This window comes from Stenella coeruleoalba (genome assembly GCF_951394435.1).
Source record: "Stenella coeruleoalba genome assembly, chromosome: 4".
Classification (NCBI taxonomy): domain Eukaryota; kingdom Metazoa; phylum Chordata; class Mammalia; order Artiodactyla; family Delphinidae; genus Stenella; species Stenella coeruleoalba.
The window spans coordinates 119,482,003-119,554,091 of NC_137149.1; positions in this window are offsets into that span (position 1 = coordinate 119,482,003).

Here is a 72,089-nt window from a genome sequence, read left to right on the forward strand (position 1 = left end):
ATCTCATTTCACTTCAACTCCAGGTATACAAAGTTCACCTCATTTCTACCCCAAGTCACCAAGGCAACCCTGCTTTTGCTATCTTTCCCCATCTTCCCAAGCCCCCCACCCCTATACACACCTGCACATGCAATCAGGGGAGAAAGAAGTCGAAGGATTCTCCATTTATTTATTCATGTGTTTGAATCCTCCTTACCCTCAATAGGATTTCAAGTAATTTAGATTAAATTAAAGGTAAGCAGGTGAGGACACTGGGAGATGAGTTGTTGGTGGGGTAACAGGAAGCCAGCAGTGGAATCAGCACACAAAACTGTGTCAATTATGTGAGCAGATCTGAGAAGAACTGGACAGTTGATAAAAATCACCAATGTGCACTCCTTGCCCCAACTGGCACTTTGGGGGAAAGATTAGAAGAGAAAGCCACTGAAAATGACAATCTTAGCAACATCGTCATATGTTTCTTCCACGGGCAGAAAAGCTCTGGGGCCACTGAAGTCTCCATCTGGACTCAGGAGGAGGTGGAACCACGGGTGCTTTCTGGATCATCGCCCATCAAAGGTGGGTCAAGTGTTTAGCACCCAGGGAGTAAATACTCCTGGTTTAAATTAACAAATTGAAATTGCTTGGAAAATGCAATTTTGAAACAGGAGGGAAGGGGGCAGGGCACAACCTTTAAAAGAATGACATAGCCTGAGGACATGACATAAACTGGTTAGAACCAACTAGGTCCAAGATGGCAGACAACTGACTTCCACTAGACCTTGAACACACTAAATGACACACCCACAGGTGCCATGACAGATCAAAGACGGACACCCCTACTCTCTCCCTCTCTCTCCCTCTCTCTCTCTCTCTCTCTCTCTCTCTCTCTCTCTCTCTCTCTCTCGTCCACTGTGTAGGCTTACCTGGAGACCATGGACTCAAAGAGCTGGAGGGAAACTCTGAAAGCATCCTTTATAGTGAGGAAAATATTTCTTGACTCTTAGGGTCCAAGTCTGGGTCTGAAAATGAAACTGATAGACCAGATTAATAGGAGAAAAACATACACATTGTATTGGATTTGTACATGTACATGAGAGCCTTCACAAGAAAATGAACTCCCAAAAAAGTGACCAGAGCAGGAAGCTTTTATACCTTTTAGACCAAGAAATAGTACATTTGTGAACAATTGACAAGACAAAGGGGTTTGGGCTGGGGGTGGTCCAGCTAAGGCTAGGAAGTCCTTATCCTATTTAACTAGAAAGATAAGGGTTAGTTTATCAAGGTCTGTCTGCAGATTCCTCTGGTGACTTCCCTGGACTGATAAGAGTCTGTCTCCAAGAGGAGAATTTATTTCCTGCCTTTAAGCAGAAAAGGGGATGCTTTTTCTTCATTTACTGCTTTTTGGAATTGCCTGCAGCTCAAAATAATTTTTATGTCAAAGAGACATATTTTGGGGTGACATATTCTGCTTTCCTTCTCATACAGATAAAGATCCCAAGGTTACCGGCTCGAGCAATCAGTGGCTGGTGGCAGCATGGAGGCTGGCAAAGCTGTGTGTCTCTCCCACTGAAACAGGAGGGAAGGGGGCAGGGCACAACCTCTGAAAGAATGACATAGCCCTTGAGGATACGACATAAACTGGATAGAACCAACTAGGTCCAAGATGGTGGAAGATTTGACTTCCAGTAGACCTTGAGACTCATTATATGCTCATTATAATACATTAGCATATGCTAAATGACACACCCACGGGTGCCATGACAGTTCCGAGGCGGACCATAAAAGGCCCAAAAGTGGGCCAACTCCTGGAAATCTCCACCCCTTCTGCGAAATAGTTGGAATAATCCTCTCACGCGTTAGCCTTTGACATTACCCAACCCATAAAAACTAACCACCCCGTATTTCAAGGCGTATTGCCTTTGAGATGGCCCACACTCTGTCTGTGGAGTGTGCTTCTCTCAGGGCCATTCTTGCCTTTAGAGATGCACCCCGTTCTGTCTATGGAATGTGTATTGCTCTAAATAAATCCACTTCTTGCTTATCACTTTGTCCCTCACTGAATTCTTTCTACGATGAGACCTCAAGAACCTGAGCTTCATTAGGTCCTGAGACCAGGTGTGTGACCTCAATTAAAAGACACCGGGTTCAAGTCCCAATCTGGGTTTTGGCCAGGTTTGAGTCTCAGCGGGGGGCTTCGAGTCCCATCTCAGTTGTGTGGTTTCGCCACATCTCTCCACTGTATTTCTCTCCCCAGGCCTTTGGCTCTGACCATCCCACCCAATCCACATTCTCATCTCTCCATCTTCCCTCGCTTTCCCAACTCTGCAGCAAAGCCGCTGCTGGTCTTCTGACTGCTCACTTGTGGGCACGCCTCTGTGGGGCTCCTCAGAAGCTGCAGCACCGGGTGTGTGATTCTCCCTTGTTTCTTAGGTGATATTTGGGTTATCTGCAGTACAGGTGCTTACACCACACACTCAGCATCCACGTTGCTTCCTTTCTGTGAAACTATCGATTCCTCCTCTTGGCAGCAGAAGGGAGGCTTTGATGTGGGGATGTGTTGTGGTTTCTGAGGAAGGGAGTTGTTTGGAGGAGGATTTACAGCTGTTTGAAGAATTCCTCCTCCCTGGCAATTGTTCTGGAGGCAGGAGCCGCTGGTGCATTTTCCGGACTGGGGGCGGCTTTCCTGAACCCTGTTTCTCTCTGAGAAGGAGAGAAAGGAAACTGAAGTGCTTCCAAATAAAGATCTGAGTAATGAGATTTGATCTGAAGGGATTTGGTAGTAAACTCCAAGAATTTCCAGACGCGATCCAGAGTACCGGCAGATTTTGTTCCTTCCAGGCAGGCGAAGGGGCGGTTCTGCGGGGGGCAGGGGTGGAGGGGAGGTGTTTATTGATCCCTTCTCCACCCCATTTCCCCTTTAAATTTTTCTGCCCCAAGAGACTCCCTCGGTTCTGTTGCAGCAACTCTCAGCAAGTGAATAGTGCTTTCTGGGGACCTCACCTTTGTTCAGTAGGTCTGTAGTGATACAGTAGAGATTTGAATGCACAGTGCTGAGTTTTAATAGACTATTAAACTACAGCATTACACATTAGCTAGCTATGGCACAATTGCAGAAATATCGAAGATGTGCTCTCGGGAAAGCACTATTTACTTTAATGGGGAGATGCTGCAATAGACTGCAAATCTCTGCAAAGGGAACCGAGGGAGGAGGGTGGGAAGGACCCAGGGACTGTGACCTGGACTGAAGCAAACCCTTTTCTCCTTCCCAGTCCCTGAGCCTGGGACAGCAAGTCCTGGCCGGCTGGCAACCATCCCCAGCCCTGGATAGCTTGTGGCTCCTTGTTCCAGAAGATTTTGGCCAAGCTGTGAGTGTCATGGTCACCTGGCACTCCAGGCCCATTCTGTTTGACCTCAAGGTCTAAGAGACTTCGAGGCCTTCGGTCATTTGTCTTAGTTTATCGGGGGGCTGGAACTTTCCTTTTTATCGTTTGTTCTGTTCTCTCTGGCCTGAACGACGGGAGCACAAGGCACATGATATTCTACTTTGGAAAAGTCATTTTGCTCCAGGATTTTCTCCTCCCAAGTGCCTCTACCCCACCACACACTCAAAAGTATGCGCACACGCACACCAGCTTTTTGTAAGGAACTCAGACTCCCAGAGTCTGTTCCCCTCTCATCATTTCAGAGGAGGCTGGGCCCGGTCTCCCCCCAGGAGAAAGCCAGCAGCTTTCAGATCAGCTGTGATGTCAGAGCTGAACTCAGTAGCTGAAGGACCCTATCCAGCCATTATGCAAAGTATATAAAACTCTGAGCAGGTTGTTGCCCACTGTCTCAAACTGTGCAGCAGAAATAAACCTCGAGAACAGAGCCATCCAAGCCTTACCCACACGAGAGCCGTGAACAGCATTTTCCAAAAAAATCTATCTCACCTCCTATGCCTTTTTCTACTGCGCCTTTCTGCTGTACTGCAACATTTAAAAACCAAATTGCAAATTCTAAAAAGAAGCCGGTGCCTTCCCAGGATATGTTCTCCCAAACACACTCTTTATGCAAACCCAGGCCCACAGGAAGCCTGAAGGAAGAAGTGGAAAGACAAGGGAAATAGCCCCCAAATCAGTAGTACAACAAGGCTTCCCCATCTGCCTAACTAGTTTGCTCATTCAGCCTTGGAAATCATCACTTTCCTACTCACTTGGTGACATTTCATTCTAGATGAACAGACGAGAATGTTAATTTTGTTCATGCTCTCTTCCATGTATGATTACAGGGTAGGGTGAACGGCTCTCTTTTTCTTTTTTAAAATGGAAAGCTTGTAAAGAGGGGAGACAAGCCTGCATCCAAGGGCAGGATTTGCTTCCTACAGCCCTTGCCTCATCCCTCTGTGGCTTGAAAGCACAAAAACAAGAAGGGAGTTTCACAGACTTCTTCTTTAAACCTTTCAAAGAATATATTATAAAAATGACACGCATATGGTTAAACATTTTTTCCCCCCAACAGCTCAGGAAGGTATAAAATAAAAGGGATTGTCTTCTTCATCTACCTTACCCCTTATCTAACTCCTCCAGGGAACCACCATGAATGGCTTCAGTTTTTTGGTTTTTTAAAATAATTATTATGATTTTAAATGATATATCTTCTTTGTTTCAACTCAAGAAGCTATCTAACAACCGCCTGTGGTGGAAAGAGACGGAAATGTACCTCTCCACCTTGGTTGTCCCTCTACCTCTTACATTGGCTCAACGTCTCTCACACCTCAAAGTGAATTGCCATCTTAGCAACAATTAGTTAAGGGTGGGCTGGAAACACTTAGGCTAGGTGCTGGGCAGGGTGAACAGGAAAGGCTAGAGGGGAAGAAGGGGATTCCAAGAGGGAAGAGTTGTAGTGAATTTCTTTTTCTGCATGGTTTTGTCAGGTCATGTAGCTGCTTTTTCCACCATTAGTTAAAGGGTTACGATAGCCAAGATACAGAAACAACCTAAATGTCCATCGACAGAGGAATAGATAAAGAAGATGTGGTACATATATACAATAGAATATTACTCAGCTATGAAAAAAAGAATGAAATAATGCCATTTGTAGCAACATGGATGGACCTAGAGATTGTCATAATGAGTAAAGTAAGTCAGACAGAGAAAGAGAAATATTGTATGATATCCCTTATACGCAGAATCTAAAAAGAAATGATACAAATGAACTTATTTACAAAACCGAAACAGACTCACAGACTTAGAGAATGAACTTATGGTTACTGGGGGAAAGAGTGGGGGGAAGGGATATTTAGGGAGTTTGGAACTGACATGTACACACAGCTATATTTAAGATGGATAACCAACAAGGACCTACTGTATAGCACAGGGAACTCTGCTCAATGTTATATGGCAGCCTGGGTGGGAGGGAAGTTTGGGGGAGAATGGATATGTGTATATGTATGGCTGAGTCCCTCTGCTGTTCACCTGAAACTATTACAACATTGTTAATCGGCTATACTCCAATACAGAATAAAGAGTTAAAAAAAATAATAAAAGGGTTGCGAACATGGGAGAAGGAAAGCCTTGATGGGCAAGGTGAGGGCTTGCTTTAAGAACCTCAACTATCTGACATATGTCTTCATTCATTCAAAAACCGTATATATTTATGCCAGCAGTAAATAGTTCATTGCATCTATGGTAGATTACATTAATGGCCCAATTCTTCACCCCTCCCTTCACCCATGCCCTTTGCCATGTAACTCTGCAGTCCTTCCTGTTCTGTGGGCAGAGTGAAATTCCCATCCCTGGGCTTATGCCTTGCGTCTCTCTCCATTGACCAATGGGACATCGGCAGACGAGGCGCAGACGTGCTGTCTTGCTTCCTCTTGTGCTTCTGCCATCACCATGAGAAGGACTGGCCCTTAGTCCCCAGACATGCATGAGAAACCATGGAGCAGAGTTGCCCCAGGTGAGTGCAGAGGCATAAGCCAGCCCAGTGGAGATCAGCCAGACCCAGCCCAGACCAGCTAGACCCCGCAGAACTGTGAAGAGCCAATGTTGAGGGTGGTAAGCCACTGCCACTGTATAAGTTTTGTTACGACACAATTTTGTGGCAATACTAAATGGTACACACCCCTACCATCTTCCAGGAGCTGTTCAGAACACTGGGGAAAGCAGCGGGGAATAAAACTGAGTCACAACTCTCATGGAACCTCTGTTCTGATAGAGCACTTTACACACACATATCAGCTACTTAATGCTCCTAAGCCCTGGTGGCAGAGCCATTTTGGGGATGAGGAAACTGAGACTCAAGAAGGCTAATTTGCTTGCTAAGGATAACAACCTAGTAAGTGCCGGAGGAGGGATCTGAACTCGTATCTTCCGACTCCACCTGCTCTGTTCTTTCCTGCTGCTCCACAGTAACCTCTGCCTTCTGCTGGAGTCAGCACCTCTCACGGGAGTTACAGAGGGCCCTGACTTGGGTGGGGAGACAGATGGGAGCTGCAAGTTGTACCCAAAGAGGACTGCTCCGTTACCGACAAAATGAGAAACAACTCTCATTTTTATCCCCTGAAACTGTTCCTCCTTGCAATTAAACCAGTCTCTGTTTACAAGTATTTAGCATGATTCTAGAAATTACATTTTGAAATTATGTGAACAGAGAGAGAAGGCAGCCCACACAGTGAGCGATTTCTTGTGGGTAATTGGCTGCTGGTTCTGGCTCCATGATGCCTTCTCTTTCAGAGCATAATTAGTGATTTCAAAGGAAACTGTTAGAAATGGCCCAGGTCTCTAAAGAAAGGCTTTTCTAGCTCTTAACATTAGGAGCTCTGCTCAAATGCATGCTGACATATTTCCCTTTTTGTTTTTTCTCCTTTTTATAATGACCTCTAAAGCTATTTTCCAAAGATTAGAAAGGATGTGGATCTATACAACTCTTCCAGATATGGAAGATATCCCAGGTTCTCATCAGAACACTTAGAATCCCTTTCCCTTTTTCTTTCTTTCCCTTTCTTTCTTGCTTTCTTTTCTTTTCTTTCTTTCTTTCCTTCTTTCTTTCTTTCTTTCTTTCTTTCTTTCTTTCTTTCTTTCTTTCTTTCTTTCTTTCTTCCTTTCCTTCTTTCTTTCTTCTTCCTGAGAAAGACATAGAGTATTTGGATTTTAACAAATCCTTAGGATTAGATTCAAAAGTTTAAACAAAAACTTATTTCTCCCTCCTATTAGAAAATCTTTAGACAGTCACGGGCTGCTATGGTGGTTCCAAGTTCAGCAGAGACCACGCTCCCTCTATCTTTCATCCTCAAGGTCACCTCACAACCCAAGATGGCTGCTGGAGATTCAGCCATTACATCCACACTCAAGCACAAGGAAGAAGGGCTAGCTCCTTCCAGCTGAGTTAATTACTTTTAAGAAGATTTGCCTGAAGCCCCACAAAACAATTCTACTTGAACTCATTGGCCAGAACAGAGGTCCATGGCCATATCTAGCTGCAACAGGGGCTGGGATCAATGCAACTATATACAGGTTCTGTGGCTAAGGAGGAAGAAAAGCATGGATATTGGGGCAAGAAACTAGTTTCTGCCACAAATGCAACAGTGGAGAAATGTGGGCAGGTAAACTGAATGAACATACAGTCTGGTTGGTTTGAAATTAACATTAAAACTGAGGAGATCAGGTCAGTTTGTCAGCACCAAGCTAGGAGCTTGGGGTGTAAAAGGGTTTTCTCTTTTGTCCCGTTATGTTCGGTAATGTTATCCATGATTCGGTGAAGACTTTGAGAGCCCTCTGCCATCTCTGCTGATGACACAGATCAGGAAGTTTAGCTGCCATGAATCAGGATCCAGAAGCTCTGGAAAGGCTAAGTTACTGGGCAGGAAATAACAAGAGAAAATTTGACAGGAAAAAATATAAAAATCAATATTTAGATCTAAAAAACAAACTGCACAAGTGCAGGATCAAAGAGCCATAGTTTAGCTGCAGTTTTAATCTCCATGTGTTAAAAGTGAGAAGTGGCTCAGAAAAGATGCAATTGGATCTGGCCTTTGACAGGAAGGAAAAGGAAGCTAATATTTATGGAACATCCACAACATGCCACACCTTGTAATGGGCCCTTACAGTGATTTGAGAAGATAAGTGTTACTATTCCTTGAATCACAGAGAGCCCCAGTCATGGCCCAGTTTTACACAGCTTGTTCTTTCCTCTATGCACAGATATGGCCCCCCTAGGGTAGGAATGGAGGTACCAAGAGGCCCCGTCGTTTACTACTGGCCTTGCCTGGAAATTCCCTTTGTAGGGACGGCTCCCCAGGAGAATGAATTCTAACTGGCTTGGAGAGCACTTTAGCCAGGTAGTGTTAACAGCAATTAGTTCATCTGATTAAGCAATTAGCACTCTTTGTCACTTAGCAGAGATCAGAGGCCCAGAGGAAACATAGCAGAACAGATAAGATAGGAAAGGGTAAAGTGAGAGGAAGACACCCGTGGGAGAAAGAGAGTGGTGGAGAGAACCAGATGCTTGTGACAAGAGAAGTGACGGCAGAGGCAGAGCAACTCTGAAGGCCAGCAGCACCTTGGCATGTCCTTCAGGACAGATGAGGAAACTGAGGCACCGGGTCAAACAGGAATTTCCCAACCGGTGGCTTCCAACTGGCCAGCTCAGTGGTTCTCAGCTCTGGCTGCACGTTAGAATCCCCTGGGAACTCTTACAAACTCTTACTCCAGACCGATTATATTAGACTACGGGGGAAGGGGTCAGGCACTGGTATTTGGAAAAGCTCCCAGGTGATTGCAGCAAGGGTTGGGTGGGCTTACAGACCCAGGTGGTGGGATGCTCCGGCTAGAGGTGCAGGGGCTTCCCTCGGTGGTGGGGGAGGTGTTGGCATGGGAATTTCATCACTATCAACACAGCCTTCTGCCCAGTTTCACAACTTTGGGGATGAAAACACTTCTTTATCAAAGACTGAAGACCCCAGGAGAGTGAAGCATCGCAAATCCCAGAGCCATTCAGTCTGGCCTCGTTATTACTCCCAGGAAAAGACTGAATTCCCCTTTATTCCCAGCACACTTCTGAAGCCCTCTCTCCCTTCCTCCATTTCTGCCTAGAATGCCCACTCCTCCAGGAGCTGTCTTCATTCAGGCTGGCCTTGAAATGCCTACTCTTCTATGAATCGTCCCCCATTTTCAAGAAAGGAGGCTTTCTCCGCTTCTCTTAATTTTGCACGATTCTGCAACATCCTCTATACACTTACTCTTTGCTGTTCGAAGCTACCCCGGTTTCTACACCTGTGCCAAGCAAGTCACCCAAGGGTTTAGCTAGACATAAGGACTCTCAGGGCTTTTACCCCAAAGATTCTAACTCCAAAGGTCCAGGGTGGGCTCAGGAATCTGTACTACTAAAAATACTGCCCACCCTAGCCAGCCTTACCCCTTGGCTTATACAACAAGGTATAAAATGTTAAGGAAGAACTCTTCTTAAGAGACAGTAGTTTTATGCAATCGTGTATGTTTGGAGGAGGGCATGTTGAATTGTGCTACACAGGAATCACCAGGTGTTCATATTTCTGCCCCAAGAGGAAAAGAAGCTGAAAATTAATTCTGATTTTATACCTTAGGTAGAAAGTGACTTTTTCCACCAAAAGAAATGTAAAATTCCCCTTCCTTCTTCACAGCGTGGAGGATACTGATTGCAGCAGAGAAGGAAAAGAGAATACAGGCACAGAGCAAGGGAAAGAGAGACACAGAGATGGAGAGAGAGAAGGGGGCAGGGTGAAAGGGAGACGTATAAGCTGCAGGCAAACAGCATTTTGTAGGCATTTTAGAGAGACTGACCTTTGAGGAAATTAATTGATAGAGAATGTAAACTGAGATGAAAATTTCTTGAAAATGAAACAAGAGAAAAATACTCTACCTTAGGTCTCTACAGGGTAATAGTATCATAGGAGTTATGAAAGGGAAACTGACAAAATCTCCTCCAAGAGGACTCAAGTTCAGACAGGAACAGATGATTCTCTTTGACCTACTGACTACAGGTCTAAATGTGTTCCCTGAGGAAGAGAAACTGGAAATTGCTATCAGATCTCCAAGGCATTGTATACAGAGCTGTATACAAATAAACACTGGAGTAAAACTTGTATTTCTAGAATGTTCTCATTCTAGAATGCGGGTCCAGTGATTGTCTTTGGGTAAAATCTCAAGATTAAAAAAAAAAAAAAACCACCTTAGGTATTGATTATGAATATGTAGATTCAAATGACTGATTACATTCAGACTCTTATGGTCAAGATTTAGTGCCCAGGAAAATAGGAAAGTCTTTCCAGACCACATCCCCAACAGGGCTGACTTGTGTACCAGTTGCTTCGTGGTAGACTGGGGCATGACAAAGCTTCATCTCAAAGTGCATTGAATGGCACTTAGCCAGTGTTTTGCCCATGTGTTTCTGTCAGTAGAGACTTCTCAAAGTGAAAGTTCCCGGAGGGCAGGAATTAGGCTCAGCTCAGGCTTTTCTCTGGTACAACACGTCACCTGGACGGTGATCTAGATTAGAAAAATGCCCTCTCACCAGCCACCGCCTGTTGATGACTGGAACCCAAGCAGCCCTTCTCCACTTCGTCCAGATCTCCTTCGTGGGTAGTAATCTTCCTTCTCTTCACTTGAGATGCTTTATGAGAAATGGAAACCCATTGGGAGAAATAAAGCCTATGGCTGAATTTGGATTGACCTGCATTTCTTTGGGTTGGGTGATTTATTCTCCACGTTTCTCTAAGAGTTGAATCTTGGTTAATTATTTCTCTGGGAGGATTATGATCAAGAGTAGTTAGGTTTGGAGGCGCAAACAGCCAACCAAGCATTTTATTCATTGCATATAGATACCCAAAGGAAAGCCGAGGTAGAGAAGGGAAGTCTAGGAGAAACAGATCAGTAGAGGGCTGGGGCCAGTTTCCAATGGGATGTGAATTCCCATTGCAGGCAGGTATTTTAGGGAAAATGATTTCCCTAAAATTCAAGAGCTGGTCTTTATGCTCCGAGCTGACCCTCTTGCCATCAAAGTCCTGTGGAGAGCAATCAGAACCACTTAAAGCTGACATCTCTCAAGCTGAGAGCAGCTCCTTCGTGCTCCTGTTAATGTACTGATTAGGTTTGCCCAGGAAGTTTTCTATCAGAGAGAGAGACAACTGCAGAGGATGTTTGCATCTATTTTGAAGTTCCTGGATGTGCAAGGACTTGAGGTCCCCGTAATGGATCTCCTTTCCTCCCTGGCACTTGGGGAGGCCCAGCACTCTGCAGAGGTCCTTGAAACTTTTCCCTCAATGACAGTTTATTGGTTTTCCCAGAAGAGGCCTTGAACCTCCAAGTTCCTTGCGTCTCCCCTGCAGATCCCTTGTAAGATCCTGCTGCTAAATTGATTGTCCTTCATTATGGTCTTTCTGAGGGCAGGAGGATTTGAATCTTCTTGAGGAGTCTCTTGCAGTCCTTGTCATTCCTCCCTGCACATCCCCCTTCCTCCCCATGGCCATCTAAGAATACGTAGGGTGTAGAAGTCCCTGATGTCACTTCCATGGGTCTAAATTCAGGTGTGAAGTCAGAGTGATCCAAGGGAACAGGTGGGTGCAGTGAGGAGGATGCTCTCCTGGGAAGGTGCTGGGACACGGGTCCTGAGCTGGGGTGACACTCACCCTTTTGGGGCCATGAGGATGTCATGAAGATCCAGGGTGGACAAAGGGGGGGTTGCATAAGGAGCTTCCCAGGTAAAATTTCAGAGAGGGAGACAATCAGGACTATACATTTGATGGCAGAAATCACTTGAAATGTTTTCCTAGATCAGATATTTATTTATTTATGTATGTATTTATTTATTTATTTTTAAAATTGTATGCTTATTTATTTATTTTGGCTGTGCCGCATGGCCTACGGGATCTTAGTTCCCCGATCAGGGATTGAACTGAGGCCCCAGCAGTGACAGCGCCGAGTCCTAACCACTGGACTTCCAGGGAATTCCCTAGATCAGGTATTTGCAAATGCAGTAGGGGAGGGCTCTTAATATGAGGAGGAATAAACAGGGCTCCAAGATAGACTTTAGACAGTCTATAAAACCTCTGAAATCATTGTCAAAATCATGTGTGGGGTCCATAGCTTTTATCAGAATCTCAAAGAGGTATTAATGGCACTCGGAAAGTTAAGAACCACTTGATCATTGACTTGTGTGTTTGGCATCCTTACCCAGCCCCTAGCAACCAGGGGACTTCTGGGAAAGCAGAAAATAACCCCACATCAGATAATATCAGTGCTAGGAATATTGCCCAGCCCAGCTTAGTTCCCTTAAAAGTCTACCCCCAGTGGGAAAGGCTTCCTAAGCAAAACAGGAAGCCCTGAGCTCATAAAAGAAAATATGGACAGATTTTATGATGTAAAACAGAAAAGTTTTTATACAGAAAAAACACTATAAACAAAATTAAAAGCAAATGATAAACTCATAAAAACATTTTTAATCTACATAATAAAAAGTTAATATTCTTAAAATACAAAAACATGTTTAAACATTGGGAAAAGATCTGTAGAGTTTATTTATAGACGAGGGTATTCAAACAGGAATAAATATTTAGGAAGACCCACAAACCTCCCTAGTGATCAGATACATACAAACTTAAACAGAGATATGTTTCTCACCAAATAGATTAGAGAAATGAAGATCAATCATGTCTAATGTCTAGTCATAAACTGTTGTGGGAATATAAACTGGTGTAATACATTCAGAGAGAAATTCTACAGCACCTAATTAAATTTAAAATGCATATAATTTTTGATCCAGAAATTTCACTTATGGGAATTTATTCCCCAGAAAAGTCTTGCAAGTTTGAGCAAGCCAATTAATTTCATACCCACAACCACCTCCTTTATGGCGCTCTCATGCTCCAGACCACTATTCACCTGCCCTAGTCACCCCAGGCCAGGTACCAGAAAACTAGGGATAGCCCCTATGCCCCAGAGCCTGGTGGAATTATTCGAACAAGCCAATCCTAAATCTGCTTTTCATGCCTCACGTGTCCCTTCCCGTGGAAACCATAATAATGGCTCTGGCCCACAGTTTCACTTTTTCTCTCTGCTGTGACCCACCCTGGTGCTTCCCCCAGTGGTCCTGGATGGTGCACTGTGTTCTTCCCAGGGAACTCTGAGTATAACAGTCTGTAAAACTCTTTCCAGCTTCTCTCTCTTGATCTGCATCTGGTCCCACCGTATCTTACCCAAGTTAATATGGTGGAAATGCTAGTAAAACATGTTTGGCCACGTTTTCAAGGAACACCCTATGGATAGATGATCAGTGCTCATAGAGTGAACTCCAGAACTGCCTCCATTTTATCTGCCTTTGCCTGGCATCTCTCCTCCGCTTCCACACTCCTGACCTTTATGCAGGGTCTTGTGCCTCTCCCCCGAGGGCTGGCACCTGATGCACTTTGGCTCCACTTCCTGGCTCTGACTTTGCCTCTCTCATCTGGTCCAGCATCTCAATGGAGCCGTCACTGGCTAATGACCTGCTGTCTGTCCCAGGTCCCATCAAATACAGCCCAGCCTCATAGGCCATCCTCTAGCAAACTTGACCAGTGAAGCACAGAGACAGAGAAAACACTCTGAGGCTGTTAGACCTGGAGCAGGCTGAAGTTGGGGTCAGAAAACAGGCAGATAGATTCTCAGGAGTCTGGCAGACTGGGAAACCAGCGATCACCAGCCAGTTCTCCGAAGCCAGTCCTGTAAGCAGAAACAAAAGCACATGTGGATACAGGCGCTGAGGTGAGCAGGCTGTTAGGGGCCAGATGGACACATTGAAAGACAAAGCAAGGTAGGGGCTGAAAGGGTTGCTTGGTGGTCAGAAACCAGCACACCCACAGAAGAGGCAGTACAGGTAATAAAGGGCAACAAGCTCGACTTCGAAAGGCCCGGATTTGCTTCTGCTTCTGCTTCTGCTTCTGCTGTGCTAGCTGCACAGATGGGGCACTTCAACCTTTTAAGTCCCAACTTCTTCATCTGTACAGCTGGACATAATGATTCCCACCCATGCCCACCTCATAATTAAGGTGGTTGTGAGACCCCCCTGCTCTGTGTCTCCCATCACCACAAACCTGAGATCTAGAAGGTCCTAGAGCTGCAGGTGAGAGAACAGTTAAGAGGCTCCTTGTGGGGGACACCTTGATCCAGAGACAGAATCTTCTTACTTATGTATCTGTTCTGGCCCTTCTAAGGCCCTCTGAACAGAAGTGCTCGGGATGTAGTAGCAATCGGCCAGAGGTGGGGAGAAACTGCCGTGGGGCATCCTGACACTTGGTTGGGCATGACTTCTATCCTCTTCCTCTCTCCTCACGTTGCAGTTCTGGCCTCCACAGACCCTCAAATTCCACGTGCCTCCCCCATCATCCCCCTACCCCACGTACATACCAACTTTCCTCTCACCCCTCTTTGGGGCTGCTAAGTTAAGAGCAACACACCCACGTCCAAAATCTCAAGCCAAGATATAAACTCCCAAAGCGGCCTCTGCCATCTCCTCCCGTTCACCAATTTCTCAGAAATCTCAAACAATTTCCATTATCGGCAGACACGGTGTTTCCTCGTTGCGTGCTACTTTCCGACAACTGGAATTTGTAGACGAGAAAAATACAGCTGTTACACAGCACTACCTGGGCTTTTATGTGGCTTCACAGGCAGGAGACTGGCCGTGGAATGCCACACACCTCCTTATCACGGCTTGCGTGCTGGGACCTCTGTTCATTTTATGCGCTGTGTATCTCAGAATTTTCCAGGATGTGGTAGAGAGTCATGTTGCTTGCTCTCAGAATTATGCAAAAAGCTATTCTTTTGCTTGAGCAAGAAATCATAGGCACTCCAGAATCCTGTTGACTCAGGCAGAGCTGTGGGGTGGGTTTTTCACAAAAAGCAGAAGGAACGAATTGACACTGACTATGTTAAGGAGTCCTCCCCAAAGGACTGGGAGCTCCCCGCTCCACGCCAACTGTGAGAGTCATTCTGAGGCAGCAAGCCTTGAACAACTCTGAGTGGACCTCAGGTCCTTCAGCCTTGTGGTTCCATTATGTATTGGCTGAGAAAGCTGCCTGCTTTTTCAATTAAAATAATTAAGTCAATGGAGTGTTTGGGAGAGGGCTGTTGGGGAGAGTTGAGCCCTCTGTTTGTTGGCAGGGGGCTCCAGGAGGAAGTGAGCTGTGTAAGCATTTTGGGACCAGTACCTTGTGAACTGAAGGTGAGAGAAGATATTTCCCCAAGGACAGGAGGACGAGCAGAGGCCCTTGTCTTGGGGGTAGACCTTGGCCTCCTGCCAATGGGGGATGTGTCTTGATGGTCCAGCTGTTCAGGGAGCGCCCAGGTGGCTTGCATTGCTTTGAGCTACTTTCAGGCCTCTGGTCCCTTATCAGTGGACGTTCACGCTGATTTGCCTCCAGATTTATCAGGCAACCACTGTAGCTGCAGGTTCATCCTGTGGGTAAGTAATGCTGCTCATTTCCTCTCGGTAAGTATTCAGGATGTGAGAAGGAAGGAAGAGGAGGAGGAGAAATGAAACACATGAGGAGAGGACCTTCTGGGATGATGGCAAAGCGTGGCAATATCTGAAGGGAAGACTTCCCAACTCCTGCTGGGGTAACTCCAGCTCCCACTACTCTGGGGGGCTGCTTCTGCCCTGTGGGTGTCGAGCAGGTCCTACTCTCCCCATCCACCCAAGCTCAGTTGTGGTCTGCCGTGTGGCATTTTTGTCCTACAAATTTCATTGACAGGATATAAGCCCAGTCTCATTACTTGAGCCTGCCAGGCTTCACTACATTAACCTGTAGATCAGTCACACCCTTTTGGATACTAAGGTTCAGAGGACATTTCTGTCAAGACTTCAGGTCCTGTTCTCATACCTCTTCTGATACCCTGTTGGTGGCTCTGTGGAATCTTGTCCACAGAATGTCCCTAAATGAGACCCCAACATTCTTGGTGCAGAACGTGCTCTCTGTTACTCAGCCCCTCCTCACACAGAATCCACAGTTTCATTAAAACACTGGCACGTTACCTTCAATATTCAACACGAAACACCATCTTAGACTTCTGATTACCTGTTCTTACCCGAAGAGCATTCAGGGATGAACGCTCTTTTGGCCTGTTGCCTCTCTTCATGTCAACATGATTATAAACATGGACAGACCCTTCTTGAAAAAATTGTTCAGGTTCCAACCTTTCAAAAAGGTATAAAATGAAAAGGAAAATTCTTTTTCCTCCATCTTTCCATCCCACCCCCAGAGCAGATTTTCATTCCCGTTTTAGTCACCACCATAACGCTAAATGCTATGCTTATTTCAACTGGATTCATCAAGGTCCAGCTGCATCTGTTGTTACTGGACTCAGGTTTGGCTGCTCACAGCTCAGAAGCCAATACTTGAGAGGCAAGTGTTGGTAGAAAGGAAAGTTGCTTTAATCAGAAAAGCCAGAAATCTGGGGAGAAGGGAGACTCAAGTCCTGAGATCAACTCTGAAGATTCTGCTCAGCCATAGACAGTTTTTAAAGGGGAAAAAGGGGAAGAATCTCAGTGAATCATCAAGGCAAGAGGTCAAGCTCTGCATCATTTTCCATTGAGTGCAGGCTGGCTGCCTCCTCATGATTCTTCTTCAGATGTTTACTTGTCCTTTCATGGTCTACCTGTAGGATTGCTAAGGGGGCTTTTGGGGGTAGAGAGCTAGTCATTCTTTTTCTTTTAATATCTTTATTGGAGTATAATAGCTTTACAATGTTGTGTTAGTTTCTGTTTGTACACAAAGGCTAGCATTCTTTAACTAATTAATTCTTCATTTACTCTTTTTAATCTAAGAAAAGAATCAACAGGTTCGACAAGGCATTGTGCGCATTCAGGAGAGCATAAGTCAGGAGTTAGGTTAAATTACCTAGTGATCTCATTCCTATAATTAGGTTCTTTTAAGGTCAGAGGGGAACAGAGATGGGCAAACAAGAAAGGGGCAAAAGAGCTGCTTTTCTATTACTCCCAGCCTAGGGTAACACTTCTGCCACAAAAAAGGTTGTGAAAAGCTAAATATTTTGTTCCATCTGTACTTGGCAGGTAAATCTTTTTTTCTACAGCCCCTCCCCACCTCCAAGTGCCACCTCTTTGATGCACTGTGTCCGTTGGAACCAGTTGGAGTTTATGAGTGTGAGAGTTCACATTAGGATGAACTTTGATGATGACTAGTATCAGGGAGGAAGAAATTTTCCTCTACCCTTCTAGGTTCTTCTGGCTGATCTAAGAATTAAACTGACATGAGACAGATTAACAGGAAAATCACACGAATACATGGGAGAGACCCAGGAAAACTGAGTAACTCACCAAAACGACCAAAACCCTCACCTTAAATACCATCTTCAGCTTAAGACAAAAGAGGATGTTGGGATAGTGGTTGGGGGCTTCAAAGGGAAGGAAGGCAATTGACAGGCAGATGGAAAAGCAAATGTTTGGTAAATAAGTGTTTGCTGGTCCCTGCAAGAGACAGGGACTCGGAGAGGAGTTTAAACAAACAGACTTTACTATAGTTCCTCCTATAGTGATTGATCTATGGTGATAGCTCCTTTCCTAGGACAAGTTCTCTATCTACGTTCTTTAGGCAGTTAGGGGGAAGGTCAAGTTTCTTCCAGTCTTTTGGGCCTTGATTGTCTTCAGCCCGAAATAATCTGCATGCCAGAGAGACATATTGGGGTAGCAAATTTTGTTCCCCTACACTGGTGAGGGTGGAAAGGGAACCCACAGAACCTCATCTCTGGTGTCCACCCAAGACATGTGCTAAAGGAGAGGAGGAATAGACAGCAGAGTGAACCTAGCATTCCTACACAATCTTGCATTCTTCGGCTCTCTCTCATGCTTAGATAGCACAAGGCTTGCCGGAATCAAGTGTCCTAGGGCTGTGGGTAAAAAACAGATCAAACTGTACCTCTGCTCTCCCCATCCAGTCCCTGCTGCTGGGGTCACAGCTGTGGGCTGCTGAGAGTGTTGGCTCCCTTCCCAGCCCCACCTGGTCCCAGGCCAGCCAAGGGCAGTAATGGGTCACAGGCGCCTCGCAAGCATGAGGGGCCTGGAGAAATGAGGCAAAACGTGGTGCCAGATGGGGGGAGACATGTCAGCCTGAGTCTCCCTGCTCACCCTCCCATCTGCTGCACCAACCTTCTGTCTTCCTCTTCTGTTATCCCATAACCCACCACCCTCCTCCTTCCCTTGCAACCCTGCACAGCAGACCGTCACAACACGGGACAGAAAACCAAAGGTCTTCAACCATCTTCACCAAAGGCAAATGTTCACTGGCTGTTGTTTTCTAGGACTTCCACTTGAATTTGCTGAGACTTCTCCATCTAGACCTATGCCATCCAGTAGGGTGATCACCAGCCACCTGTGTGGCTCTTTAAATGTAAATGAATTAAAATTAAACAAAATTAAAAGCGTTCAATAGCTACTGGTGGCTCATGGCCACCATGCTGGACAGCAGAGAGATGAAAGAGTTCCATCACTGCAGACATTTCTGATTTAGACTTTCTATCCCGACTCTCCTAGCTCCAGACTCTCCTCCCTCTGTAGTCCCATTCTTTTATAGTACACAAAAAAACCCCACAATTTCTTTTTGTCTAGACCTCCTCCCTAGATGGGGCTTCACACATCTCTACATAAGAAAAACTCCTTCAAAGTTTTTCCCTGCACCAAAGGGCCAGCTCTCTGCCTCTGATCAGAATTGTACTTCTCCACTGGGATGCTGGGGCATTAGAGTGATTTCTCTTTTTCTTTGGGGGAAGGAGAGCAAGCTAGCTCCCATGGGGGCCAGCAAGCCAATGTAGCCATCTACATTGAATGTAGCCGTCTACATCTGCATAGAATCTAAGGGTTAGACTTGGGTGAGAAGTCTAGAAGAACCTGTAGTCAGACACTGATGACCAGAGCTGGGCTAAGCAGCATTGGGTGCTTGGGTAAAGTGTGAAAGACCATATCCAAAGATTTGCAGACTGAATGGAAGTGAACAGAGTGGTTGGTGAGTCCAGCTCTCTCTTTGGAAGAGAACTCTGAGCTGGTGAAACAACCTGCCCAGTTAATGAGGAAAGGCTTCAAATCTGTGTAATGCCTGAGTGTGGGCAGAGAGATTGACCCAGGAATGGGCTACCAGCAAATGGAAGAAAGAGGAAAAGAATTAAGGCTTCACCGGTGAAATAAGCACACTTCAGAAAAAGTGTATTCTAGAATGGAATTATTTTAAATAAACCCCATTTTCCTTTTGACCTCCAGCATAAAATTGCAAAGTTACCCTTAGCAATGCTAAGAGTTAAAATATATGTGTGTGTCTGTGTCTGTGTGTGTATTTTAACTAGGAAAAAAAATCCAATAACTTTTCTTTATTAAACACTAACATCAATACTCATGTTGAAAACAATATATTTTTCTACTCAAAATGAAAGCAGTGATGGGCACATGGTAAGCAATCAATACGTACTTGCTGATTGATTGAAAGTAAATCACAAAATAAAAATACAAATTAGGAGCCCAGCCTCTGCTGACCATTCTCTCTCCAGACTAACGACTTGTTTACTTCACTGGTGACGGCTTCTCATTAGGGGTTGTTAGTACAAAATGGTGCTTGTTGAGGCTGGGCCTGTGCTAATCAATGTTAGAGATTAGTTTGTATCTCAAGTGGCAGTAGCCAGAGACATAAGATGGCAGGCACAAAACTTCAATTCTTTTTCTCTTAGAGTGGGATGTGATTTAATTCATCAGTTCCTTAAACAAGGAATTCTATGATTGGCATTTCAGTAAGTGGGGGAGAGCTGCTCACCTGGGGCAAGTCATGGGTTTGAGGGGCAAAGAAAGAGGCACTTCCTGGTTAGGAATTTCTAACCAGACTGTCTAGTCTGTAAGCAGGAGCTGTGAATACTTGTCCTGAATGTAGCTTGTGCACGATGATCATACTGCCAATGATAGCAACAATTGTAATGGGCATGTGTTTGCTTCCAAGTGTTCATTTCTCCACCTTCTGATGAAACTGACCCTACAGATAGCTTGGAAGGGGGTGCTGTTTCCCTTTGCACCCCTGGTAATAAAGTGCAAGCTTTCATAGCCATAATAAAAAGACTCCAAAATGTAACGTCTCAAACAAGGTAGAAGGTTAGTTCTCTCTCATATAACAATCCAGAGCCAGTAGACAGTCTCTGCTCCACCGTCATCCAGGGACCTAGGCCAGCGGGGCAGATCCGCTACCCTCAGCGTGGTTTCCAAGGCTGCCCAGGTCTTTGCCATGTCCACCCAGCAGGAAGGAAAGGGAGCCTAGGGAAGTGTGGCCCTGTGAGTGGCTACATATCACGTGGAGTCCTATTCCGTTGGAACGAACTTGACTACACTTGGCTGCAAGGGAGGCTGGGACTTGTCGTTTCCAGCCAGGCCATGTGTTCCAGCTGTTACGCTAACCAAAATGTGAACACATAATCCAAGCTAGGTAAAGGACACTCTCCCTCAAGCACTTTCCATAGAAATTTTAATCATAAGCAGAATAACAAGAAGCCTGAAAATGGTTGGAGCCGATCCATCCCAGTGGCAGAGATCCTCCATGGATTTTGTAACCAAGAAGGACCCTATGGGGCCTTCCCAGGACACACCCCTTCCCTATAACCTCTGCTGTTAGCCCCTCTTTGAAGTACCTAGATAGTATCCGATGCACACTTCCTGAGTTGTTTTACAGATGCTAAAACAATCACCAAATGGAAGAAATTAACTACTTGATGATCACGAGCCCCCAGACCTACTGGCACCTAAAGATTGATGACGTTAACCGCCGTGTTAACTCACCATTAACCAATTAGAGAATTGTGCACGAGCTGATCACAGACACTGGGACCCGCCCCCCCTCACCTGGCCTTTAAAAATGCTTTGCTGAAATCCTGCAGGGAGTTCAGGGTTTTAGAGTACCAGCCACTCATTCTCCCGGTATTGGCGCCTTTACAATAAATGCTGCGCTTTCCTTCACTACAACCCAGTGTCAGTAGATTGGCTTTACTCTGTGTGTGAGAGCAGACCCAAGTTTGGATCGGTAACAATTTCTGCCACCTAGACTCCTGGAACTGCCCTAATTCCTGTCATTTTCCACCTTTCCATCTGGCATCACTGTAAGTACTGTCTCTGCTTAAGCTAACCAGAGATGGTGCTCATTATTTGCAAGGTAGATGCAACTGATACAACTACCTTTTGGAACCACCTATGGCTTAACTCAATAGCAAAGATTTCTTGTGCATCTACTGTGTGCCAGACAGTGTTCTAGGCACTAGGATACATCAATGAGCAAAACAGATCAGAACCCTGCCCTCACTGAGCCGCCTCTTCTGATTCCCTGCAAGCAAAGCTCTTGGCTTTCGGGACTCTCTTCTATTTCTTGGGTGGGAGCCTGAAACTCCAGTTGGGACTCAGCAAGTTTCTCACAAGGGCAAGTGCACAATGAGATTATAGTAAGTACCCTACACATGAACAAGTTCTGTTCTGAGAGCACATTCATAAGTCCAATTTGTTCGTAAGTCCAGCAAAGTTATCCTAGGAACCCAGCTAACACAATCAGCTATGTAGTACTGTACTGTAATAGGTTTATAATACTTTTCACACAAATAATACATAAAAACAAACCCCCAAAATAAAGAAAACATTTTTAATCTTGCAGTACAGTACCTTGAAAAGTACAGTAATGCAGTACAGCAGCTGGCATACAGGGGCTGGCATCAAGTGAACAGGCAAGAAGAGTTACTGGCTGGAGGAGGGAGAGGAGGTGGGAGATGGTAGAGCTGAAGGATTTTCAGCAGTAGGAGACGGAGGCCAAGCTGCAATTTCACTCACATCTGACGTTGTTGGCACAGGTTCTGGTTCCTTGCTGGATTCAATTCTATCCACCCTTTTGAAAAAATGATCCAGTGATGTCTGGGTAGTAACTTTTTTTCTAGCCATCATAGCTCTTTTTTCTAGTCATAGATGACACAGTAGCACTGGACTGCATTCTGAACGGCTGCTGCAACCCTCACGTACCGTGCGACGTTTGAGTCCTGTGCCTCAAAAACTAACAGTGCCTCCTCAAATAAAGAAAATCCTCTTGCCATTTCCTGCGTCGTGAATCTCTTTGGTTCTTCAGTTACTTCTTCTTCCTCTTGTCTCTCTTCGTCCTTTCTCTGGGCCTCCAATTCCTGGAGCTTCTTAGCAGTACCGTCTACATCACCGCTGCTTTTACGCTTGCTTCCGGACATCCTGGGCTTGAAATAAAAATACTGTACTACTGTACTCTACACAGTACTGTACAGGAAAGTACACAAAAGCACAACCACTTGTAGAGGATGCACGCGCATGACAACGTACTCCAGACACGTGAACTAACTTACGTGATTGGAAATGTGAACGCACATTCACATCTTTCAAAGTTCGCAACTTGGAGGTTCGTATGTAGGGGGCTCACTGTATCAATACCACTGGTACTTTCCTTGGGCATTCTCACTTTAATTTTGCCTTGTGTCTATGTTTGCAATATGAAAACTAATTGCAGTGCATCTTGCAAGTGAGATTTGCCCGGGCAGCGATTTGACTATTGCATTGCAGCTTCGACATCTCCACCAGCTACAGGTGGAAGGTTGGTGACAAGTTAGAATTTGCATATTAGCAGGTATCAGTGTGCTGCTTTCCAGTGAACCCAGAGGAGAATTCCACCTCCCCTCAGGCTATTATCACTGGCATCCAATACAAAGGAGCACATTCAAAAACAGATGCCCTTATACCCTGAGAAAACCATAATTCAAAAAGAGTCATGTACCACAATGTTCATTGCAGCTCTATTTACAATAGCCAGGACATGGAAGCAACCTAAGTGTCCATCGACAGAAGAATGGATAAAGAAGATGTGGCACATATATACAGTGGAATATTACTCAGCCATAAAAGGAAACAAAATTGAGGTATTTGTAGTGAGGTGGATAGACCGAGAGTCTGTCATACAGAGTGAAGTTAAGTCAGAAAGAGAAAAACAAATACCATATGCTAACACATATAAATGGAATCTAAAAAAAAATGGTTCTGAAGAATCTAGGGGCAGGACAGGAATAAAGACGCAGATGTAGAGAATGGACTTGAGGACTCGGGGAGGGGGAAGGGTAAGCTGGGACGAAATGAGAGAGTGGCATGGATATACATACACTACCAAATGTAAAGTAGATAGCTAGTGGGAAGCAGCCACATAGCACAGGGAGATCAGCTAGGTGGTTTGTGACCACCTAGAGGGGTGGGATAGGGAGGGTGGGAGGGAGATATAGGGATATGTGGGAGGAGGTATGGGGATATATGTATATGTATAGCTGATTCACTTTGTTATAAAGCAGAAACTAACACACCATTGTAACGCAAATTATACTCCAATAAAGATGTTAAAGAAAAAACAGATGCCTTCATTAGGGTTTCCCCTTTACCTCACTGTCATGCAAATAGCCCGAATCAAGGAGTCTAAAAAGTGCTGGAGAGGTGACAGGAGAGCATGTTAAACAAGTAACAAGTCAACGTTCGGGGCATTCCTTGATTAATTGGGAGTTATAGCAAAATACCACAGGCTTCAGCCAATGGGAACTTGCTGACATCAAATTATCTTTGAATACCCTCCAGTAATGTGAGAAACTCCCTCTTGCTACTTCTGTCAAGTCTTTCCCCCAGTTTTCCTTGAGGAGAGGAGGTGGGACATGAAAGAAGAGGTGGGGCTTGGAAGGAGTTGCCAACTGCAAACATTCAAGCTAATTAGCAGGAAGCTGGGGCCAGGCGGGCGGTGAGGACGTCTGGGCGGGTTGGGAGTGGGGTGAACCAGTGCGCTTAATAATAGCAGCCTAACAGGTTTCAACCCTCAAGATACGTGGTGGAAAGATGGCATGAATAATTCAGTGAGCACGAGGTCCTGAACCCACGTTTTCTCTCATAAAGAGGAAAGCCAGGAGCCTGAGTTACCAAGTTTGAAGCCTATCAGAGCTAAATCTCCCTCTTTCAGAGCTTCGTTACTAAGTGCTGTGTAGGTGTGAAAAGCCTTATTACCATGTAATTTTGTCGGGAGCAGACTTCCAAGTACCTGCTTTACTTTATATTCACACACACAAAAAAGATCAAAATGCATTTTATTTCCTAACAATAGCCAATTTGGCTATAATTATTGTAAAACACTGAATTTGAAAGCATAGTGCCCAAGTGATTCCTCACATTTCCCCTCTCCATACATGAATATCTTCTTATTTATTGCCTTCCCCATAATGAACTTTGAGATAAACAACAGAAAAAGTAATTTGTTTTTTGACAATGCTGAACGTTTGAATAGAGAAAATCACACAGCTGAACACAGAGCGCAGTCCTGTGTGGTAAGTGGTATCCATGGCAACCAATAGATTTTATGCTAAGTCTGGCCTTTAAAAACATTTCACGTTTACCACTGAGAAAAAGATGGCCTTGATTTAAAAATGATACAACAAGTACCTCGAATGGGCATGCTTTCTGCTCTGGGCTGCAAACACAATTAAGAGGCATCTCCTTAGCACCAAATCACCTCAGTAAGATCTCTGCCAACCGGGAGGAACATCGCAGCCTGCGTGAAAAAAAAGAAAGAGGTTGGACGTGTTGTATTCTGCTGCAGGGACTGCGGCGGTTTGGTTTTCACTGGTTCTCCTTGTATTTAACTCCGGGAGTAAAAAAACAGGGAGTAAAAATAGCACGTGTGCCTCTTGTCTTAGTCTGTGATCATGGTGACTGTGAAAATATTATGGCCTGCTTATCTTTGGAGCAGTTCCAATCACACCCGCTTCTTATAACTTGAAATAAGGGATGGAGAAATACCTACCATACCAGCCTCAGATGGAACACTAAATTAGTTTCTGTTCACATTTAGAACTTGGGTACCGAAAATGGAATGCAGTTGTGGCAAAGAGAGGATATCGCCCTAATGATATACTTGAAGAAAATCAGAAAGGGCAAGCCCCCTTGTTTAAAAAGAGAAAAAAAGAGAGAGATTTGATCAATGATGCACCGAAGGAAGGAAACAATTAACGTCTTGGGGAGAAGTTTGTTTTGCTAAGCTGTTTGGACGTTCTTTGATAGCTTCCTTAAGATGGTATTTCTATTTCCTTTGACGAGGTGGGTTGTCCTTTATTCCTCAGAATGGGATGATCTCGGCCCCATCGAGTTCAGAAAACCTCCGTGCACCTCCTCTGAAGGTATTTGCAGCTGGAGGGCTTTTGCAATTGACTTGTGTTATGGTCTGAACTGTGGTCCCCCACAAAATTCACATGTTGAAGCCCTAACCCCCATACCTCAGAGTGTGGCTTTCTTCAGAGAAAGGGCCTTTAAAGAAGTGATTAAGTTAAAATGAGGCTGCTAGTGTGGGCTGTAACCCGATCTGACTGGTGTCCTTATAAGAAGAGGAAATTTGGACCCTCAGAGAGACACCAGGGATGTGCATGCACAGAAGGAAGACGGTGTGAACACACAGTAAGAAGGTGTGAACACACAGTCTGCAAGCCAAGGGGAGAGGCCTCGGAAGAAACCAAGCCTGCAGACACCTTGATATCACACTTCCAGCCTCTAGAATTGTGAGAAAGTTCATCTCTGCTGTGTTAGCCACCCAGTCTGTGGTATTTCATTATGGCAACCCTGGAAAACTCATGCATCTGGGGTGGGAGTGGTCATCCTCTTACAGAAAGGACAGCTTCTCAGAAAACGTGTTATCAGCTCATTGGGGAAGGAGGTCAGGGTTGAAGAAAGCAGCGGTTGTTTTACCTTTCCTGAAGTGTGGAGTGTTGGGGGGAGGGAGAGGTGTCTACTTCACAAATACCCCTTCTACCTCTTCTGCCTCAGCCATCCATATTTGTCAGTGGCAAGCAGGACGGCTTTGTAACGCCTCGCCACTGGCCTCAACGAATCAAGGATACTTTCCTCAACATTTTATAAAGACAAAAGCTATGCTTCCTCCATACTGCCAAATACCTGAGAAGCGATGTGGACTCAGGAGGGTGGTGATGCCAGAAAGGATGAGGGTCGGGGAGAGGACAGTGCTGCACTTTGTTTCCTACATTCACAAGCTATGCCTGATGCCTGGGCCTCAGGCCCAGCACCACACACCAGCCACCTGCCCAAAGGCACAAGCCATTCATCTTTGTGAGATAATTTTCTTCTCTCCGTCCACAGAGAGCTCTGGGCTATCTTTGGTCAGGGAAAGAATGTTGACTCTTTCACACACTGAAACATAAATCACTCTCTCTAGGCCTTGTTAACTCTTACTTATAAACTGTTTTAATGTAGAACTGTCAGGAGCCGGTGAAAATAATGGGTGGTGACAGGTTTAGGATTAAAATCTTCTCAGGTAGTTAGGATGGTGAGTTAGGTTATAAATTGCTTTTAAAGAGCTGAGGCATGGTCTATGAGACTATGAGCTTTCCATGCTAACTCCAAACGGACACCAATGAGGCAGCTGGGACAAGTAGATGCTAGTAATTCATCTTAATTATTTGTCAGCAAAGGCATCATGATAAGAGATGTCTTTCGTTTTGAGGAAAATGACCTTTGGTAATCTCCCAAGGGGCTTGTCTGAAAAGCACCACTGAAAGGGGAAGTTGAATCTTCTGGGGCTTGGGATTTTATGCTTCAAGCCAGGAGGTCTGAATCAGAAAAAATATACCAACGGATGTAAAGGTATATTGTCCAATATAGATGCACCCATAAGTCTCTCAGATGACCTCATCTGCTTCAGTGCCAGGGCATAAGGGGGCTCTTATTTTGTCTCAGAACTTATTAGAGCTCAGGACTTACTGGAGAGGGATGGCTGTTTACTTACAAGGAGGCAGGGCTTTCAGGAAAGACCAGGACCTGCCGTTACACTGCACAGTGGAGACGTGGATTGTGGAATATCGAAGTCCAGTGAGTAGGCAAAGCAAATAGTACCATCTCCGGCCGTAGAGAAGCAAACTACTTTCTCCGGGAGCTGAAAAGGGTATATGGATGTCCATCAGGTGAATGCAACTCGACTGGGAATCTAGGCAAGAAAGGTTGAGCCCTGGGTGGGGAGAGAAGAGCAGACCCACACCCTTTAGAATTCAGGCCCAGGATCAATGAAACTGTCCCTCTGCTAAGATTCCTCAGTGCTTGGGGAACTCACAGGAGCAAAATGGTCACACAGAGGCACCCCAAGAGGTCGGACTGTTAGAATCTTTTATTCCCTCATTCACTCAGCAAACACTTATTATATGCCTACTGTGTGCCAACACTGTTCCAGGGCCTGGGACACCTCTCTGAATAAAACCAACAAAAACCTGTCTCACCATACAATGGATGTTCTAGGGGGATTCGTCACTCCACCTTGAGCCTCATCCATCAGATGGGACCGAGACTACTTATGTGGTTTGTTCCTTGAGACAAGAGCTGCCTGGGCAAGACAGCCTTGGGTGGCTGGGAAAATACGTGTCAGGAAATGAGCTGGCGGTGTTGGTTGCCTCAGAGTCCCACATCCTCTTTGCCCAACACTTCGGGGTGGAGGAGCCTTTCCATGTCTTGGAGGAGCTCTATAATTCAATAACAATTCACTAAGATGTTTCTGACTCTTAAAACATGTAACTATAGCTACAGACAAACTACATTACAGGGCTTCAGAGAACCATCTGCTAGACTTTAATTTGCTTCTTAGGACAGAGGATAATAAATCATGCGATAACACATCTAGGAACATTCTTTCTTCTATACTCGCAGCTTAAAAAAAAGTATGTAGTAGCATCAACTTACCTTACCGTTCTTTTCTTGGTGAATTCCTCACCTAGGACCTCTTGTTGATGGACAGAAACAAAATGGCATCTCACGAATTTGGTGCACAACTTTGCTAATAGGATGTTCTGTGTGCAAATATCTGAAACACTGTTCCATAGGCATTTTTAACAGTTTTTTCTCCATTAAATTTATAAGACTATGTCATTTTGTTCCAAAGAGTCATTAGCAGACTCACAGTTGAAGGATCTACGACAGCAACATCTAAGACCCATGGGTAAAACTATGCAGGGAAGATAAAGACTTCCAGCCCACTATTCTCGGGGAATGCACTATGGTTGTATTTCTAATCATCAAATCCTCCATTTAGTGAACATTTGTTGAGCAGCTGTATTGTGCCAAGCCCAGCCCCCTCCAGGAGCTCCCAATTTAGTGGAGAAGAAACAAGAGGACACAGAATTCCATAAAATAGGCTATGCTGTAAAGAAGTATATCTCAAGGCACCATGGCTGCACAAAGGTGGAAGGCCTTAACTCTGCCTGGCACATGCTTCCCAGAGGAAAGGACATTTGTACATTCCTTGAGGAATTCCCAGCAACTACAAACAGCATATGTAAAAGTCAGAGGGGAAAGAAAGAGCATGGAACATTCTGGCAACTGTAAGCCCATTATCAAGACTGGAGCTATACAGGTTATACGAGAGAGTGACGAAAGATGAGACTGGAAATGTTGACCAAGGCCAGATCATGGTATATCTTGTCAGCTATCCTGGGGGATTTGGGCTTAATCTGAAAGATAACAAGCAGGCTTTGGAGGAAGTTTCCTTTCTTCTCACTCACCCACCCTTGCTCACTCTACCATCTCTGAAATAATGGGATCCCAAGATGGCGCACTTTCTGCCCATGACAAGTTGGAAGCTAAGGTATCTGTCTGAGGATGAAGACTTGTCCTTGACTTCGGCTTCTTGGATCCATGCCTTTAGCATTTGCTTTGACTTGGAAAAATAATGTAGTAATCTAGGAAAACAGGGGCCTTATCAGGTAAAAGGAATCAGATGAGACATTGGTTGTGAGTTAGAAGCTTGAAATACAAAGTCTTTTGGGGGGTGTAGGTCAGTATCTTTCTAACCTCAGAGACCTGAGGTTCCTACATCGGAGGCCCATGAACCCAGACTATATCTCTTAGGAAAGTCCCTAAACCACATGGTATGAAACTTGCAAGACAGAAACTAGGGTTAGGGAAGGGGGGCTGACAGCTAACTAATACACTCTGTTTTTTTATATTTCCCTCTGCTTCTTGGCACTTTAAGAAAAAGTCATATAAAGAATAATGTCTAGGAAATATTTTCTCTAGATCTTGCCCAAGCTACTTTCAGATGTGATGAGGTGGCATTCTGCCTTATTTAACAAACCTGGAAATGAGGAGTAAATGAGTCTATACTATTGGAGAATTTTGAAACCCTTTCTTTAAATGGCACTCATTTGTTTATAGTCTGGACGGGATGAAATTTAGCAAATCGAACTTGCCTTTTCATGTGGTGAAGATTGGATCTGTCGACTGAACATTTCTACCTGGACTCTCTCTCATAGTTTTACCTCAAACATTCATCAGTTGCTCTGGGTGCTTTAAGTTTTCCTGTAACTGCCATTTGCTAACTTCCACCATGGAGGTATTTTAACCACCTACCACTCCCGTGGAGAGGGAAGGTGTTGGTGGGTTGAAAAGAGCTGTGTCAATTCTCCCTATTCCATTCTGAGTTCTGACAGTGTCTTGATTTGTAGGGTGGGACAAAGCACTTAACCTTTGTGTCTCCAAAAGCAAATGATGAATTCTGTCCCATTTACACTGTTTATTAACAGATGGGAGTTGCACATGATTAACTGTTCTGTTCCCTCATTTCTTTGACCTTAAGATGCCAGCCTCACGAGGGGTTGCTATGCAGAGACATATAGCCTGCAGAGCCTCAGAGCAAGTAAGCCGCAAATACTCAACGGATGATAATGATGATGGCGAAACTTCTCAGAAGATGCCAAACTCCCTGCAGAATAACACACTGGGAAGGTTACTATCCACTTTGGAGTGTGGGAGGAAACTATGTAAAGTGGAAAAGGAAAGTAGGGGTTTGCCAAAGCTGAACCTACCCTACTTCACCATAGCAAAGCCACTGATAATAACTAAGTTGGTTCAAAATCAAACGGCACATCAGCTGTTTGATGAATTACTAGAGATTAAATCAGCTAAGTGCTGTTGACACTTGGCCACTAAGCTCAATGGGAATTCTTTGACTCAGCAAAAATTCTCCTCATCAGTATCTTGGCAGTTGAGGAGAGAAACAATGAAGGCACAGAGACTCTGGCCCTCTACTTTCCATGCACCTTATGAAACTGTTTGTCAGGTTGTTTCCAAAGTCTTCCATGTGGCAGCAAAGGATACTTCTTTATCCCCAGTGCCTGAAAAGGTGAACTACAATTCTTCCCTCTATTTGAATGTATTATCTGAATCCTATGAAGTCACAGGGAAAGGTTTAGGGCTTTCTCTAAACCAGCATTTTCTAAAATATGTCCCATGGACTACTAGTTTCCAAGATGCTCTTCAAATTAGAATTCCTTGATCAAGTAAGTTTGGAAAATGCTTTCAAAATTTATCTCTGAAGTGTTGGGGATACAGCGATGAACAAGTCATGCAGTGTCTGAACTTTCCTGGTCCTGGCAGGAGGTAAGGTCACAGAAAAGGCAGAGGTGGATCATGGACTTTGGCTCTTATGATTAGAACAGGCAGTCATTGGAAGGTTTTAAGAAGTTTTGATCCAGGACATAGTGGAATATTAAGGTTTCTGGAAACTTCTATGAGGAAGAAATCTGTAAAGCTTTGTTTAATTCAGTTATTCCAAATTATTTGTCTTGTAATACCTATTAACACACTGGGAAACATAATTATGAACTTATGAGAATTCCTTTGCCACATTTTGATGTGCTTGCCTGCTATGCCCCTTTAATATGAACATGCTGCTCCTGGCCCAGGGCTTTCGTTGCAAAATTGTTTCATTTTTGAACCTTAGCTACTTTCATGCTTTTCCCCACTCTTCTCTTCATGATATTGAATTACTGTTATTTGGATACATTTATTTCTTCCCTTGTATTAGATAGGGTAGGTTAATTGCTATAATTAATAGATCTAGAAAATGTATATTGGCTCAAATAACATAGAAATCAATTTCTAGTTGATGATATAACTGTACAGGGCAGGCGAATAAGTCAGCAGGTATCCTTCCTCCACACAGTTATTCAGGGACCCAGGCTGATGGAAACTTTGCCATTTTCAATACATGGTTTCTAAAGGCTTCCCTGGGACTCCTCTTCATTCTACCCAGACAGTAGAGGAAAAGAGCATGGAGAAGTATATATATATATATATATATATATATATATATATATATATATATATGCATGTGTGTGTGTGTGGAGGGGTGTTATGGGCCAGGGCTGGAAGACAACCAACACTTCTGCTCACACTTAGAACTAGAAATAGTCACGTGAGTCCACCTAGGTACAAGGAAGTTAGGATTTGTGGTCCTTGGATGTGCAGCTACCTCCCAGTGACATTCTACATTATGGAAGGGTTGCATGAAGTCTATCGAACAGCTATCAATTTCTGCTACACACCTATTATATTGACAGCTCTTTGAAGGAAGGGCTATAAGTTTTAATGCATTCATTTTTATTAGTTTCATAAATATATCATGGTGCTGGCATGAAAGAGATGTCCAATAAATGTTGGTTGAAATAAGCAATAGTACATCAAAAACTTAAATATCTCAACCAGAAGGCTGGAAAGAGTTGAAAAGACCATCAGAAAACAGAATAAGGCAGCTGTCATGGTATTTCAGTTCCAAAGAGATAAAAATTTGCAGAGAAAGTGGTCAAAATTGAAGTTTAATTTCTCCCGCAATTTATTGAAAGGTGGCCTTAAGCAAAGCAGAGGGGGATTTAGAGACAGAGATGAGATTTTCAGAGGCTTATCTGTAAGTGAGGAAAGTACCTTCTACATTTCTTCATTGTGTTTTTGGCCTGGAACCTCACAAATCTGCCTGAATCCCATCAGGCATCTTCTGGGTCATAAATCACACAGAGGCATGGTGAGCACTAAATCAATAGAGTTTCCAATTTCTGAAAAAGCAGAAAGGTGCTTATGTAACCCTGTTGGGAAAGGGAAGGCCATTGGCAACTTGCCTTGCTTATCCTGAATGAGATTCACACTCAGAGGCCTCTCCACTCCCTGGAAGCCCTTTTGCTCAGGTGGCCCTGGGGGAGATGCTAAGATCTGCAGTCCTTGGACATCCGATTTCCCCATATTATCCTGTTCTCACCATCGTTTATTCTGCAATTGGAACTAACTGCAGAAAGGTGTTTACAGGGCTGCACAGTATAGCGTGGCTAACATTTCCCCTTCCTTGGCAGTAAGAAGAGGTGGAAGCTAGAAAAGAAGGAACATTTATCACCTGGGACAGCTTCCCTCCCAAATGTGATCGTCATACCTTTTCAGAGAAATAAAGCATTTGGAGTGCTTAGTTTGTACAATCCAGAAGTTTTCAATTCCTAACCCCTCACACCCCCGCCCCAACGATGTGATCTTAAAGAATGTCTGAGTGCAAACACAGCCTGCTCTTCTATCCCCTAAGCTTCTCTGTCTCCACCATTTATTATCTACATCCCAAAACAGCTGAATGTTCTGGGCTTTCTTTATTGGAAAAGTGAGGTGAAAACATGTTTTGCTTTTCAGCAGAACCAAGGTGGGGAGAGGCACCAGCAGTTTCGTACTCCACGTACATGGTCCGTTGAACCAGTCCAGCAAATTTCGACAGGGCTAGATATCAAAACTGCCCTTCACGGACCAGGGAGAGTTAAGTGGGAGACAGATAAAAAGACATGACATAAATGACCCAAGCAATAAAACTCACTGCTCAATTAGTCACTGGGAGAGGCAAGAAGTGGAGGGGACTGGTGGTTGAGGAAAAGTGTGTATCTGCTCTGCAGGGACCCTATTCATTTCACAGCATCACCCCAACCTGCTTGGCTCAGCTGCAGACTTCAGGCTGGTTGTTAATTTTATAGGAGGTGCACCTATCTCACCACTTCTACTTCTGTTACTTTAAAATATTAGCCAGTTAAACCAAGGATATCCATCATCCTATGCAAATCATGCCTCTCTGTTTTGATGGCAGTGGGAGAAACCAGCATTGCACCTAGCCCAGCTATTGCTGCTAATTTGGGTTTCTTTCATTTTCCCAAGCTACTATTATAGGAGACACTGAAAGCAAAAATCCTTCAAGATTCATCTGGCAACTCCTAAAAACCTATATGAATGTATGTTTTTATAGACTTAACAGGCTATAAGCAAGTCCTGATACTAGGCATTTCTGACAGCCACTCCTGGCCTGACCCCTGAGGGTGTTCTAGGAAATCCAGAACTAGGGCAAAATTAACTGTGCCTGAGAAAATCTGGTCTGTCATCGAGAAAGAACAATTTATATTTGGAGGAACTGGTATATGCTAATAACAACTTTTGAATTTTTCCAATCTGATCTAAATTAGCCCTAGTACTTACCAAGGTCTAGCTACCTAATGAGAGCAATTATTTCTGGATTTCAATTAAATTAAATTGAAGAAGTATTTTATTTGTTTTTATTTGCAATTTTTTTCATTATGAAAATAATATAGCCACACTATAGAGAATATGAAAAATCTATTGGAAAAAAAAGACTCCTGTAATCCTCTGCCCTAACAAGACCACTGTATCAACCTTGGTGTAACTGAATAATATTTAAGGAGCATCTACAACAGCAGCTGCACTGTGGTGCAACAAACAACTACAGCAACAAAAGCATAAGGTCAGAGTTTTTCGGACTAGGTGGGAAGACCCTACATGTGCATATAACTCAAGAAATAGAATGGGTAGAATGGGATGGCACATGGCATGGTTCATATTTGGTATAGCACTTTAGAGGGAAGAAATAAGCAAGGGTTAGCGGTCATGGGGAACTCCACAAAGGCCACCGGGGATGAGCATTACTTCAAAGGATGGACAAATATGGCAGATCAGTGGTGGGGGGCAGGGGAGGGAGTGGTAGAGCCTGTTTAGAACTAGAAATGAATCCAGCATGTCTGTAAAATATCTTAAAATTTGGCTGAAAGATTTAAATGGGAGAAAAGTCAAATATAAGATCTGATAGCAAGCATGAGCCCTTGTGAGAAGGGACAGTGTTATCCTGATCATCAGTACAGTATGTGTCACATAGTAGGCACTTCATACATCATTGCTGTTCTATTATTCACTAACATATGTCTAATGACCCATATAGTGCTTGGACTAAAGGAGATGCTTGTCAATATTTTTTTTGACTAAATAAATCAATGAAAGGGTGGGCTCAGATTATAGAAGTTCTTGCAATTCTTCTTCAAGACTTGCAAGAATCTTCAAATTCAAGGATATGAGAGACTCACTATTGTGCATTTTGAGTTAGGTATCGGGGAGGGGGAGAAGGACACTAGCCTCCTGGCAAGGTAAGTGTGGTAACAGAGTGTGTGAAGAATTCCCGGGGGGTGTGGGGGAGCTTGGAGGGAGGGAGAGCTGATAGGAAATTATTATAATAAGTGAGGAGAGATGAGATGAGGAGCTGGTGGAAGATGGTGCCGGGGGAAATGGAAAGGATGGAGAGAAATGAAGGAGGAAGAAGCCTGTAGAATAAGTGGGTACTGGGGGGAATAGTCTTGAAAAAGGTAAAGTTAGAACTCTCTTAAAAGCCTTGAACTTGGAAACTGGAAGTATCAGTGAGGGAAAATGGGCCATCAAAAGTGAGTTCTCTTAGTGGGAAAATGTGTATTCCATCTTGAACTTACTGGGTTCAGAGTGGCTTTAGGATATTGATACCAAAATGCTGGGCCATGGAACTGCAACTAGGCTGGTTCTAGCGGCACTCTCTAGACCAATGGTCTTCAAATATTTTTCGTCATACACCCTCGCCAGCCCCCAAATTTTTGCCATTATTTATTGTCATTTATTAAATTATGTAACATATAATACTATACTACATATTAGATACTTTACAAACTATAGACAAAAATTGAAATTTAAAAGATACATGCACCCCATTGTTTATAGCAGCACTATTTAAATAGCCAAGACGTGGAAACGACTTAAATGTCCATCGACAGATGAATGGATAAAGAAGACGTGGTACATATATACAATGGAATATTACTCAGCCACAAAAAGGGACAAAAGTGGGTCATTTGTAGAGACACGGATGGACCTAGAGACTGTCATACAGAGCAAAATAAGTCAGAAAGAGAAAGACAAATACCATATGATATCACTTATATGTGGAATCTAAAATATGACACAAATGAACTTATTTATGAAACAGAAACAGACACAGAGAAGAGACTTGTGGTTGCCAAGGGGGAGTCAGGGTAGAGGAGGGATGGATTAGGAGTTTGGGATTAGCAGATGCAAACTATTATATATAGGATGGGTAAAAGACAAGGTCCTACTGTATAGCACAGGGAAGTATATTCAGTATTCTGTGATAAAACATAATGGAAAAGAATGGTTGTGTGTGTATATATATGTGTGTGTGTGTGTGTGTGTGTGTGTGTGTGTGTGTGTGTGTGTAACTGAATCACTTTGCTGTATAGCAGAAATTAACACAATATTGTAAATCAACTATACTTCAATAAATAAATAAAAATAAATAAATTTTAAAAACAGAAGATAAAGATGAAAAAGACAGTATTTTAATATATTTTGCTAACATGATGACTTCATTTGATTAGCTAATGCTAATAGTCCAAAAAGTCGTAAGAACTGATGAGCCTTCTCCATCACACTTTACCCCACTTGGTGTCCCTGGAGGCCACAGGTCCCAGTAGCATTGCTTCAGAAGGGAGGAGGGCAGTCAGCGCTTACCGGGCTTTGTGGAATAAGACATCCATCCACGCTGTGTTGAGCCAACGAAATTTAGGTTGTTGTCTGATACAACGGCTAATGTCAATTATTCTGAATAAGGAGAGGAAGAGATAAATAAGGAGAGGAAGAGGGAAAGGATAAGTCTGGGAGCAGCATCTGTATGATTTAGGAAAGAATGGGGTTTTGAAAGGAGAACAATTCTTCCCTTGGAAGGGCACGAAAGGCTGAGAGGACAGGGGTCAGAGCTGAGGGTCTCCTTAAGATGATCCAATCTTCTTGGCAAGAGAGGGTGTAAGGTCAACCTCCGAGCTCTCTGGGTGAGAGCAGGCTTGGGACTGTAGGGGAGACTGCAGGGTCTGAAACAATTGCCACGCTCCTGTGTTAACTAGAGAATCAATGAGGGATTAGCTAAGGGATTGATTACCTAGAGCCCAGCTAAAGTTGGATTTCTCCTTGGGAAAGCTAGACAGAGCTGGGAAATGTCCAGAGGAAAAGAACTGAAATGATCAGGGAAATGTAGCTTTTGTAAGAAGAGAAGCTAAAATGATTGGAATTCTTCAGCTGGAAGCACAAAGGCTGAACAAGATGTGATCAAAGTGTTTATATCATGAAGGGAACAGAGGAGAGAGTCCAGCTCACGGAAACTTACAAAACCGTGTGACCAGGCACATCCTGAAACTTGAAAGAGGTGATTTGAAGATAAAGAACAAAAGCGCTACTTTCTATAGCACGTTCATTATGGGCACAAGGTATGGCACAACTATAAATATAAATACAGCAGGAAACTGACTTTTAGATTCAATTTCCAAAAATTCGTCCAAACATTAAATATAAATAAACAAGGCTTTTGTATGCTGGAAGGCAGAGTAGAAAAAGAATCTAGTTTTGAAACAATAGAGACCTGGTTTTAAAACCTCCTACTGGCTGTTTTCCACTGTTCATTTGAGAAATATTTACCAAACACTTACTATGTGCCAGCACTGAGCTACACAATAGGTTCTAATAGCAAGTGAGACATATGTGGTCCCTGCCCTCAAAGAGTTTACAGTCTAGCAGAGAAGGCAGATATCAAATAAAGGATTGCAGAAATAATTATTTAAATTACAATATTAGTAAGTGCCTCTGAGGACAGGCACGAGGTGTTGTGAGAACACCTGGAGGGACTAGACTAATCCAGGTGGGGAATCATCTCCGGGTAGCTGTACCAAGGAGGAGCACTGAGTGGGGAGTCCGTGGTGCCCAGGTGGGGCATGCTGGGAGCACCCCTTCTCATCTTTCCTCCTCCATATACCTGAGTCCCTCATTTTGTGCAAGGATGTTAACCAAACTCCTTAAAAAATACATTCACAACCATTGTTTGCTTTGGTTCTCAAAACAACCTGTTAAGTAGAAGGGAGTCGTCCAAACGAGGACACATGGAGTCGGAGAGTTGAAGCGATCAGCTCAAGTTCAGCCATTAGTGTTGCCGGGACTCAGAACTGCGACCCTGGTCCCCAAGCTCTTTCACTCCTTACAGCCGTCCACTCACTGTTGACTGTTGCCCCAGGAAAACAGAGCGCAGCGCGGGATGCAGGATTTGCCTGACTTGATACAGCGTGGTTTTTTTGTTTGTTTGTTTGTTTGTTTTACATCTTTATTGGAGTACAATTGCTTTACAATGGTGTGTTAGTTTCTGCTTTATAACAAAGTGCATCAGTTATACATATACATATATCCCCATATCTCTTCCCTCTTGTGTCTCCTTCCCTCCCACCCTCCCTATCCCACCCCTCTAGGTGGTCCAAAAGCACCGAGCTGATCTCCCTGTGCTATGCAGCTGCTTCGTACTAGCTATCTATTTTACATTTGGTAGTGTATATATGTCCATGCCACTTTCTCACTTTGTCACAGCTTACCCTTCCCCCTCCCCATATCCTCAAGTCCATTCTCTAGTAGATCTGTGTCTTTATTCATGTCTTACCCCTAGGTTCTTCATGACTTTTTTTTTTTCTTAGATTCCATATATATGTGTTAGCATACGGTATTTGTCTTTCTCTTTCTGACTTACTTCACTCTGTATGACAGACTCTAAGTCCATCCGCCTCACTACAAATAACTCAATTTCGTTTCTTTTTATGGCTGAGTAATATTCCATTGTATATATGTGCCACATCTTCTTTATGCATTCATCCGTTGATGGATACTTAGGTTGTTTCCATCTCCTGGCTATTGTAAATAGAGCTGCAATGAACATTTTGGTACATGACTCTTTTTGAATTATGGTTTTCTCAGGGTATATGCCCAGTAGTGGGATTGCTGGGTCATATGGGAGTTCTGCTCTCCATAGTGGCTGTACCAATTCACATTCCCACCAGCAGTGAAACAGTGTTCCCTTTTCTCCACACCCTTTCCAGCATTTATTGTTTCTAGATTTTTTGATGATGGCCATTCTGACCGGTGTGAGATGATATCTCATTGTAGTTTTGATTTGCATTTCTCTAATGATTAATGATGTTGAGCATTCTTTCATGTGTTTGTTGGCACTCTGTATATCTTCTTTGGAGAAATGTCTATTTAGGTCTTCTGCCCATTTTTGGATTGGCTTGTTTGTTTTTTTTTTATTGAGCTGCATGAGCTGCTTGTAAATTTTGGAGATTAATCCTTTGTCAGTTGCTTCATTTGCAAATATTTTCTCCCATTCTGATGGTTGTCTTTTGGTCTTGTTTATGGTTTCCTTTGTTGTGCAAAAGCTTTGAAGTTTCATTAGGTCCCATTTGTTTATTTTTGTTTTTATTTCCATTTCTCTAGGGGGTGGATCAAAAAGGATCTTGCTGTGATTTATGTCATAGAGTGTTCTGCCTATGTTTTCCTCTAAGAGTTTGATAGTTTCTGGCCTTACATTTAGGTCTTTAATCCATTTTGAGCTTATTTTTGTCTATGGTGTTAGGAAGTGTTCTAATCTCATACTTTTACATGTACCTGTCCAGTTTTCCCAGCACCACTTATTGAAGAGGCTGTCCTTTCTCCACTGTACATTCCTGCCTCCTTTATCAAAGATAAGGTGACCATTTGTGCATGGATTTATCTCTGGTCTTTCTATCCTGTTCCATTGATCTATATTTCTGTTTTTGTGCCAGTACCATACTGTCTTGATTACTGTAGCTTTGTAGTATAGTCTGAAGTCAGGGAGCCTGATTCCTCCAGCTCCATTTTTCATTCTCAAGATTGCTTTGGCTATTTGGGGTATCTGTGGAATACCTGAATTTGTATGGAGATGCGGTGTTTTTATCCTCTTGTGGATCTGCTTTCATAATCTTTGCTAATTTGCCCTTGAGGGCAAACATGTAGATCATGTGCACACACACACCACTCTTCAGGGCGTGGGTCTGTGTTTTCTCTTTTCAAACTAAATGATGTGTGCTGGTTTCATTTTCCCCCCTTTTCCAAGTGCAGAAAGCAGAAAATCTTTTAGGATTCAGCTAGTGCATAAACATCTAGAGGGGGAAGGGAAACTGAACGGTTTGGGTATCAGAGGAAATTAAGGAGGTCTTAAAGAACCATTGCCTCTCAGGCAAATTTGCTGAAAAGGGCATGATGGTTCCAGAAAATGAGTGCTCCCCATTCTCTTTCAGCTCTGAGCGTTGAATAAGAGGGCAGAGTAACCTTGTGAGCGACCTGTCTGGCCCTGACATTCTATAGGCAGGATAAAGGATGCTTTGGCATTTGTGTGATAGCCTCTAAATTTTTTCTTTTCCTGCCACTATGTGCACAGAAACAGGACTTTCATTTCTTGAGAGTTAATTTCCTTCAGCAGCTTATTCACAATCTGAAGTCACAATCCTCTTTGGGGAAGCAATTGGCTATTGTGTAAAGGATTTTGAAGTTACATACTAAGGATTATGACTCTATCTGGTGAGTAAGAAGCAGTGTCAGGAGAACTCTTAACCACCAAGTACCCATTTTTGATGAAAATGTTCCTACTGGAGACGAATAAGAGAAGGAACAGTAAAATCTATGAAGTCATTGTAGGTGGGAGAATTGTAAATGGGAACTTTATCCATATGTGGCCTATCATTTTATCGATTGAGCATTGCAGTGTATTTCTATCCTGTGTACTAGGGCATCCTGGTTATAATTGAGCTTTGCTGATTTTATGAAACTCTCTGTTCCCATTATTTTTATCACATCACTCTTACCATAAACACAATTCCTGCCCAGCCTGCCTCAGAGGTTACAGTGAAGAGCAAATAACAAAAGGATTTTTGCCAGAAAACACTACACATCTGCAAGGAGGTCTCACCATCATAAGCAGCAACACACTCTCCCCACAAAACAGAAAGTCCACAGTATGAATCATTTCCACATTCCTGAATGCCGCCATCTCACATGGTTCTACTCAAGCACTGTTTTATTTAAACATGTACCCAAACCTGACTGAAATAACACTCATTAAATATTAACATACAAAATTTAACCCAGGGTGCAAAGAGGTGGGAAAATTGCAAGTTTCATAATGTTGATCATTCTGTGTCTTTCAATTTAATTTTTTGTGTAAGCTGTAGATTTGCAACCAGAACACGTTGGCCTGCGGTTCAGGAAGTTAACGTTAGCTGTGCACGACTGCTCAGAACCTGCACTGTGCCTTCAGAGAGCTGTGCTCCTCTTTACTCAGGGGAGGGAGGTGCCTTCTCGCATTTGACTCCCTGAGCTAATTCACTCTGCAAAGGAGTACGTGAGAGTCCCAGAACCCCCTTTCCTTATGGCTCACCACGGAGCCAGCCAAAAGCCATTGTGATTATCCTCCTTGCCTTGGTTTAGGAAATCAACTCTAAGGAAAAGAACTCCAACTCCACCCTGCAACTGTGTAACTTCGGCAGACCAGAATCGTCTGCACAACTAATAACAGGCCAGACTCTGAAGCCCTGAAGTATGTGTCATTCTTGTTCAGGCCCATTTGCTGTAGAATGTAATGCTTTCACGAGGGGAACAGGTGCACTATCGTGCTCTTAGTAAAAAGGTTGATATTTCATCTGCACTATGGTAGATTTTCAACCATTTTGAGCTCTTCTCAGATCCCATGTACCATTTTTCAAGGTCAATAGTAAGTACCTATTTATCCAAATGCCCATGTACAATGCTCAAATGGCCATATTTTCCCCACACAGTGACAATTGATGCTTTTAGTGATGATTCCAAGTACCACGAGCTCCTGTGCTTTTGGAATCATCAAGGACTAAATCATGCTCACCATAGGCTGAGGGTCAAGTTTATAATTTTGTTATAATTCACTGCAAAACTGACAACTTTTGTTGATACGTAGGTCACTCCAGGTTAGATAAAATATTTATCAACAGTCCTGTATCCTTTTTGTCAAATAAGAAAAAAAATAACTGATATCTTTCAAAAATAGAAGCTAGGAGAGCCACTTTTCGCACAAATCACCAAAGAATTCCAAAGTTTGCTTTTTAATAGATATAGTCATGATGAAATCACAGCCCCACCCACATTCCTAAGGCAACACAGACGTGTGCAAACACATGGGTTTTTCTGAGCACACAAGTCATGGTCACTGGAGGGCAGTGAACTTGCTATTTATTCATACGGAAAGACTCAAAAAATGGCTTAGATCCAACTGATCAAAACACGCCAAGCACATTTTTATGAGGCTTTATCCTCAACCCAGTAACCCAAGTCCCTCCTCTTTACAGAAATACTCTTTTCTCCATTGGGCAGTTCTGCAGGGCAGTCTCTACGGCGTCATCACCACACTGGTCTGTGTGTAGGTACCAATGCCAGTTGGGACCCTTGGGTCTAGGATGACTTGGCAGTACTTGGGGTTCTTGGCAGTTCAGCTGGCATCAGGGCTGTCCTGAATAACAGAATACACCCATTGATTTTCAGTATCCGTAGGATACTGGTCAAGTGTACTAAGTTAATATGTTAAGTGTATTAAGTGTAATACTTTGGTGTCAGCTAGACCAAATTTAAATTCTCTTTTTGCCATTTACCACCTATTAAGTTACCACTGTCAAATTGCATAACTGCTCTAAACCTCCATTTTCTTTTCTTTTCTATTTTGTTTTCCAGTAATCCTCCACTGTAACAGCTCCTTTACTTTGCAGTGAAAATTGATTTGTATATTTTTTGCCTCTGAGTCCTTGTGGGATTTTTTTTTATTCAAATGGAAAGTCACAAAAATTATAATCGTCCTCATCAGTTCACTCAGTCCCATGTAATTAATTTTTTTTATCTTGATCTTTTGTTAGCACTTTTATAAATTCATCAGTTTTCCATTAGAGTTCTGAAAATGCTTATTCATTCAGTTCAACAGTATAGTCAGTTACCAGAAACCTGTACTTATCAGAGTTTTTTCTATGAATTCCTTGAAGATGAAACCCTTTTATAGGAACATTTTTGCAAAAGCATCAGAGTACACCCAGAACTGTCTGTAAATGACAAAAGACTTAAAAATGACCATGGTTAAAGATTTGATGAAAGTTCATAATAATGCAATTGACAAGCAAATTTAGTTATTTCTGAGATATACAGTTTAAAATAATAACTAGAATTATGACTTATAACATTATACCAGAACATATAAGATTTTTAGAAATTTCATGTAATGTCTGAAACATTTATGTTAACATATTTCCATACAAATAACCCAAAGAAAGTTTAGTATTAGTTGTTTTTTGTTTGTTTGTTTGTTTATACTGCAGGTTCTTATTAGTCATCAATTTTATACACATCAGTGTATACATGTCAATCCCAATCGCCCAATTCAGCACACCATCATCGCCACCCCACCACGGTTTTCCCCCTTTGCTGTCCATACGTTTGTTCTCTACATCTGTGTCTCAACTTCTGCCCTGCAAACCAGTTCATTTGTACCATTTTTCTATAAACCTCCACTTTCTCATTAACATAACAAGGATAATCATGCTACCAAGAATATCTACTTACAGAGCTGCTGTGAATTAAAGGAGATAATGTATGTTATTCCTTGGGCACAGTGCCTGGTATATAGTAAGTCTTTAATCAAGAGTAACTATTCTTGACATACAGATGGCCAACAGGCACAGGAAAATATACTCAATATCGCTAATTATTAGAGAAATGTAAATCGAAAGTACAATGAGATATCACCTCACAATGGTCAGAATGGCCATCATGAAAAAGTCTACAAATAATAAATGTTAGAGAGGGTGTGGAGAAAAGGGAACCCTGCTACACTGTTGGTGGGATGTAAATTGGTGCAGCCGCTATGGAGAACGGTATGGAGGTTCCTTTAAAAACTAAAAATAGAGCTACCATATGATCCTGCAATCTCACTCCTCGGCATATATCCAGAGAACACTCTAATTCAAAAAGGTACATGCATCCCAATGTACAATAGCCAAGACATGGAAGCAACCTAAATGGCCATCAACAGATGAATGGATAAGATGTGGTATGTTTGTATGTATGTATATGTGTGTGTGCATACATATACATATATATATATATATGATGGAATATTACTCAGCCATAAAAAAGAAAGAAATAATGCCATTTGCAGCAACATGGGTGGACCTAGAGACTATCATATTAAGTGAAGTAAGTCAGACAAAGACAAATATCATGATATCACTTATATGTGGAATTTAAATAAATGATATAAATGAACTAATTTACAAAAGAGAAATAGACTCACAGATATAGAAAACAAACTTATGATTACCAAAGGGAAAAGGGGTGGGGAGAGGAATAAATTAGGAGTATAGGATTAACAGATACACATTACTATATATAAAACAGGTAAACAACAAGAACCAGGGGACTATACTCAATATCTTTTAATAACCTATAATGGAAAAGAATCTGAAAAAGAATAGATATAGATATAATCACTTTGCTGTTCACTTGAAACTCATACAACATTGTAAATTAATTATACTTCAATTTAAAAAAAAAGAGTGACTATTCATTTTATCTGGTAACCTTCCACAATAATCTATATGTACACATACAGGCTTCTGTTATCCTTATTGATTTAATAACCTAAAATCCTTTTCTCACTCATTATTATAATAGCAATAATTACTGCAATTACTGTTTGTTCATGACACCTCACATTATTATAATTACTATTTTATCCTGCTCTCACAAATGTCATCAATAACTACCAGACATTAGTTATCATTAATAATTACCAACTCTGTGACATCCCACTCCAATGTTCAGGATAAATGAGGGTTTGTTTTATGAGTACTAAGGGCCAGCCATAAGTGAAGGATTTGTCTCCATTAAACAAAAAATTCCCTCAGAATGTTTAAGGTGAGTTTGTTTTCTGCTCTGAACTAAATGTAATAACTGACTAAATTCATCGTCTGACATAAAACATCTGAAAAGACCATGTTCTGAAGGAGAACACTTAAAGGCTATGAGGTGTGTGTGAAATCATGTGCGCTGGGTAGGAATATGCCATTCACTGCTCCGTGAGGCAATATTTCAGAAGAAACAACTGAGTTAGGTGGTTAGTTAGCTAGTTAATTCGTCTGCTTGTTTTAAAGCTACATGAACTATCAGTTCATTTTAGTAAATTCTCCATAGTGAAAACATGAGTATATGGATATACATAAGCTAAATCTCATTAACGTCCAGATTTTTCCAAATGTTTCTGTTTGCTGGGATTTTGCTAAAGTTAAATACAGTATATGGAATAGAAACCAGACCATGGGGCTACAGCCTCCAAGGAAATAAACCGCGGTGAGATGTGGCCTCACTTGAGCCGTGAAATGATGGGGCTTTAATAGTGACGCATGAGAAGCGGAAGGGGCAGCATCCCATCTTGGATTCTAAACTTTTGATTTCTTTCCTCCACCTGTCACTTGCTACTTTCTTTCACTGCCAGATGAAGATACTGCAAATCAGAAGGTCCTAAAGTAGACGCAGGGTGGCCCTCCTCGCTCACTCTCTGTAGGGGGCGTGCTAGGTCAGCGTGGCCATTCCCAGGTGCACAAAGGCAGCTGGATCCACCCCTGAAATGATTTCAGCTCAGACGATTTATAGATTCTTGATTTTTTCCTTTAAGTGTAAGACTGCAGACTTCTCAAGGTCAAGGACAAAGTTGTTCTCAGGTTGGTGTCTCCAGCACTTTGCCCAGGACCTGGTGCACAGATGGTGCTCTATAAAGATTCTTGAATGAAAAGGGGATGTGCAAATGCGTCCAAAAGTAGGGGGAAGGCATGAAGCGAGCAGGACTGCGGGTGAGAAACAGCAGCGATCTGGGCTCTTTCCATCCTACAAGACGGACTCAAGTCACCTTGGACCATCTCTACCTGTTCCTACTTTGATTTCTGTGTGGTAGAGAGGTCTTAGTTAAACCGTATGAAATTTCATCTGTGTCGGTCAAAAATTCCTGACAACTGAAGTTTCAGCCGAGGAGTAGGCAGAGGGGTTAAGGGCACTTACTAGAGAGGCAGAGATGGGAGTTTGAATTCCGACCTCTGCTTAGAACCTGTGTGATATTAGACAAGTTACGTAACACTCCCAAGCTTCAGTTTCTTTGTAGAACTGGGGATGACAAAACCCGTTATAGTTGTAAAGATTGAAATAAGGTTGTACGTGTTGACCACGTTCTCCAAGGTTCGGATACACAGATCCTTTCTATCTGCCTCTTTGTCCTCAGTGTAGGCTGCTTTTCCTCACCCCGCCCCGCCGCCACACACACTCTGCAGTGTACTTTCAGCATCATGCAAGTCATTATACTGTGTACCATTTTCAAACACGATTGAAATAGAGGCCTAAAAACAACGCATTCAGTTGTGCTTTTTTCCTATTAAAATCAGAGATTTCAATGCATGCAGAAAGCATTTTTTAATTTAATTATTCAAACTAATAGGTTTTATTATAATTAGGTTTTTAAAAACCATTATGATGGTTTTTAAGGGCTGAGGCTTAAAATATTTTCATTTACAGACATGTTATGCTTTAATGAAAACCAATGTGTAAAAATCTAAACTTAGGTAAATTGGAAGCTTTGTCTACAGTTATATTGTTTACATTACAAAACAGATATTCTGCCTTACAAAGCATGTATTTCAGTGTTCCTTTCAATGGTGAAATCCCTGTGGTGTGTTGAGAGTGCGACTTGAATTATTACCGTGTTATTTACACACAGGTGTTGGGTGTAAAGCAAGGTTCACCCGGGGAGAGTGGTGGGCTACAGTAGGAATGGCTCTGAATTTCATAACCAAAGAAGAGGAATAGAGAGAAGAGATTTGGAGTGACCATCCTCAGCAGAAGGGAAGAAGGGCTCCACGTTAGACTTTCAGGGCTCCTATCTCATCCTGATGGGAAGGCATCTGTCAAATGCACCATTATATCCTGTTAGCTTAAACTGAGTGGTGTTTAGCGATTAAAGTAATGGAACATGTGTTTTCTGTTTCTGTCTCTCCTAGCTTCAGAGTAGATACCCTTGATGTGTTCGTGCTCAGGCCAGTTCCCATTTACAAAGCCATTCTTTCCATCCTAGGGGATGTGGTAAAACCTTGTCAATGGTTTTAATAGCCTGTGGACTCTACAGACTGAAGATCTGGCCTCGCTGCCCTACCCACACTTGTGAACCATTTGCCGAAGACCCTCTTTCCTCACCACTTGTCTTGACCTTCAACAATAAAATAAGTGGTTATAAAAGCCAAATCATCAGTTATGCTATTAAGAAACAAAAAATATGTCACCGAAACCGTACATAAAAACTTTCTTGAACCGTGTAATTAAATAAAACTTTAAAATCTGTTAAATGTATGCAACCTGTTAATAAAGCTATTGTATGAGCTCTTTTGTTCAAAAGAATTGGTTAGATTAACCTCAGCAAATCAAGGCCAGTTTGTGTAGTTGCTGGCAAGACAGAAATAGCCTTATTATATAGAAGTGGGCAAAATACTGAATTTATCTCATAGTCTACATTGTGAGAGCTTGAAAAGTAGCTTTTTGAGATTTTAGACCTATGGTCTTTGAAAGGAAATCCGCGTTCTAGAGTTATAGGAGAATCAGATCCTTGGATACAATCATTGAAAATATAATTGCATTACTTATCTGTTAAAGGAAAGCAAACTATCTTTAAAAAGAAAAAACAAGAAAGGATGTGGTAGATGTGTATTCAAAGGAAAAGAGAAGAAACCAACATGATGGATTACAGCTAAGGCTTAAGTATCTAAGTTATCTCTCCTCCTTTTGTTACCAAAAGGAGAATTCAGTCATTTATTCCTACTTTCTAAATGCAGTAGGAAACCATTCTCACCAGGATCTAGAACAGTGCCTAGCACAGAGTAGCCAATTAATAAACGAGTTAGTTGGCATTTACAGAAGCATCCTATGTCTGTAAGCACAGGATGGGTGTGGTCCGTAATGAAGGCAGGATCTGGAAGTAGAGACCAGACCCTTTCTGGAGATGCAGTCACACTTTTGGTTAGCACCAGATCCCAGTCACTGTACCCCAACTGGGGACAGCCAACCTATGGGCTACAGGATACCTGGGTGGGGTATTGGTTAAAGTAGGATTTCAAGTCCCAGAGAGAATGAACAGAGAGGTACAGGAGTAGAGAGGGGGCACAAGGTCACAGCCAGACTGGAAGACAGCAAGCCTGATGTCAAGTCCTGATGCTTGGGGTCAGGATCTGTGGTGGGAACTCACATCAGATAGAACCTGAAGATGGGAGATCACTGTTCCTAGCTGTGGGGCGAGAGGTTACAAATACACGAAGGCTGAGAGATAGGAGATGCCATGGAGTTAGCATGTTTATAGTTTCCTACGTGGTGAACGAAACAAGAAAGGCTTTCAAATCTATGATCTACTAGCATCTCGTAAAGGGCTAGTGATTTACATATCAGAAAAGGAACAATTACAAACAAGGATGATTTGAATTAAGGCTTCCTCGAAGCATTCCATTCATACTGGTCCCAGAAATAACCTAGAATAGATGTCTTGTTTTTTCCTTTAATGAAGTCCTTTCCCCCTCTGTACCAGGAAGGCATGAAACAGATGGCACCCTGAAGCTAGGTAATTCAAAGAGAGTTTTATAAGGGAACTGTTTACAAAGATGTGGGCTAGATTTAGGAAACCAACAAGAAAAGTGCAATCAATAGTAGGGAGCCAATCTGCCCTCAGGCATGAAGGGCAGTGCCTGGAGAAGCTTCTCCACTGGTCTTTGTAGACAGATGCAGCAGCGGGGGAGCTGGAAAATAAACACCCCAACGGCACTATCCCCTCACCCATTCATCTCCTGCCACACTGCTCACTGGCTGAACCCAACCGAAAGCCAGAGGGCACACAGGCCAGCCTCCAGGGCAGAGTAGGATGGAGAAGGGTAAACAGCAGCCTGGGAGGGTGCAAATATCAATAGAAACACATCTTCATTGGAAAATTAATTCATATTAAGAGAATCACCTCGAAGACATTGCAAAACAAATTAAAATATTCATTAGGAGAAATTGATGAAATCAGCTCCATTTGACCCTTTAGCATATTTATAATAACATTGGTGATACATTTCATAAAAACACAAGAATCTTTGGTTAGACTGTGGGCTTCCTGAGGGTTTTATTCTTTGTTCTTTACCCTTCACAGCTAGCACTGTTCCTGGCACCTAATACATGTTCAGTAACTGTTCGTCAAATGATTGACTACATGAATAAGTTAATGAGAGAAGTATGTTCTGGTTTATATAATTTTCTTGTCAAAGGAAGCATAATCCAAAAAGAAAAGCAGTCCCAGAAAACCTCTTTGATCTCCTACCCCCATGACTGAAAATCCTTCCTACCGCATAACTTTGGCGGTTCCCACCACTCTAAAAGGATTCTACTAAGCATGAAGGAATATGTCTTTGATGATTGAGAATCTAGCAGCATTGAGGTTGTCATTCTAAACTACAGGTGTGGGCAATGGGGCTATCGAGTGACTTTCGAGACACTCAAAGTTTTTAAACACAAATAAATAAACACGTGGGAATTGCCATCCCAGATCAGACTGGTTTATCCTGCCGAGAATTCTCTGCTAGGGCTGAGTGTCCTACATTTTTCCTTAAGTGTAAATTCTCGGATTGACTTAGGGATGGTATGTTAGGTTCCAGACAGTAGAGATTTTACTTCTTCATTAAAAAAAAAATTTTTTTCTGCCATTCACATATTTTAACGTCTCTTCTGGTGTTTTCCCAATTTCCCAAATGAGTTAACTCTCTTTATTAAATTAAGTTTCCAGACTTTCTTTTTTTATTGCCCTTGAAAAGATTGTTTACTCTTTCATATCAGCCAAGTAAGGCTGATATGTCGTGTTATTTTAGGTAGTGTTATTTTATTTCTTTGTTCAAATATTTCTTTAGTTGTGATAATTGCAACTGTCTCTTAAACTTTGTGTATAATCCAAGTTCCCTGGTAATATTTTCAGTTTTCTCTTCAACAGACTCCTCCAAACCTCTTCTTGTCTTGAAAATAATGGAGCCCTTGATCTGTCCACCTTTGGTGTTCTGGGAAAGTCTGGTCCAGGGTCTGTCCTAGGTACAGACTGGTCAGAGAACACTAATTTATGCAACCAAGAAAGAGGATATTTTCCCATGTCATTAATCTTTTACATCATTTGAAATGACTGCATAATATTCCACTCCATCAATGTTTGTAATTTATGCAACAAATGTCTTCATTTCCAATTTTCCTCTCATTACTGATGCTACGATAGTCACCTTTATGCCTAAATATTTGCACAGCCAATATGAAGAAATAACTCCGAGTGGAATTAGGAGATCAAAGAGCATGCAAAATATGGAAGATTTTGATACAACTCAGCCACAGGGCTGAGGTTGGAATCTCACCCGTTAGATTGAGAATTTGAAGTAAGTGGAAAGATAAGGAGAAAATGAGGTCATTTGAGAAGAATGTGAGGAATATCAATATTGAGGGAAACTTTGAAACACTCAGGTAAAGAAATAAGAGATTAGAAGCTTAGCTTGTAAATAAAAATATCTAGAGGAAGAAGGTCCATAAGACACTTCAGAAATCGTGTTAGTCTCCTCCCCTACTTAACTGGAAAACTAATGTTACAGACTGGACACCTCAGCACTTATCCATGTTGGCATGTTTCCTCAGAGAAATATTTCTTAGAACAAAACAGAGTTCAGGATCATGGTCTCAACAGTTAAAAAAAAATAGATTTCAAAAAAGGAATTTCAAAAGTCAGCATTGTTGATTTCATGTAGCATTGCAAATTCCCCCCAACAAAGCAAAGCTGCAGTGGTATATCCAACCATCGCCATCCTTACGACCTTTGAAATTAGAGACGTGAAATGAATGTAGTGACATGTCTGACTCCTTAGCGACAAGTCTGATAAGGGTGTTGCCCCAGTTGTCTTAATGTCTGATTGAAATAGAACCTTGGAATAAATATAGCCGCCTGAGATTCTCCTTTCAGAATGGTTCACAAATACAACAGGCTTACGGAAGGATTTTGAGAATGTATCCAAGGAGGCCATTTCAACCATGACTTGAGGAAATTAATAAGAATAATGATCACCCATTGTCTTGGGTGGCCATGGCATCTGCCCTCCATTCTGGATTTGCATATTGTTTCAAGCGAGGATGACCCCCAACCCAGAGCAAACATAAGGCACACCTGGAAGAGAAGGAAGGAGAGAAGGCAAGAAGGAGACAGAGTGGGAGAAGAGAAGATGAGAAAAGAAAGATGCAGATGGAGAGAAAGGAAAGAAACTGCTTTACTGCCAGCGCGGCAGGAGCATAATGATTTGTTAACCCTGCTCTGAAGACTTCCTGTGCTTTTTGTTTTTTAATGTCAGCTTGCATAGCATTGGCCCTTAATACACACACACACACACACACACACACACACACACACACACACAACTTAAATAGTCTCCCAGGAACAAAACAGACAGAGCAAATACCAGAGTCCTTGTTGGGCTGGTCTGTGAAGAGCCAAACATGGGAATTTCCTTCTAGGAAAACCCATCATGGCGCCTGGTGTAGCCTTCAAGGGTTTGGTTCCAACACAACCCGAGTGCAGGATCTTTGATGTCTGTTCTTTTTGAGTGGGTTCAACCTCTCCAGAACATGAGCCCCCACTTCTCAAAACTGTCACCATGTTGGAGAGATGCTCCAGCTGAGAGCAGCGACTGGCAGCAGCCTGGGAAAATACAATAGTATTCGAAGTTGCCTTTAGTCTCCTTTTTATTTAGGCTAATTTGCATGGCTGGTTTATGCCAAATGAGGATATTTTCCCTTCTCCTTGGAATAGCTTCATGTTAAAATATCACTCTTTTCAAAGTGCCCAAATATTACTGGGATGAATAATGAGACAGATGGAAAATAGGAAGGGTGGAGCAAGTTCAGAATGCTCTCTACTTGGCGGAATAAATGAGCTTTGCAGATTTCCAGCCTCCATCTACTTTCCTCATTCGAGGTCACCTTCCCCTCCATCCTGTGCAGATGCAAGGACCAGAGAGTTTCCCAGACTCAGCTGCCACAGGAGCCACATCAAACTCTCTGGTCCTCCACCGTACAGCCTAGTCAAAGGGCATGTGGCAGCCGCGCGGGCCAGCTGAGCGTGACGCATTCTAAGGGAGTGAGCCTGCCCGGGGAAAGCTTCCAGGATGTGGGACTTTGCTACGTGCAGAACTCTGCCTGGAGCATCCATCATTTTCCAGAAAGAGTCCCCAGAAAATGGAAGGTTGCAAGGAGTTCTTTATCCTTTTCCGAGCAGACCAAAGCAGGAAGCAACCACCAGCTAAATATTTGACTGACGCTGGTTCACAGCTTTGTGTTGCTAGTAACACGGGGTGGGTCAGAGCCGCATGATGGCAGTGGCAAGACCGATGGAACCCAGTGTTGTCCCCCCAGCTGTACTGTGTTTCTGTGTGTCCCTCCTCTACCCAGACCTAGTCCACCTCCAAGGCCCATGTGAAATGTCAGCAGCTCTTCCAGAAGCCTCTCCCATGCAGATGCCTTCTTTCTGTACCAGTTCTCTCTCCACTAAACAATTTAGAGATTAATAATGAAGCAACAGGAGAGAGATTAAAAAGCCATCTGGTGAGCAATCCCTGACACAGCTTAAAATATCCACAAAAACAAAAAGAGAAGCCAGCTCACAGTGAAAGCAAGGACTCGGCAGTCAGATCTGAATTCAATTTCTCGATCTGCTGCTTCCTAGCTCTGTAGTTTGGGGAGTGGTTATCTAACCTCTTCATGCTTGAGTTCTGGGAATAATAATACCTACCTTATAGGGTTTTTGTTTAGATGGGTTGATTATAATTATAAACAGTCTAAATAGCATAAATGTTAGTTATTACAACTACTACCCTTGCAGCTGTCATGGACCACCTATTGCCATCACCCTGGGGGGAGGTCCACTAACTTCCTAACTGATGGAACCAGACTGAAAATGCACTGTGGCGGGGGGGGGGTCCCTTCACATCTGGCTGTTACAATGAGCAGAAGCCTGTAAAAGGGGCAGGAAGACTCACGTCCTTGACCTTTAGTCTGTTCCTGGGTGCCAGGAGCTCACAGTGCCATAGTTCATTCATTCATTCATCCACTGATGGAATAAATTTGTAGTGAGTGCCTAGTAAGCGCCTAATGAGGAGGTGGCTCTAGAGCCATGAACAAAGCTGCCCCCGTGGAGCTTACATTCTAATAGAGAAAACAGGCACGTACATATGATATGTGGTACTCTAGAGACACAGGGAGTGCGGAGCTGGAGCTGGCCCACAGAGTGTCTCTGACGCTGGGGGAGAGGGCTGTCCATCCCTCTGCAGAGAGCCATGCAGAGGCAACAGGGACTGAGAGTGCCGAGTGCCCTGCCGGAGGAGGACTGAGCTCTGCTCCGCCAGCACCTGCTGGGGGAGCCATGGAGCCCGCATGCTGCCGAGAGCCCTGCAGCTCTGAGGGGCTGGAGGGGCCCAGCCCAAGACCCAAGTTTGGGTGCCATGGTTCCTTCCTCCCCTTAACTTTCCTGTCCCCAGCAGTGGCCCAGCAAGCACCTGCTAAGGAAAATGCCTCGTGTTGTTTTTACAGATTAGTTTTATCTGCAGTCAAAGGGGCCTGTAAGCATCTTGAGGGCAGAGGCCAATTCTTTTTAAAAACATTTTTTGAAGTATGGTTGATTTACAAAGTTGTGTTAGTTTCAGAGGTACAACAAAGTGATTCAGATATATATACATATATATTCTTTTCCATATTCTTTTCCATTATAGGTTATTACAAGATATTGAATATAGTTCCCTGTGCTATACAGTAGGTCTTTGTTATTTATCTATTTTATATATAGCAGTGTGTATCTGCTAATCCCAAACTCCTAATTTATCCCTACCCCCCACCATTTTCCCTTTGGTAACCATAAGTTTGTTTTCTATGTTTGTGAGTCTATTTCTGTTTTGTAAATTAGTTCATTTGTATCATTTTTTTAGATTCCACATATAGGTGATATCATATGATATTTGTCTTTCTTCAACTCACTTCACTTAGTCTGATAATCTCTAGGTCCATCCATGGTCCTGCAAATGGCATTATTTCATTCCTTTTTATGGCTGAGTAATATTCCATTATATATATGTACCACATCTTCTTTAGCCATTCATCAGTTGATTGACATTTAGGTTGCTTCCATGTATTGGCTTTGTAAATAGTGCTGGAGACCAATTCTTATACTCACATTGCCCATAACCATTTTCTGAGGAATAGGGAGTCATAATAACAGCTGACATGGACTGGGTGCTCATTGTAGGCCATTGTTCCAAGTGGTCATGGGTGTTACCTCGTGTAACCCTCACACCACGCCATCAGGTGGTACTTTTAATAGCTACAGAGGAGGAAATAAAGGCACAGAGAGGTTAAATAACTCACATGGAGTCAGCTTTGGAGATGCTGTTATGGGCTGAATTGGGTCCCCTCAAAATTTGTATGTTTTTTGCTGCGGAGTAGCTGGGCCCGTGAGCCATGGCCGCTGAGCCTGCGTGTCCAGAGCCTGTGCTCCGCAACGGGAGAGGCCACAACAGTGAGAGGTCCGCGTACCGCAAAAAAAAAAAAAAAAAAAAAAAATCCGTATGTTTTTGAACAATGAAGACCTAACCCTGGGACCTCAGAATGTGACTGTATTTGGAAAAAGCGTCTTTAAAGAGGTAATTAAGCTAAATGAGGTTGTTACGATGGGCTTTAATCTAATATGACTACAAGAAGAGAACATTTGGGGTTTCCCTGGTGGCGCAGTGGTTAAGAATCCGCCTACCAATGCAGGCGATGTGGGTTCGAGCCCTGGTCTGGGAAGATTCCACATACCACGGAGCAACTAAGCCCGTGCGCCACAGCTACTGAGCCTGTGCTCTGGAGCCCACGTGCCACAACCACTGAAACCCGCGCGCTTAGGGGCCGTGCTCCACAACAAGAGAAGCCACCACAATGAGAAGCCCACACACCTCAACGAAGAGTAGCCCCTGCTCACCATAACTAGAGAAAGCCTATGTGCACCAACAAAGACCCAACGCAGCCAAAAATAAAATTAATTAATTAATTATTTTACAAAAGAAGAAGAGGACATTTGGACACAGGCAGTTACAGAGGGAAGACCCTGTGAAGACGCAGGGACAGGGTGGCCGTCTATAAGACACAGAGAGAGGCCTCGAAGAAATCAACTCTGCCAACACCTTAATCTCAGACTGCTGGCCTTCGGAACCCTGAGAAAACACACTTGTATTGTTTAAGCCTCCCAGTACGTGGTACTTTGTTATGGCAGCCCTGGCAAATGAATACAGGTACATAGTGAGTATTGAAGAAAGATCTGGAGACCCTGTGCTTCACTAATGAGCCCACCAATCTGGCCCTACCATCGCTGGGGGACAGCTCGAGGAGGCAACTGCTCTGGTCCTCTGGGAATGTGATGTTCTCAGGGCTGGGCACATCCTAGTAGATAGAAGTATTCCTCCTCATCACAAAGAAACTGTGTTGCCCTGGCAGACACCAGGCACAGCTCATGGAACTAGACTTTTTCATTTGCTGATTCACTGATTCACTCAACCAATGATATTGATGCCCGGGCACTGTTCTGGGAATATAAAGGTGACCAGATAGTCTCAGGGAAGTCATCAGATACAAAATGTAAAATTTATTTTAATCGGATAAACATACTAATAAAATTAAAATAATCTATAGGGTAAGAATTAAAAGGGAGAGCTGTACAGCACAATGGAAAGAGATGGATGACAGGGGCAGTTGACCTAGGAAGGGAGGGCAGAAAAAGCTTGCACTTATAAGATGTACAGGACGGAGTTAACTAAGCAAAGAGGAGAAGAACTAGAATTCCAGGCAGAGGAAAAACTAACATAACTTGAAATCTACAAGCCAGGCAACGTGCTTGGCATCTTCACACAGTGCAGCTCATATTTTCAACCATCACAGATACAGCTACACAGGACACAGGAGAGGTGCCCTCACCCGACCCTGAGAGAGATGCCTCCTTCCATTGACACCGCAGGTCCCTCACGCTAGCCCCGATCCTGCAGCTCCACCGGCACTGGTGGTCTTCCTCATCACTGTGGCCTGGCCCATCTGGGCAGGAGCCCCACACTGCTCGCAGCCAGCTCACTCTCAGAAGCAGGGCATCAACCCAGCAGCGCTCTTGGAAAGCTTGCCATGCACAGCCAATTAGGCCCCTGGACTGTCCCCGCAGCTCGCTCCCACAGGCTACGCATTCCACTGCCCGTGCGGCCTCCCTGCAGGACTTTGAACAAAGTCCAGGGGGGCTGGTGAAGATAACAGGAGGCCAGGAATTGGTGGAATGTGATGGGATGTGCTGAAGGCTTCACATTCTCGGGCAAAGTCCAAGATAGCAGAAAGAATTTATAGACCAAAACCAAGACCCGGAATATAAGCAGAGAGATAAACTGGGCTATTTTAAATTGCTGCCCAAGAAGTGCTTTCGTGCTATATATATACCCACAGAGAAAGAGAGAGAAAAGCAAGGGCTTCAGCTCAGATCAAAAATATTTTCACAGACATTTACATGCCACTTTCAAAAGGCCCGGTAGCACTTAGGTCAAAGAACTTCCTTTTATTTTCTATTCACCATTGCTCTTAGCTCTGGCACTTTCCTCCCTCTTTTACTAATGAACACAAGTAACACCTAAATGAATTTTGCTAACACAATATCTCTGAAGTACTGACAGCCTTATCCTCTACCTAGATCAGCATTCACATTAAAGTCCACAAGGGAAATTTGTTTTAAAATTTGATTCTAGGAAAAGCTTTGTTTCCTTTCTAATAATAAAAGCTACAGAACTTACTGTTTCCCCTTTTACCATGACTACCGGGAAGCTCAGATCATGGTTAAGATTCAACTGTTGCAACTATGTTTGTCCTTATGCTTGTAATTACCATGCCCTTGGTTTGGTCCTGATTTTCTATTTCCTATTTGTACTTACGGCTTCTGTGCACGTATTTTTGTTGTGAATTGCTGTACATTCTTTGGGAAAAGAGAGTATACATTTTCAAAAAGCAAGTTCTATTATCTGTCCCAGGACCAAGTCTCTCAAACTAAGAATTCCTAAATAACCCCTGTCTTCGGTCATTGTTTTAACAGCCTTGGCCACTCTGACTTGACGAAGAGTCATTGTCTTAGCATAGCCCCTCTAGCCTCTACAGGAAATAACTTGAATGCAAAATGTATTATTTATCTACTGCTACAGTTAAAAGAGCTTAGCAGCTTAAAACAACCAACATTTATTATCTCACATGGTTACTGTGAGTCAGGAACGTAGGAGCAGCCTAGCTGGGTGGTTCTAGACTAGAGTCTGTCGTGAGATTTCGACCAAGATGTTGACCAGGACTGCAGTCATCTGAAGCCTGGAGAGTCGGTTTCTAGGGAGGCTGTCCTACCCGCCCCACCAAACCTAGTGCCGGCCAGTGATTCAAGAGAGAGAACAAGGCTAATCCTCAGGCCTTTTATGTCCTAGTCTCGGGGATCAGGCAGCATCACTGCCACCGCTTCCTATTCATTAAAAGTGAGTCACTAGTTAGTACAGACCAACCATGCTCCAGGGAGGGGAAGTAAGCACCATGTATTGACGGGAGGAGTATCAGAAAATTGGGGGACATCTTTTTAAAACACTGCTCAGACTCTAAAGCTACTTTCATTTTTTAAAAAGTACATACATACACCAAGGCACAGCTTGGTATCTAACATGCCTTTACCTAAATGCAAACCAGGGCAGGAAAAAAAGGTTGAAAAAGAAAATGCTTTTCCTCAATGTATGTGCTGAGGGCAAGCATCCTGCAAAGGCGTGGCTCCACGCAGTTCCAAACACTGGTGTACGTGGGAGAGAGAACGTCCCCAAATGGAGAGGGAATAAAGAGAGAAGCCTAGACATTGCAAAAGGAAAGAAAGGGAATTATGTTTCCAGCCAATCTGAAAAGTCAGCCTCACTTGAGACCAGAATGGAAGACCAAAGCCAAGGTGATAAGGTCTAACGTACCTATAAATTACTCTCATCTTTTGTCAAGCCTTCTAGTTAGACCCAGGTGAGAAAAATGTGTGGTGACTCAGAAAGCAAGGTTGGGGATGAGAGCTGAGTTCACCTCGGGAGGTGATGAGGGGTGCTGGTGAGAGGGAGGGGGAGGGGTTAATCACAGCTTGAAAGGTGATCCGCGTTGCCAGGAGAAATCTAGTAACTCCACTCGGCCGGATGCGGGCTGCCCAGTGTATCCCCCTGCTTTTCTGGATGCATGTTGCAGGCATACTTAGCTTCTCATTCGTCTAAAGATTGCCCCCTCAGAGAGAAAGAGGCAACAGGAAGGTAGGGATGCTTTCGAATTCATCGTACTCTGTTTATCTTTGAGAGTGAACAGCTAGCGCTGAGGTCGATCCACAGGGTAGCTAGGCTGTTCTTCTTCTTAAAGTCATCTTTGCTCTTGCAAAATTGCCATAAAATACCCAATACACACCAGCTAAATAACCAGCTCCGTGAGGTGTGTAACATTCTTGTCATGTGGGAATTAACTAGCCTAAAATATGGACAAGCCAGGGAGTATATCATGGATTAAAGCATGTGGTTAGAGGTTTTTTTCTGTATTCAGAAATCCAGGTGCCTAAGGACATTCCGTTTGTCCGTTCAATCCCATTTCACTGCACGTTGACCCTTCCCCCGGCTCATCCTCCCCCCACAACGCCCACCTTCTGACCCAGCAGAGGGCACTTCCCTTATGGGTGCAGATCTTGGGAAGGGATCCCAGGAATAGGGATGGGGCATGAAAGGGAGAAACAGGAAGGCAGGGAAATCAATACAAGGATCTTGAGGTCGTGGCCACCAGGTAAGGGGCAGCACTCATTTTGGGGCTCTCACCCCTCACTGGTCAAGAGCTGCAATAAACCCTTCACATTTCCAGGTCCCATGGGAAGCGTATCCGTGCAGGGACCCCGGCAGGCACCAAACAACAAGTAAGGGACTTCCTTGGTGGTCCAGTGGCTAAGACTCCGAGCTCCCAATGCAGGGGGCCCGGGTTCGATCCCTAGTCAGGGAACTAGATCCCACATGCCACAACTAAGAGTTCACATGCTGCAACTAAAGGTCCCGCATGCTGCAACAAAGATCCCACACGCCACAAGTAAAGACCTGGTGCAGTCAAATAAATAAATAAATAAAATATTTTTTTTAAAAAACAAAAAAAATCACCAAGTAAGAGAAGCCTTAGGGCAGCTGAGGTGAGGCACTGTAAGGAAGCTACAGCAGGGACTCATTGAAAAGGTGAACATGGGCTGTGAGGGAAGACCCTAGAGGTGACCAGACAGTGACCAGACAGAAGGAAGGGATAACAGTTCGCAGGCCATGACTTCTGTGGTCCTGTAGCCAAAGGTGACAGGGACCTGAATTCATGCCACCTCTGTGGGGACAGAGAGAAGGGAGCCGCTGGGAGAGCCATTTCAGAGAGGGCCTCGCAGACTAGATGTGGATGAAGAGACAAAGGCAGTAAGACTGAGGATGCGTTCTCACCTGGCTGCCTGGGCAGCAGGTAAACCAGAGGACAGAGGAGGAGGTCGGGAAGTGAGAAGCCTGGTGAGGGCTGCCAATTAGGGAGGATCCTGAGAGCAGATGGAGACCAAGGCTTAGGGAAGAGAATGCAGAGTGCCAACGACGGCCCAGCTGATGTGAGAGGCTGTAAATTATATATTACAAGGGCCCCCATGCTGCAGGATGTTGACAGTTTCCACAGACCGGATAAAGGAACAAGTCATGTTGACAGAAGATCTGATCCATGCTTGGGATTTCAGTGGGTGGGTCTGGAAGGACAAAAGAACAAAGAAACTGAAGATGTGTTAAGAGTATGAGAAACGCTAGACCATTTATTACATTCTTAGGATGGCTTCTTCTAGATGATGTTTGTAACTTTTTCATATGTTCCATATTCTTAAATTAATACATGTAATATGGTAATTTCTCCTGTCTGTGACCCGAAAAAGAAAAGTAATGTATCCAATGTTGGTGCAATTGAATATTTATGATCCCCCCGCTACCCCGCAATGTTTTTTTCAATGGCCTTGGCCAGAAGTTTCTAGCTGGCTTCCCAGGCAGCGGAGATGAGCTCCTGGGTGACTTCCTCAGAAGGGCTGAAGTAATGCAAGTGTACAAGGCACTCCTGACCTGGCCGCCCACCATTGGCGCTCAGCTGTCCTGGAAATGATGGGTGTATCAAAGCCGAAAGGGCTGTGAGCTGCTCTCCCTACTTAGGGCTCCATTGGCAAGACTTTGCTCCACAGCCATGTTTTGGTTTTTCTTCTTTATTATCTGAGTTTTTCCCCCTCCCTTTTCCCCCTTCCTCTGCCCTTCTCTCCCCCTGCCTTCTCCAGTCCCTGGTGCTGAAAGATGACAATAAACTACTTGAATCCACCCCAGCCCCTGCCTGGAGGTCAGCTCCTGGAGGACCACGCTGGTTTTACAAGTGCTCCAATTACCCCGAATGGAGCTGAGGCCCTGGGGCCTGAGAGGCTCTAGACTGGCCCCCTCTGCCCCGACACGTGTGTTCCCTTTCAGGCTGGGAGCCACTGCTATGGTCCCCATGTAAGGTCACGGGGTAAGGGCACTACAGGACCTTAATCCAACTCTGCTGAAAGCTCTAGGGCTTTTGTTTTCTTTGGTTCTTTTTTAAGGCCATCTCTGTTTATGTGAACATTATTCCATCTAGAGTGAGTTTTCAAAGCCTTGGCATTTGCTTTAAAGGTAAGTCTGCTTTGAAGACTGGTGGAAATTTCAATCATATTCCTATTCATAGCCAAGGAGTGAGTGGGAACTAAAAATATCAGCATTTTGGATTTTTTTTTTTTTCCTTCTGAAGCCCTGAACAGAAACGCAGCAATTCCTCCGAGGGAGGGAGTCTGGCTCCCTGACCCCATCGCTGGCACAAGGCCTCCTCACCACTTGCACCCAGCCTTGGGGTTAGCCCCCGGCTCCAGGAGGCCCATGGCTCTCCCCGCAAAGCACCCAGCCGTCTTCAAGGCCGTCTTTCTAAACACGTAAAATGAAGCTTCCTAAATACATTACAAATTTAACCGGCGAGACAATTTGGCTACAGAAAAACCTCCGAGCAGTCAGGATGTTCAGGGTATTAAAAACCAAATTAGCTGACAACTATCATCTCCACCGCATGTGACATCAAGCAGCTCTAAAAGTTATTAGCAAGGTGCTGTGGCCAGAGAGAGCTCCGTGCTGCTTTCAAGCCCACATTCATTACTCATTGGCTGGTTCTGCCATTGCCCTTACAGGGCGGTCATAGTCTCTAGGCGTGAGCAAGCCAAGCAAGTGTGGGGTTGCAGATATTTTATTTGAAAGGTGATTCTAACACAGATGCTGATTTACCACTGATGGCTTCTTGTGAGTCCGGCTTTCTAAGAGAGGAGTGGTTCCTTTAAAAGAAAAAAAAAAAATCTCCGAAATCTGTCAACATTTTTTTAAAACCCGATCTGTCTTTTAGAATTAGATTTAAATTAAGACAAGATGACTCAGTCTGTCAATGCCTCATTAAAAACAGAGATACTTTAAGAAGGCCAGAAGTTTGGACGTTAAGAGGTTGGACACAGATCGTTCTTCCATTTCTGGAGCTCTGCTCTCCCCAAGACAAAGCATCTGGCCAAGTTCTCTATTTCTTGCCCCAAAGGGTCAAGTTGCCTCTCGGCAGTGCGGGGTACACATTCTGATTGACAGGCTGAGTTAACAGTCCGTAGCCAAGGTAATAATCATTGGGTAGGACCATATCAAAGCTAATTATTAAAGTTAATTAACAGGAAGTTTAATGAACTTATCAGCTATCCAACGGTGCAGAAACTACCAAAGGTCACTTCGGAACTGGTCAGTCCTCTGCTGTTTTATTTTAGGTTAAGGACAAAGCAAGAAAATATGTACCAATGGTATAGAACAGAAGGAAAAATTGCTAAAGATCAGAGGCACCATGGTAACACTCTATTCTCAATGCTGCGCCGCGGCCAGAAGACAAGCGCTGAGGGTAACAATTTCTGGTAAATTGTATTAGATAATGCCTGTCACGGAGATACAAGCAACTGAGCCATTGTTTCCTTACTATGAACTGATCGCTTCCTTCCATTTAAAATCTGAGGGAAAGAAACTCATCCACATGAAAACAAGTCGCTTTTTGGATTCAACTGATCCTAAGAGTTTTTGCCGACGCAGAAGACCTGATGTCCAGTGAAATAAGAGTCACTGATGATCATAGTAGGCGCTCCCCACTCACCCTTTGTGTCTACCCATCCCCACCCGGGCGTGTCTTTATGACTAGATTCATCCTTACTTTGTGGCCGGAAAAAATTAGTAACCACCTGTAGGTTACTGCCTATTTGACATTGGGTAAGTTCATCCAAATCCACAGAGGAAAGGACATGGGTTTGAGGTCAGACTGATACAGACTCGACACCTGGCTCTGCTACCTACTAGCTGTGTTACTCAGGCAAGCCCCTGGGGCCTTCTCGACCTACCTTGCAACATAGTTGTATGAAATAGCGATGATAGCGTTGATTGACCTCACAGTGTTTGGCATTGAGTAGGAGCTCTGTAAATCATATTATGTTTAAGTAACAAAGAGCAGAGGGCCCACAGATTTACTAATTCCTTTATTTGTATATAATTATGGAGCACATTCTTATGTTCCAGGTCCTGAAGGAGCCCAAGTTTATCTGGGATTAGACTCTCACGATGACCCCTCTGGACCCTGGGGAAGTGTTTGGGTCATTCCACCCTGCCCAGGATCTTATTCCATTGAGTTGCTATAGAGTAGTGGTTCTCAAACTTTTGATCTCATGGCCCCTTACAACTCTTAAAAATTACTGAGGACTCTGTATTAGTTTTCTTATTTCTGCTGAAACAAATTGTCACAAATTTAGTAGTATAAACCAGTGAAATTTTATTACCTTACAGTTTTGAAGGTCAGAAATCCAAAATCAGTCTACTGGGTTAAAGTTAAGATGTCAACAATGCTGATTCCTTCTGGAGGCTATGAGGAGAGAATCTGTTTCCTTGTTTCTTGTAGCTTCTTGAAGCCACTTACATTCCTGGACTCACGAGCCCTTCCTCACATGGCTAATCTCTGTGTCTGTCATCATCTCCTACTGCCCCCTCTGAGCATCTCTCCACTATAAGGACCTATGTGATTACATCAGCCACATCCAGCTAATCCAGGTTAATCTCCATCTCAAGATTCTTGATTTTTATCACATTTGTAAAGTTCTCTTTGCCGTATAAAGTAACATTTACAGGTTCTGGGGATTAGGATGTGAACAACTTTTTAAATTGTATTTTCTTAATTGAAGTATGCTTGATGTACATTATTATGTTAGTTTCAGTTGTACAACATAGTGAGTCGACATTTAAATACATTATGAAATGATCACCATGATGAGTCTAGTAAACTTCTGAGGATGTGGATAAGTTTAGGGGCCGCAGTTCAGCCCACCATAGATCCCAAAGAGGTGTTGTTTATGTGGATTAGATCTATCAGTCTCTGCCGTGTTAGGAATTAAAACAGATTTAAACAGTATTTATCTATCAATCCACTAAAAAATAACAATAACAAACCCACTATAGACTAACATAAATAACATTTTTTTTTTTTTTTTTTTTTTTTTTTTTGTGGTACGCGGGCCTCTCACCGTTGTGGCATCTCCCGTTGCGGAGCACAGGCTCCGGACGCGCAGCCCCAGCGGCCATGGCTCACGGGCCCAGCCGCTCCACGGCATGTGGGATCTTCCCGGACCGGGGCACGAACCCGTGTCCCCTGCATCGGCAGGTGGACTCTCAACCACTGCGCCACCAGGGAAGCCCTAAATAACATATTTTAATGAAAAATAATTTCATTTTCCAAAACAAAAAGACAGTAGGAAGAGTGGCATTATATCACATTTTTACAAATCTCTTTAATGTCCAGATTAATGAAAGATAGCTGGATTCTCATATCTGTTGTGATATTTTTTTGGTTGATGTATATAAAGAAAATCAATCCTCAGAGAGATATGTAGTTGGAAAAGGAAGAAATATTTTAATAACCTTGTCATATAATTATGGATATTCTTCTTTGATACTACACCAAAACTCAACAAGAGGTAGTATCTTAAAAGTTAGCTGCAATGTGGAATACGAAAACGTATCCATGAACTTTTCCTGCTCTGTTATAGTAAACCCATTAGTCTACTTTGAATCCACTTTGCATGACTCTTTTATCAGTGCATGATTTTAGAACATTGTATTATAACACTGGTCATTGGAAAATATTGGTTCACTACATTATGCTGATCTTCTACATATGGACACATTTCATTACACAATATTTAAAAATTAGCCATTGTTATCACCGTGAGTTTATCAGAAACGTCTTTAAGAATTGGGAAGTTGTCAATAGGTTTTCCAAAATTCTAACTTTTCTAATTTTTGCTGGAAAACCCAAAAGTTGTCTCTGGCAACAAATATTGTCAGTTGTTTACCTTGAAGTGACAGGCTCACGTAGTTCATTTTGGAAAAAAATTGTTTGCCTAATACCCGGGTCTGAATAGCCATAGTTAGTCTGTTCTTCTTTCAAATAAAAAATGATAATCCATGCGCAGGGGGTTGTGGGGGAGAGGAGGGGAGTGGCTAGTTAACTTACAACTTAAATAATCACACAAGTGTTTTTTCCTTGAGAAAATCATCATAATTTGATATGCGACCAAGGGCTTATGCATATGTCCCACTTTGTCACACAGCCTATTAACTGGCAAATACTCAACAGTTGGGAATGAATAAAAGTCATAATTTTTATTGCTTCATCAAGAACATTCTTAAATGGAAATGGCCTTGGTTTTATAGTGGTTTTTAATGTTTGTTTATTTTACTGTGAGTTCCTGGCAGTTTGGTACCACCACCTTGACTGGTGCTAAGGAATTAGCAATTTTACCCACAATTGTCTTTGCAGCATCATGGTAACTGTCCAGAAAAAACAAAGGCAAACACATTAGTCTTATTATTTTGATGTCTACAGACCCCCTGAAAGGTCTCCTCTATTCCAAGAAAGCGTTTGCTCTCTGGGGCTGCCTCTGTGATATCTACCAATCAAAAAGCCTCCAGATAATTTCTACTTGATTCCCTGTATCTTGTGGTATTGGATTCTGCAGGGCAGTAGTTTCTCAAAGTGGGATAGGCAGACCCCTGGGGATTCCCAAGGCCAGTCAAATAGACATAGAATAGACATAGCCTTGGTGATTAAAAGGTCATTCAAATAATATGTGCCAATGACACTGATAGTTTCTGTTGATTTTGTCTTGTCCTTAAGTCTTTAGGCCAGTTCTTATTTTCACTGTGAGGGCAACTTCAGCAAGGTTTGGAATTCGAGTTGGCTGGAGAGCAGAATATGTTCAGAACCTTCTTGCAGCTATTTCTTAAATAAGAATAGTGCAATCCATCTTGGAGACATTCTGGTTTGCAGCCCCAGAATCACACTGAATCTCATGCCAAGAGGCCTCACTAACTTTGATTGCTAAGGAGGAAAAAATAGATCATTAAATAGCAGCGAAGACCAGAATGATTTCTAAAAATAAATACTAATTAGATACACTTTTTTAAAACAAATGCTTAGTTCCTTGTTTTTCCCTTCAATGTTAATTTATGGCATTCCTGACTGTTATTAACAAACCCTTCTTACCAGTGTTGGTAACTTGGTACTTTATAAACACTTTTAGATATGTTATCTCATGTGATTCTTACTATAAATCTAAAAGGAACACCTAGTTTAGAGATTAATCAAAAAAAAAATTGAAGATTCAGGAAAATTAAGTGACTTAACCGAGCACCCTCTGTTAGTTTTCTATGGCTGTGTAACAAATTACTGCAAAATTAGAAGCTTACAACAACACAGATTTACTATATCAAAGAGTCTATGTGTCAGGAACAAGTTGGCTGGGTCCTCTGCTCTGAAACAAGGTGCTGGTGGAGTCTACGATCTCATGTGAAGCTTGGGGTTCTCTTCCAAGATCACATAGTTGCTAGAAGAATTCGATTCCTTACAGTTGTAGGACTGAGGTTCCTCTTTTCTTGCTAGCTAGTAATCAGGGGTCAGTCTCAGCTCCTAGAGGCCTTCCTCTCACAGCCTGGCACCTTATCTCTTCAAATCCAGCAGGAGACTCTCTCTCCAGTCTGAGCGTTCTTCCATGGCTTCCAGTCCAGTGCTCAGCCAGAGAGCAAGCAAGTGGTCAAAGAATGAATAAGTGAGTATTTGTGCCAGTTCAGAATCTACCATCTTCTATTCATTTTCTTCTTGCAACCCAGCATCATTTCACATGAATGCTCTAAAACCTTTTGTGTTGGTCTTTAATGATCTGGGTATTGATCGTAGATAACATTGATGTTACATTAAATTTCTTAACCATCTGAAAGTCATTTTCCTATTTGGGGGCTAGAGGGGAGACATGAGCAGAACTGCTGAGTCATGTTGTCAACCAAGAATCTTGGTTTCAACTTGGACTCTTCTGGTTTATAATGAGAACAGCTATAATTTCTCAAGGGCCAAACACAGGCCAGGTAACTGATAGATAGGTAGGTAGATAGATAGATGATAGCCTGGCATACACACACACAACACATGCATACATACATGTTATACTCTTTGTATGTGTGTGTGTGAGTGTGTGTGTGTCTGTCTGTGGTGGAGGAATTACAGATTATTTTTATATACTTTTTCATTTCCTGATGCTTTTCTGTCACACATATATATTCTTTTATATTGAAGTATAGTTGATTTATAATATTGTGTTAGTTTCAGGTGCACCGCAAAGTGATTTGGTTATACATATGTATATATCTATATTCTTTTTTTCGATTCTTTTCCATTATAATTTAATATATATATAGTCTTAATCTGAACAATGAATCTGCAGTATTGGTAAGACCATCATTACGTCCATAATATAGATAAGAACTGAGACTCAGAAGTTAAGGAACTTATGCAGAGTCGATGTTGGTAAGTGGCAAAGCAGGCTTCAAGCCCAGGTGCTCTTCACCTATCCACACAGACTTCCTGTCTACTGCTGTCCCCTCTTCAGGGTTTCTCTGCCACTGAGCCATCTGCCTTTTTTTTTTACCAGGAATCACCACTAGCCCATATGACACCTTTGTATGAATTAGAAAAAGGCATCCCTTCATCAAGATATTTTGCTGCATTCTGCCAGAAATGCGTTGCAATAAATACAGAAGTATTCTATGTCTATGATGTTCATGATGATGCTCCCTAGGTTGTTCAGTGTTCCACCTACACAACTGTGTGGGGCTGCCCTGGAGAGGAAGAGCAAATGATCATAGAGAGTCTGATTCAAGTTTTAATATGATTAGTCTGTACTGCTGAGTCTTGGTGCCCAGAGGACTCTCGTTTTTTTGTGGGAGTTTGGTGAGTTTTATGTCTCCCTAATTTGATCAAAACCTGCTTATGGATGACTCAAGAAGGAGAGGATGGCTTATTATTTCTCTTGACTTGCATTCCTCGGTCTGTGAGCTCAGTTTTCAGGAGTAGCAAATGTGACCTTACTTTCCCCAGAAATGCAGTGGTTCTGAGATTATAAACCTCACGCAAATGTGGAAGGAAGCATATGCTGGCCCCACTGGCAGAGTTGGGAGCAGCAGAGGCAGTAACCAATGTAGACAAGCCATCCTTCAATGTTTGCTCTTGATCTGGTGACCACATTATTCCCCTCTTTTTCTGCAAACTGGAAAGAAAAATGTAGGGAAAACAGGTTCATTGGAACACCCTCCCAATGAGTCAAATAGATATTTGTGCCCAAGGCAGTGCAGTAGGAGGGGCCTGAGCGGAGAGGGGAGGGGTGGTGTTAAAAACCGACAGTCATCTGAGGGCTAGAAGGGTCCAGGGAGGCATAATTCCCACACTGCTGCCTGTATTAGTAATTAACAGTGTTTCTCGATTTTTCTTTTTTTGCATTTGGATTTTTCTGCTGGAGGAAAGAAATTACTTCCGAGCAGAATGAATCATTAAACTTAACTGTAGGTCATTTGGAAGGAGGCATGTGGGCTCTGACATCCAGATGATCACCAGCCAGCAGACGTTACTCAGTCTCTGTGATCCTCAGTTTTCTCCTCTGTGAAATGGGAACGGTTACTGGTACCTACTTCACAGGGTTGTTGAAAGAACCTGATGAGAAAATTAACGTAAAGCATTTATGTATCGAAGTGCCTGGCATTGAGCAAGCACTCAATAAACAGCAGTGACTATTATTAACGTAACAGTAATATGTAACATATTAACATAATACCTACCTTTCCGGAGGGTGACAAGGCATTTCTCCCCCAGTCCTGCTCTATTTAGCAAAGCTCCCACCAAAGCTTAGCACTTCACACCTTGAAAGAAATTCTGCAGGAATGAGAAACTGAGGAGCAGAATTAATTCTGTGACATCAATCTGCGTGCACCCTCGCTCCACCCACACATCTGTGTCCTCCAGCTCTGCGGCCCTGGATGGTGGCAGTAATTTTAGCAGAACCCAGTCTGCTGAACCTAAGAGACAAAGAAGAAGTCACTATTCTGGGGCAACTACCATAAAAACAGGGAGTTTCAATAAAGACTTTTATATTACTAAATTGTGCAGATTTCTCTGGACCTGGCAGCCAGCTTCTCCCACCTGTCCACTCCTACACTTCTGCTGTCAGACCTACATTTAGACCCAGTGCGGGGAGCTCAGGGAAGAAGGGGAACTCAGGAGTCTGGATTCAGCCAGGGAAAGGTGAGGCTGGGCTCAGATCTGATCCCACCCCAGCTTCCATCCCCCTTTACCTCTCCGGTCCAGGGAAATCAGTCCTCAGTAAAAAGAAGAGCTGTAGGTTGGCATTTTAAAAATTGAATTTAAAGTCCAGTGTGATAATAAGTATAGTATACAAATGGCTGTATGTTCAGGTAAAATAGAAATGAGGGATAGGAAGAAAGGGGAGGATGAAAGCAGAGGACGCTCCCCACACCTGAGTAGCAATGGCCTTTACGAGGTCCAGAGCTGCCACACGTGGCTGGGCGGGCTGTGTGGTGTGCGACCTCAACACGCACACATGATGATCCTGAAAGAGCTGGAAAGCCCCTCCTCTCGACAAACGGCAAAGGCACACCCAACTGTGCTGTCCTTGAACTTGCCCAAGCCCCTCTCCCAAGCTGCTCTGATCAGATTGCAGGGGTCCCTGTGAGCCGCACAGAGTTGGAAATCTGTGTTTGAGGACGGTGCTAAACAGTAGACAATGCTGGAGACCGCCAGAGTATCTTTGTTCTTTTGAGTCCTGTTTTCCTATCGGCGGCTTGTCACTTTGGCGCGGGATCCTGGGGGTGGGGGTGGGGGCGGGCATGGAGTGCGCTGCCTACGTGTACCATAGAAGGTCACTGGTTTGTGTTCTCGGTGAAATAAAGCCCTGGGCCTCAACCAGGTCACCTTCTGCAGGTTTCCTCCTCCTGACAGCAGGACTGGGGTGGTGCACCGCCTTTCTCTGTCTAGTAGATGAAACACGGTCTAGAGTCAGGAGCTAAGGGACACATGTTTGTAAAAACTCAGGGCTGGGGCCAAGTAAATGTCCGGGCCCAACATCACTCCCAGGGTGACTCTCTCACTATTTTCCAAGGGACCTGCCTTTCTCTGTGGAGGAGGTAAGGATAGAGATGTACCGTCTGTTGCCTGTCTCCCATGGCTGTGCCTTTAGCCAACAGCAAGCAAAATGGTGGCAAATGCACCAGCAACCACTAGGCCATTATTGCCAATGGCCTTCAAGAGAGAGCTGGGGGTTTCCCTTTCTTCTAGGTTCTGAAGTGGGACAACAGAGGAAAAGCATCTCATGGTGCCCGGATAGGTGAAAATGTCTCAAGTTACTTTCATATGTTATGTTACATCCTATCCCATCTTTATATCCCATCAAATGACACACGTGATGGTATCATACATGATAAGTGTAGGGTATGATCTGATGTTTTTCAAGGGAGAAACAAGTTATTTGAAGTTTGAATAAACCTCTTAGGAAATTCCAGTCCGTAGTTTTTTTGTTTTGATTTGGGTTTATTTTTTTTCCTCTTTCTTTGGTAGTTTGATCTTGAGGTTAATAGCAAGAGGATGTTGTAAAGACTTCTACAGAGATGTGAAAGACGAGAAAAGGAGGAATGCTTTCTGGGTCAGGCTGAGTTTGTTCTGAAAATGGAGTCCATGTGAAGTTTGATGACTGGGATAATGAGGCAGAGAGATGCAAGGGGTTAACAGCATGGAAGAGAGTTTGGGGGCTTGGTGATGGGGTAAGGAAAACAGGAATGGTACTCCATAGGAAGCAGGGAGACAAGGAAGAGGGGAGGTTGCTAGGCAACTTCCCGGGGCAGAAGAGAGAAATCTTGAGGGAGGAGGCGCTATCAGAAGTGCTGCTTTGTGCCGTGGGTGGCTATATCTGTCCGGAACAAACAGACCCGAGAGGCTGGTCACACCTAGTTGGCAGCTGGCTGTTCAGCCCGAGCTGCTTCCTGTAATAATAAACGTTCGGGAAGGGTCAAGGGCACAGAGCTCCAGGAGAAGTGCGGCAAACAGTCTGAATGGCAGCCGGGGTGCAATACACAGATGAAAGCTGTTTATTCTACAGTTTGTGCCACGGAGGAGATAATGGCATGGCCCATGGGTGCCAAGGGTTGTGGTTAAAAATCCATTCACTGAGTGCCAACTAGATACTGTGTTACTTGCTGGGAGGAAACAAAGGTAAACCAGACATGATCCTTGTCCTGTAGGCAGCTCCCCATCTGGTGGAGATACGTGTGTTGCTAATTAGCTACAGTTACGGGGTATAAAACAAAGCTTAATCATTGAGAGGATGAACTCTCGAGTAGGGTTCGAGTCCCAGTCTGAATCACGCTAGCTGCGACCTTGCAGGAGTTACTTATTCCCTCATCCGTAAAACACAAATGATGAGAGTACCTATGTCATAGGGTTGCTATGAGAACGGAACACATTGACAATAGAGAGGTGCTGAGAAGAATGTGGAGCAAACAGTAATGTTTGTCAAGTAAGTTCTGGATAGAGGTAAGGAACCCAAGTGCAGTATGGAATGTGGCATAAGTCCCTTTCGATACACACATACTTGTATGAAGGTGGCGCTCATCTTAGGTCCACCTGTGATGCTGGGACCCATCTACTTCCCAACTGCTTTATTAGATGGTCCTTTAATTATCCTACGAATGTTGTACACCATTGTAAGACACCTTCTCTGGGTGAAGGGATCAGGTCTTTCAAGCTCAGATCCACAGCATAAGGGAGAGCTGAGTAGCAAATCTTGCCTTTTCTGTCCCCTGGAATGAGAACAAGCACACGTCAACCACAGTGCATCCCCTTTGCCATCAGGAGGGCTCCCCGGTCTGCACGGGGGCCACGTCCCTTCCCTCTCCATCTACAAAACCCCGAGCTTCACTGCCCAGCTAGGCTGCCTCCAGCTTTCCCTAGAAATTTCAGTGTGTCTGGAATGCACTCATTGGAAGCCTGGTATTTCCAACCTCCCTGGCCAGGTAAGCATGCTGTCTGCTGAGTAAAAATAATGTAGACCTGCAGAGCAGCACATGATGTTCTTTATTGTTCCAGCTCTGCCCCCTGCAAGGCATTCGTGACACTTGGCTGGCAGGACCCAGAGCCAGCCAACTGCCCCAGGCAAAGGTGACTCCAGCATGTCAGCTGTACAGCGGACAGGGTATTTATGGCACCAACACTTTGTGGAAGAAAGGGAGAGGGGCAAAATGTCATAAAAGAGGAGGAGGGAAAGTCCTGAAAACCCATTTTCTCTGCAGGCCCGGGACTGTCTACCCACCACCCCCATGATCAGTCTATGGAAAGTCCCAGTTTTCTGCTCCAAAGGAGCTGTTTTGGTCAATTCAGATAAAGGTTGAGATTCAGAGTTCTCTCACCGATCCCACGCCTGAGGGCATTTGACTGGGGACATGTAGAAATCTCTCTTTAAACGCCTGCCTGCCGTGGTAAGCCATAATTTTTGTGTCTAAGTACCAGGGCCTCTTTGGGGAGCTAGTGAAATGTCACCCTCTCTTCCTGTGCACAGACTCTCTTTAGGCCCCAGGTGGTCCTCCTGGCCTTCCCCGCCCTCACCCATCTGCTAGGCTGGCCTGGGGCCCACTGACACGCTGGTTTGACCCTTGACCTCAGGCGCACATCCAAGGCCACATGGGCTTGGATGGTGGGTCTGAGGAACGCCAGAGGCACCATCTGTCCTGCAGGAAGACCATCTCTGCGTCCGTCCTCAAGCACTGGCTCCAGACCTTCATCACAGCTGGTAGCTGTTATTTGCCACAATGAAAGATACCGGAACAGCCAGGCCAGGAGGACATGTGATTCAGGGACAATTTGAAATGTGAGCTAGAAGTTCGTAGGCACAGGAGGATCTCTCAAAAAATCTGATAGCAGGGCTTCCCTGGTGGCGCAGGGGTTGAGAGTCCGCCTGCCGATGCAGGGGACACAGGTTCATGCCCCGGTCCGGGAAGATCCCACATGCCGCGGAGCGGCTGGGCCCGTGAGCCATGGCCGCTGAGCCTGCGCATCCGGAGCCTGTGCTCCACAACGGGAGAGACCACAAGAGTGAGAGGCCCGTGTACTGCAAAAAAAAAAAAAAAAAAAAAATCTGATAGCAACAAAATAAAAGAAAGGAAATTAGAAAATTACTCAAGAATAAGGAATTACCAAGACACGTAGAAAAACCCAGAGAGATTCCTAAACCTTGGGGAATAAGTCAGCAAAGGGTTTTGTCAGAAATCAAAACCACTCAAAAGGATTTTAAAGCCTTCTTCATGCATGACTTGCCTTGAGGCCAAATGCCCCGCCTTTGGTCATCTCAGAACCTGTCTAGGATT